Raw genomic sequence first — 72,089 nt, forward strand, 5'->3', positions numbered from 1 at the left:
TAACCATCCTCTGCTACCAGCTTGTTGCAATATTTTTAGGATCAGACTCAATAATAATAGTAAGAGTTAAAGGTTTAAATATACTTCCTTTTATTTACAATAGGCATTCTATATTCACTGAATATTCACAGATAGAAGCAAGGAAAAGGGTGAAGGTGGCTCCTTATATATACAGTGGGTGGAGCTATATGAGGGAGTGGTGAAATATGAATACATTAAGAATAGAAGGATAAGTTAACCCCTGATATCCCATTCATATACTATTTACACATTATAGAATAAGGCATTTACATCTGACAGCCTCTTTCCATTTTTAAGCATGTAGGATTCTTGCTTCTGTCAACATACGGTGTATAATAACAAGGTTCCATTTTCTTCCCATGTCTCTATCCACTTATCCTAAAAGAAAAACTTCTGGTTTCCATTGTCAGTCCATTTTAAGAATCTTCTGAATTAAAGCATGGATCTGAAGAATGCTATCACTGAACTGGTTGTTAAACCAGCAGCATCCCATCGCTGACTATGAAGTGGTGTATAATCTAAGTGTTATTGCTGTGCTATAGGACAACCGATCAGAGGCCTCTGTCTTTTTAAATGCAGAAGACTATGACTCTTCATGCTTATAGATAAAGTATGTCCTAGACCCGTGATGACAAACTTATGGTACGTGTGCCAGAGGTGGCATGCAGTGTCCTCTCTGTATGCATGCACGCGAGCCGTTGCCCCACTTCAGGTCCACCGTGCATGCGCGCATGCCTCCTGCCGGCCAGCTGGTCTTCGGGTCTCTGCTGCGCATGCCGTCGGCTAGACAATGTTGGCTGGTAACTCCCAGGGGTAGAGCCTTCTCTGTGAGTGCCCCCACCCTTTGGAATCAACTTCCCTTGGGGCTCCGGTTGGCCCCTGACCTTCGCACCTTCCGCCGTGAATTGAAAACTTGGTTATTTATGTCCCCCGGCCTGGACTGATGGGGTAGTATATTTTAAATTTTTTTAACAAAACTTCTTGATTTTTATGTACAGTATATTCGTTGTTTTTAACAGTCGCTTGGTCGACTGTCGTTGTGAGCCGCCCTGAGTCCTTGGAGATAGGGCGGCATAAAAATTTTATAAAATAAATAAATAAATAAATAAATGAGGCGGGGGGCAGGGAGCGTGTGTGGGGGCTGTGCGTGCATGCGCAGAGGCGGGGGCGTGCGGGAGGGGCTGTGTGCACATGCAGGGGGGAGCGGGGCATGTTCAGGGGGGCCTCAGTTGCCTCTAATAGTCAAAAAGATACATTATCACTTGGATGTGATTGTTTTGGGGCATCTGACCTGAATATAGGTAGGTGTTTGCAGACAGGGTGGGAAAGAATTCAAAACATCCCATTGGTTTTCTTAACTTATTATCACTTTTAGTATCTCAAGAATACATTTGGTGAGTAAAAGATAAATTTTCTGGAATTGGTCCCTGGATGGGATTATTAATCACTTCAACTGGAATTATGACTCTGGTCACAAAACTTTCTTTCTCCAGTTGCACTTGTAGAGATGAAGTCCACTGAGATTTTCTTTCCTGTTATAATTATCAAAATTATGGTGATTTATTTTATTTCCACAGAAGCCTATGGGCTGTCCTTCCACCTCCCTCCCCAGTCATCTTGGTAACCAATGCAAATAATGCTTATACTTTCCCAAGCAAGCAAACATGATAAATATTCCAAGACACTTCATGTTAACCAAAGTTTCAAAATATCTTCAGCTCTGTGGTGACTGTATGATCAGAATCCTATAGGCCAGATTATGTAGATCTGAAATTTAATGCCTTTAATACCTTTAATGTGCCAGGCTGTGTTTAGTCTCCCTTGACAGAATTAGTGTGGCTGTATGCTCTTTGGCAAGAGAATTGTGCTTCTCCATAAGGCAGCTCTGAGAACAAAGACAGTGGCAGCTGTGTAAGAGAACTACGGCAGGAGATCTCCTCATGATGTGTCAAACACTGTTGCTGTTACCTCTCTTTTTGTCCTATTTTCCTTGTACGAAGTTGATGATGAATTGTCGGTTCAGTATGTTAAAAGAGAACTTCGTTTTCAATTTCTACAAACCAGGAGATTTCCTGATAAATGGAATAGTATCTACGTCGGCTAGAAATTATGCACCATATCTTTTCATCCAGACTCCATTCCACAGATATTCAAGGTATTTAACTCTGGTGTTTAATTTTATCTTTTCTACTGTCTTCTTAGCAGAGAAAGATTCTGATTTCTTGGTACTTTGCTGTTGCTGATCAGGTCACAGTTTTCCTCTTTATTTCTTTTAAGAAAAAGGATTTTCCTACTCTATGCACATCATACATGGTTTTAAAGTTAGAATTTGAGATGGAGAGTGGCCATGGGTGTTCCAATATCCTGACTCTATGGAAGTTCCATCACATTTGCAAGAAAATTCCAATTACAGAAAAGCCATTTCAATTATTCCTAAGAAAAGGTCATTTTTGCGAAGTAGTCTTTTTATATTCTTTGAGGTAGAAATGTACTCCTGATTTGACAAGGAGAAGTTAGCACTGTGCAATCCTGCTTTTATAATACCCTGTTTCTCCAAAAATAAGACACAACCGGAAAATAAGGCCGAGCATGATTTTTCAGGATGCTTGTAATAAAAATAAAAATACCCCTAAAATAAGCCCCAGTTAAGATCATCAGCAGACGGAGGCGTTTAGTACTGTATTTTCCCCAAAATAAGACTTAACTGAAAAGTAAGTCATAATGCATCTTTTGGAGCAACAATTAATATAAGACCCTGTCTTATTTTGGGGGAAACATGGTATTATCTATGTATTTTGTATCAGTTGTCAATCAGCTCACCAACTTCAATCACCAATCAGCTAAAAAGCAAACCCGCTAATTAATTAATATAAAAAATTAAAATGACATCAGTTTGTAGTGATCTTCACAGAGTATGAAGAAAATTTACTAAATAATTGAAACAAATATGATCCCAGAGTTACAAAAGCATTGCAAAACTAAATAATTAAGATTACTTATAACTAACTTCCCTGTATATTAATAGCGATAGAAACAAAAATAGCCATCTACAGTTCTAAAGTAACAAAATAATATTTGATAGTATTCCTTAACATTTACAATTTGAAAAGAAGAAAAAATTAAAAAGTAAATATTACTCAATGCCAAAGGAATATTTAGCAGTAAAAAGTGCAATGCCAATTGACTAAATACATGGTCAAACATAGTAACTAACAATGCAACAGTGCAAATATATAAATGCAGGCTTTCTCCAAGTAATTGATTCTTAAAAAGTTCATTCTGAATTTTGCTGACTGATACACAAAAGTTAGAAACATTATGTTATCACAATATAAGTATATGAAAAATGTCAATGTGATCAGCATACACAGACAATGTGATGAGCTTTGGAGAAATGAAACACATTTGATTCCCTCTATGAAATGAGGAATAAAGGACAATTATGTTGTAAGGTTTCAAATTCCCAAAATCACAAAGATTTATTCTGGATGGTAGGGGTGTGGTGGTTAAGACGCTGGACTTGTCAACCAGAAGATTGGCAGTTCGAAACCCAAGCGCCGTATGACAGGGTGAGCATCTGTTCCTACCCTAGGTCCAGACAACCTAGCAGTTCGAAAGCATGCAAATGCAAGTAGATAAATAGGTATCACTTTGTTGGGATGGTAACAGGGTTCCATGCCCTTTGGTGTATAGTCATATACATATTAGACTGTGCAGAAATGGACAGATTGACATTGAAAATTAAACAGAAGGAAGATACAAATACAATCAAACATGGAATCTATTTTATCAGTGGTTGGAAAAAGGGTGGAGATTGAGAATGTAATCAGTATTGTTAAGCAAATTAAATACCAAGACAACACGATGTTTATTAAGCACTAAATGTAATTAATAAAAAAAATCAATAAAACTGAAAAAATTTTTAGAAACTAAGATGAAAATCCATATTGAGGCCTATTAATATTTTGTAACTTGCAGTGAACATCGGACTTGGTGGCATGTCCTGCCGTTCTTTTTCGCCATTCGTGAGATCAATCGGAATCCAAGGCTGTTACCGAATATCACACTGGGCTACAACATCTATGATAACTTTTTCAATGGAAGAATGACATATGAGTCCATGTTGGATTTTCTTTCTACAGGGAATGAGACTATCCCAAATTATAGATGTGGAAGACAAAAGCATCTTTTGGCTGTGCTTGAAGGAACCGATTCTGTGCTTTTTAATCATGTTTCAGCTATGCTGGGTATATACAAAATCCCACAGGTATGAATAGAGGTTCATGCTAATTTCACTGGGTACATTCTCTGGAAAGTCTAAATGGTGACTCTGGTAAAGATCAAGAAACAAATTGATATGTCAGATGATAAAAAAGAATAATAATAGGACTTTTTTCCTATATTATGCATCCAAATAATTCTTTATTTCCTGTGGTATCATTTTCCAGCATTGTTTTTGAAAGATATATTGGTTTAGCAAATTTCTCCTTTTTTTGCTGTTGAATTGCATTCAAACTAAGCCTGACGTGAATCATTGGAATCCAGCCTTTGAATGAAATATCCATCCCACTTGGCAATCCTTCTCCTGTCTCTTCTCTCAGCCTTCCAGTCATGGCAATCACCTGACTTCTTTCCAAGACAAAAGAATTATTTATCAAAATCCATCCAGATTTAAAGAAAGACTCAAAAAGTATAATGGTTAAAAAGGGTGTGTGTGTCAGATTGCTGACAACTTGAACCTCTAAATAGAAATGATCCTCGGGTCCATTTAAAGAGAAAGGTACAGCTTTATTAGACATCAAGTGTATTGCAGCATTGCAAAGCCAGAACTGAAAGTTGCGTGCCAAAATCCCTAAGTTCTACTTTTCCCTCCCTTAACTGTCTCTCATTGCCCAACACAGTGTAACCATTCAGGTTCAGGCAAAATGTCCATGGAGATTCTCAGTCATACAGGTCATGGATGTCCCAAAGGTGCTTTTTCAAGAGACAACTGGACTTTCTGCAAGGAGTATAAATCTTTCCATTCCCCACCATCCAAGAGCTGAAGAAGCTTCTTGGATGAGAAGCAAAACATCTTCAAAGAAAAATCAGAAAGTCCAGTTGCCTTTTGAAAAAGCATCTTAGGTTCAGGCAAGATATTTTCATAACGGTCAGTCCAAATGCAGTTTCGTATATGGAACCTCTTTCTTCCAGCTGGATTACCTTGAGGCAGCATCTTGAGGAGATGCAGGACTTACTTTCATTTCCCTAAGTATTCCCCCCTTCACTCCCCCCCCTTTCAGTTCATGGCAGTCTGATAGCGAAGCACAAGTAAGCATAAGATGACAGCTGATAGTGGAAATATTTGTTAGTAAGTCTTTCCCCTCTACCAGCTAAAAACAGTTAAACCATATTCAGAGTCAAGCCATTCTCCAAAGTATCTGAGGGTAGGATAAGAAGCAACCTAGAACTAAGGAGAAAGCAACAGCTTCCAGAAGTCAGTCAGTGGACTGAGTTAGTGTTGGTTTGTTTTTGTTTTTTTGTTTTTTTTTGTTTTTTTCCTTTTTTGTATTGTCTTAATGTATTCATGTCTGTATGTATTTTTGTTACATGTTTTTGTTTAATTTATAAAACTTTAATAAAATAAAAAAGAACTAAGGAGAAATTTCCTGACAATTAGAACAATTAATCAGTGGAACAACTTGCCTACAGAAGTTGCGAATGCTCCAACACTGGAAGTTTTAAAGAAGATGTTGGATAACCATTTGTCTGAAGTGGTGTAGGGTTTCCTGCCTAAGCAGGGGGTTGGACTAGAAGACCTCCAAGGCCCCCTCCAACTCTTCTCTTCTCTTCTCTTCTCTTCTCTTCTCTTCTCTTCTCTTCTCTTCTCTTCTCTTCTCTTCTCTTCTCTTCTCTTCTCTTCTCTTCTCTTCTCTTCTCTTCTCTTCTCTTCTCTTCTGTTGGTACATTGTTTTCTGTTGAGATCCCATGATATTACATCATGTCCAATCCAGAAGAGACACAACTAGCTGGAGAGATGTTACCATAGCATCTTCTCTGTTCTTCCCATACAGTCAAAGTGTTTTAAGACTTAAGATGTTTTAAAAATCTTTAAAAATCAGGTGAGTGGTTAAGATTGTTAACACAGAAAACTTCTTAAAGCAGGGAGATCACATGTCATGGTTGAAAATCAAGGGCAGAGAGAAATAATTTCGCTGCTTAGGGGAAAAGGTCCTCAGATTTTAGCACTCCTTTTTGTCTGTAAGAGAAAGATAACCAACCCTCTTCTCTGTTTCTTTCTAGATCAGCTATGGGGTCATCAGTCACATTCCTGAGCAGAAACATCATTTTCCTTTTTTCTATCGGTTGAGTCCAAAACAAGAACCTCCTCACTTGGCAATGATTAAACTGCTCCTGTATTTCCGATGGACATGGATCACCCTCTTTGTTCCAGACAATGAAAACGGGGAAAAGTTCAGAAATTCCTTTGTGGTTGCAGCCATCAAGAAAGGGGTTTGTATTGCTTTCTTGGAAAACATCCCACAGAACGATGAAGAGGAACACATGTGGAAAATTCTTCATTTTATCCCCAAGGAAGTGAAAGTGATTGTATGTCATTTGGATTTAAAATCTGCAATAATCCTAACTGCGGCAATATCAAAATTCGAGCAGACTCAAAAAGGGTTTGGGAAGAAAGTGTGGATCGCCACCGTTCTGAGTGACCGAAGCGTGAGATATTTTTACGAATTCGTTAACTTGCAGCATAAACACCTTCTATTATCTTTCTTATCCCAGGCAAAAAGAAGGGCACAAAATTATGATTTGAAAACATCTTTTCTTCCTATAAAAGAGTTTGTGATTTCCTCATTTTGGGTCTTCTATTCAAGGCCCGTGTTATCTAAAAAGTTTTGGGTAAGATTCATTGAAAGAGAGAAGTGGAAAATCCTGTCCCAGGACATGGTTGCAAATATCCTGACTCAGGATGGCTCTAGCATTTCCACTGCGATCCAGGTTATTTCCCAAGCCCTCAGTGTTGCCTCTTCCTCCCAATTGAACAGGAGAAGAATGAGGGTTGGAAACCATCTGAAAGTACAGCCATGGCAGGTGAGCTTCCCCCTTTGATGTTCCTCTGATAGAATTCCTTCAGTTCCTCCATTATCACTTGGGAGTAGGGAAAGGGTACAAATGGGATGAGTATCCCCAAAAGCAGTCTCTAGTATTAGTTCTCACCAGGGGTGGGTTCTAAATATTTTACTACCGGCTCTGTGGGCGTGGCTTTTTTGTGGGCATGGCTTGGGGGGGGTTTAATGTGACTGGGTGGGCGTGGCCACCTTTTTTTTCTTTTAAAAGCATTTTTTTTACAACCTTAAGAGATTGCAGAAAAAAATGCTTTTAGAAGCCTCTGACGATCAGGCAAGTCAGCTGGGATCGGCGAAGGCTTTTAAAGGGATTTTTTTTCCTACAACCTCTTTGGCTGAACTGATGAGATGGGCGGGGTAAGCGAGTGGCAACCGGGCCGGGGACCGGTTCAAGGCCGTGGCCAGCCAATGTTATTACTGGTTCTCCGAACTACTAAAAATTTTTACTACCGGTTTTTGCGAACCGGTGCGAATTGGGAGCAACCCACCACTGGTTCTCACCATGCGTAGAGACTTAGAGAAAGAGAATATGAAGGAAAGGCTGTTTCTGAATAATGGCTCAAACATATGATGAACAGTTGGAAGAACTGGGCATGGCTAGTCTAGTGAAGAGAAGGACCAGGGGAGACATGATAGCAGTGTACCAATATTTGTGGGGCTGTCACAAAGAGGAGGGAGTCAAGCTATTTTCCACCTGAAGGCCAGACAAGGAATAATGGATGGAACAGTTTACATCAAGGAGAGATTTAGCCTAGAAATAAGGAGAAATTTTCTGACAGCGAGTACAATCAATCAATGGATCAGAAGTTGCCTTCAGAAGTTGTGGGAGCTTCATCACTGGAAGCTTTCAAGAAGAGACTGGACTGCCATCAGTCAGAAATGGTGTAGGGTCTGCTTAGGTGGAGTGGGGGTTGGACTAGATGACCTACAAGGTCCCCTCCAACTCTGTTAATCTGTTAAATGCTTATTGAACCCTCTGTCCACAATGCCATCTTCAACTTTTCTCTTGTTCATCACACATTGACTTTGTAAACCAGAGAATTTGTTTTCACTTGTGCTTCTATCACCACAACGTGCGAAATCTATGCCACTTCTGAATATCTCTAGAGAACATAGAGATTAGTTCACTTGCATCTGATTGTGGATTCCAAATCATATATGGCACCTGACACCATTTTCTTCTGCATTTGCCCCCTCACTCTCAACATGGAGGACCAAATCCCAAGGCTTTCCATTACAAATAAAAATCTAGAATGTGGTACCCCATCAATTCTTCCACCCCTTCTATTTCCCAGCATCATCAGTGGATTTCATAAAGCAATGAGGAATTGAAACTTCAGAATCCAGGAGACAGGGAAAATTCACAGGCATGAAATGGCCTACCTGTATTAGCCGTTGTTTTTAAGTCCTTCCAACAAAAGGCCTCATTGTAATCTTATGAATACCTAATGCAGGGGTGTCAAACTCATGGCATCATGGCATCACCACGTGACGTATCGGGACATTTTCACTCTTCGCTAAACCGGGCATAGGTGTGGCCAGCACATGACACATTAGGCCCATGGGCCGCGAGTTTGACAACCCTGACGTAATGGGTCAAAATAGAAGCAAATTCTCCACTTCTACTATCTGTCATTTTCATGCTTCATCAGCCAGTGGGAAAATATTCTGCAATCACAGCAGAATAGTTGGTGTAGGGAGTTCTGACAGCATTACCCCTAGGATTTTACAAGTAGCAGACCTGGAGCATGAGAAAGAATGAAAGAGGGAGAGGGAGGGAGGGAGGTAAGGTAAAGGTAAAGGTTCCCCTCGCACATATGTGCTAGTCGTTCCTGACACTAGGGGTCAGTGCTCATCTCCATTTCAAAGCCGAAGAGCCAGTGCTGTCCGAAGACATCTCTGTGGTCATGTGGTCATCATAAATAAACACCAAAGGCACATGAAACACTGTTACCTTCCCACCAAAGGTGGTTCCTATTTTTCTACTTACATTTTTTATGTATTTTCGAACTGCTAGGTTGGCAGAAGCTGGGACAAGTAACGGGAGCTCACCCCATTACATGGCACTAGAGATTCGAACCGCTGAACTGCCAACCTTTCACTCAACAAGCTCAGCGTCTTAGCCACTGAGCCACCACATGGGAGGGAGGGAGAGCACATCCTTAACTTCAATCTGCCACCCAATATTTGCAGACACAGCTTTTAATTAATTTCAAGAGGGAACAGGGAAGGTACAGGGTTAATTCTCTTGATTTTTAATTTGTATGTGTATGTGTTATATGTGTGTGTGCTTTAGCTTCATCCTATTCTCAGAAATTTCCAGCTTTACAATCTTTCTGAGGATGGTGTTTATTTGGATGAAAATGGAATTCCAGTTGCTGACTTTGATGTTATGAACTGGGCAGTATTTCCTAACAAGTCCTCTGCTGGAGTGAAGATTGGAAATACAGAAAGAGACACGTCTTTGAAAATCAAGCTCTCCATTGACCGCAATGCCATCGCATGGCCAACATCATTTAATCGGGTAAATTTGGCTAATTATTTAGAGCAGGGCTCTCCCACCATGGCGACTTTAAGACTTGTGGACTTCAATTCCCAGAATTGAAGCCAACACAGGGGTGAAATGCTACTGATTCACACCGGTTCGGATGAACCGGTAGTAAAAAATGCTACAGGTTCCTCCAAAACGGTATTTCTGACGATCAGCTGTGCCGCGCAATTTAGATTCACTAGAAAGCAGGAAATCCTGCTTTCTAGTGAATCTAAATCACGTGGCACAACTGTTCCTCCCCTTGCTGTTATCTTCTTAAGCCTCCTTTTTCTGCGCGAAGCATGCGTTTGGTGTACATTGTGCATCAGTATGCGTGTAATGTGTGTTTGGTGTGCAGTGCGCATGTGTGCACCCAGCATGCATTTGGCACACACTGCGCATGCATGGGCAAACCGTGGAGGATTTCACCACTGAGCCAACATAAATAAAAAGTGAAGAGTGAGATCTAACTATATACAGTATTAATAGGTTTCATACAGGTTTCTTGGGATCCAAAAGCATGAAGGCAGGCCCATTTGAGAGCCTTCCACAAGGCTGGGAGAGTTGTGGTTAATCTCCTTTCAGAAGGTTTGCTGCTCCAGTGGGCAGGTACATGTAACTATGTGGAGGCACACTCTCAAACAACCTGGATCTATGCCATGTATGGCTTTGAAGGTCATAGCCAGCCCTTTGAATTAGACCTGGAACCAAACTGGCATCCAATGCTGCTCACTGAAATGAGGGATAGGATGCCTAGTTCTCTGAGCACACAAAATCGCCTGTGCTGCTGCATTTAGTACCGGTTGAAGCTTCCACATACTCTCTAAGGGGAGTTCTATGTGTAGTACATTACAATTGTCCATTTGGACAATAACCAGGGCAGATGGGATTGAGCATAGGGCCTCCTGATCCAAGAATGGGTGGAAGTGGTACACAAGCTGAACTGTGCAAAGACACTCTTAGCCACGACTGCTATCTCCTCTCCAGAAAGAGGAGTCCAGAAAGACCTCCCAATTGTACACCAGGTCTGTTTGGAGTGATACAACACCATCCTGCTCCAGAAACGGTAAAACTTAAAGCTATTCAACCATTCAGGGTGGATTTGAAGTCTATTGTTCCCCTTCAAGATCCCCACAAGCACCAGGCACCGAGAGAACGTGACATAGCTCACCAGGAATGGAGATCTATAACTGGGTATCATCAACATATTGGTGGCACCTCACCTAAAAGCTTATCAGCCTTGCCATTCTGATGCTTGGAAAAGGCTGGGGTGAAAGAAACACTCCTATTTTTCCCGGACCTTCCAAACACTTACTATTGATTGTGGCATGCCAAAATTGTTCTGTAAGACATCTTGCAGCCTTTAAGGGAATAAGACATTCAGCAAATCCCTTCGAAGGAGGATGAACTACCAGCACAGTGTCTTAATCAAGACTTCTTCAGAATTAGAACATGCTTTACAAATAGCAACAGATATTTAAGAGGTAGATGTTAGAAGCAGGCAGCGAGTTGGCCATTGGCCATCAAAGCTGATGGGACTTGATATCCAAACCACATCTTCTTAAAATAGAATGTGACATAGCTCAACAGGAATGGAGATCTATAACTGTATCATCAACATATTGGTGGCGCCCTGCTGTACATGAATGTTGAGCCAATTCTGGAGTCAAAACCTGTTCAAATAGAACTACTTCTGGGTATTCTTTAGAAAAAGAAGAAAATGATTTTTTGATCACAATATCTTCAAAATATGTCATGGACATATAGAATTACAACATTTAACAAGTTTAGATACAGTACCATTTTGAGTTAAGAAAATTTAAAATTCTTGGGAGATCTTGATTTCTGCCAAAAACCAAGTTCAGTACAACTCTTATTCTGCTCAATGCTCATTCATTCACTCTATTAAGCCTTCTTTAGATTTGATTACTTTTAGCTCAAATGACTTTCTAACTGCATATATTGGGTTTTGTGGATGTGTGTAATGTTTGTGTTCCCATCTAAGGAAACTATGGTTTAGCACTGTTAGTTAACCTGGCCGATAAGTAATTTCCATTCATTTAACTGGAACACAGACATTCTGTGTGTGAGATTTGGGCAGTTTCCAAATGTAATATGTATTAAACCCTACTATTGGTTAACTAGGATATTCTTTATTTACAAAGGTGCCAATTTCTAGATGTACCCCAAGTTGTCTCCCAGGATATAACAAACTCCTGAGAGAGGGAGCACCAGTTTGCTGCTATGACTGTTCTCCATGTTTGGAAGGAACAATCTCAACAAAAGAAGGTACTTGATATAGGAGCAAAGAAGGAGCACTATACAAATTCATGAGGTCTCACCCTGCTTTGAATCTAAGCCTGTCAAAGACTTCCATGTTCCGAAGGACCTTTTGATCACCATATCTTCAAAATATGTCATGGACATATAGAATTACAACATTTAACAAGTTTAGATACAGATAGTTTGCTACTATTTGGCCAGTTTCCCCTCCCACAAATGCCTCAGAAGCAGACTTTTGTGTTGGAGATTTGTTCGGGCACTCTTGAATGGAGAAATCAGATATTTGCAATGGTTAGTGAAGCAGAAAACTCAATCAGTCTTTTAAGAAAAGTACAGGCGATGAGACAGTTAAAATAAATAATTAATGTTCTAGCTATGCCACACTACAACATTGTGGTCGCTTGGTCATAAAGTGATCAGTGCTACTAACTTCATTGGTTGCTTGTGTTTTTCAGATGTAGTTCATTGTGAAAAGTGTCCAGATGATCAGCATTCCAATAAGAAGCGAGATAAATGTATCCCCAAAATTGTAACTTTCCTGTCCTACAAAGAAATATTGGGTCTCATCCTGGCCCTCTTTGCCATTGTCTTATCTGTAATTACTGCCTTTGTTCTGGGAATCTTCATTCAATACCGAGAAACTCCCATAGTCAAAGCCAATAACCGGGACCTCACCTACATACTCTTGATGGCTCTCCTGCTTTCCTTCTTGACCACCCTTCTATTCATTGGCCGCCCCAAGAAAGTGACCTGCCTTCTTCAACAAATCTCCTTCAGTATACTTTTCTCAATTGCCGTCTCTTGCTTGCTGGCTAAGACTGTTGTGGTGGTCGTGGCTTTTCTAGCCACAAGGCCAGGCAGTAGAATGAAGAAATGGCTGGGGAAAACTCTGGCCAACTCCATTGTCTTGTCTTGCTCTGGGGTTCAGGTGGGCATTTGCCTTATATGGTTGGGAATCTCTCCCCCATTTCCAGATTCTGACTTTCATTCCCAACCAGGACAGATCCTACTGCATTGCAATGTAGGCTCAGTCACCATGTTCTATTCTGCCCTTGGCTATTTGGGCTTTCTGGCTGCCATTTGCTTCTTTGCAGCTTTTCTGGCCCGAAAGGTGCCAGGGACCTTCAATGAAGCCAAGTGGATCACCTTCAGCATGTTGGTTTTCTGCAGCGTTTGGGTCTCCTTTGTCCCCACTTATCTGAGCACCAAAGGGAAATACATGGTGGCTGTGCAGATCTTCTCCATCTTAGCCTCCAGTCTGGGCTTATTGGGCTGCATCTTTGTCCCCAAATGCTATATCATTATTCTTTGCCCTGATCTGAACTTGAAGGCACATCTGATGATGAAAAACTAGGAGGCTTCATGATTTTGGTGCTTTATTGAGAGGGGAACAGAGTCTTTAAAAATATAATATAAGCTAGCTTGCCACTGGAATCTACAAGGAAGTCTCTTCTTCTTCTATGTCTGCTTTGACTTAGACCTAAAAAATTAAATTGAGGTACCAAGAAGCCATTATTTAAAAAAAAAAATTCTTATAGATCATGTATACAATTTCAATTGTTAATTTGAAAACAAAACTCCCAACATATGGTGGTTTAAATGAAATTTGGAAGAATTGCCTTTTTTACATGGACAGTAAACCTGGACCTGATTACTAGTAGGAAACTGTGCTATTCTCTTGTAGCAATAAAGAATAGTTGATCAGCTAAACGTTTATTCAATTTGTTACACCACAAGTTTCCTTTAAGTGCTTCATTCCCAATTATTTATGCCTCAGATTCAATTCTCAGACAATTAATGAGAAATAAGAGAATAAGGGAAGTTGTTTCATTTAAAGTCAAGTTCAGTGAATAATATGGGAATTTTGTAATTTAAACATATTTTAATACCTGAAGTTTTATTTTTATGCAATACTGTGTACTAAGGAGATTTTTTTTTTTTTACTGAAGTCTTTGAAACAATCTAACATGATTTTTTTCTTGTCAGCTAAATATTACAAGGATTTGGTATCTTAAAGGGCCACTTCCATCCATTGTTTTTGTCGTGTCTTCTGGAAAATAGACTGGCACACACATTCTTCATCTTTGTAGCAGCCTCTCAAATATTGGAACACTGTCTCCCCTAGTCCTTCTTTTCATTAAACTAGACACACCCAATTTCTATAACTGTTATTTGTATGTTTTACCCTCCAGCCCCCTAAACTTGAGAGGAATGAAATTGGATTTTTATTTTAATATCAACATTTGTTTGAATGAAAGATTTTCTGAATTTTGCCCTCTTATAGAAAGGAAGTACACATGGATTGATCGATTATGAACTATCATATGGCTATCAACATCTAGTAAAATCATAGCTAGAATTTCTCCAGGATGATCTCTTCACAATCTGACCCTTTAGGTATCTCCATGGCAAACCGATAGCCATTCTAACTTTATCCATTTGATGCTGCTAATTCTCTTCTTCGCTTTCCTTCTAACTCTGTCCAGATCTGGCTAGCACATGAGTTGCAGCCTTATCTGGGGTGAGAAGGATGCCGGAATAACTCAAACCCTTTCCCCCCCTCCTCTAACTACCCAAAGGTGGTTTTTCAAAAGGTAACTGGACTTCGTTTTTCCTTGAAGACATTTTGCTTCTCATCCACGAAGCTTCTTCAGTTCTGACTGAAGTCAGAGTCAGAACTGAAGAAGCTTCTTGGATGAGAAGCAAAATGTCTTCAAGGGAAAATAAAGTCCAGTTGCCTTTTGAAAAAGCACTTTTGGGACGACCATGACCTGGATGACTGAGAATCTCCATCGACTTGCTTGGACTATTTCAAAGCACTGTATGTGAATGTTTCTTTGAAAACTATTTGGCAACTTCAGATCTGACATGGCTAAGGAACATTCAAGTCAGCTGCTGGCTGTCAGATATGAGAGTCTGGATTCAGAAACCCAGCCCTAAAGTACAAATGTAGAGTAGAGTACAGAACGATACCAAGGAAATTTGCATAAATCAGTTTGAGATGTGCCTATTAGCCATCTGTGACCTACTTACCAATGTGAACAAAAAAGATAAGCAATTACTGGAGAAAAAAAAAATGGGAGGAAAATTATATGTTACAATTCCCAGTGGGAGTTGTTTCCCTGCAACCCTGTCATCCGTCCTCCAGCCAAATATATATTTGAAACCAGGGGCGGGCTTAAATTTTTTTTAGCAAGGAGTTCTCTGCCCAGTTGCTAGGTGGACATGGCCATGGTGGGCATGCCCTAGTCGGCCTCCTGCACCACACCGGGGGGGGGGGGTTGCCTTCCCTGGGCTCCGAAGACTTTCCTTAAGCCTCCGGGAGGGCGGAAACAACCTCCCCAGCCTCCAGAGGCCCTCTGGAGGCTCTCTTCCCAAACTTCCAGTAGGCCCATTTTTCGCCCTCCCCGAGCCTCTGCGCATGCCCTGCACTTACCTGCATCCAAAATGGGCCGTGTGGGGACTCCTGGAAGGGGCGGGGTGGGGTGGACGGCGCCAGCCAGGAGTGGGATTTGGAGGTTTTCTGAACTGCACAGAATATTAGCTAGAGGTTCTCCCGAACCCCCAGCAACCCACTCGTTTCAAACTAATAAAAAATTTAAAATCTCAGAATAAATTTCAAGCAAATAAAATATAATCTCAAAATATAGTAACAGAAACACTCATCATGATTAGCCACAGCCATTGACTTCCTCTAAAACTACATCATGCAGAGCATCTTTGATAAAAGTTTATCTGGCTTAATTTCAGTGATGGTAATTATTTAACATGAATTATGATAGCAAAAGGTAAAGAATATAAGAACTTGAAAGCAGTTGAGTTGTTTCAGCAACTTTATTAGTCAATTATCATCATGCAAAATTCACATGGAAGGAAGAAAGATAAGCTACAACACAGAAAAAATGATTTCCAAGATACGTTATTTCATACTAGCTGTAAACTGTAAAAAAAAAAAAAAAAAAAAAAAAGCACCAACATCAGGAGCCCTCATTGTTTTTCATCATCATATGCTCCTTGGTGTTCATGGAAGGTCTCAAAATAATAATATAGCATTTGGGGGCAAATATGCAGCCTAGTAAACCAAGACTGGAGGCCAGCATGGAGAAGATCTGCACAGCCACCATGTATTTTCCTTTGGTGCTCAGGTAGGTGGGGACAAAGGAGATCCAAACACTACAGAAAACTAACATGCTGAAGGTGATCAACTTGGCTTCATTGAAGGTCCCTGGCAGCTTGCGGGCCAGGAAGGCCACCAAGAAGCAGATGGCAGCCAGAAGGCCCATGTAGCCAAGGGCAGAATAGAACATGATGACAGAGCCTTCATTGCACTGCAGCAAGATATGCCTTGGTTGGGAGTGAAGGTCAGAATCTGGGAATGGGGGGAAGATTCCCAGCCATATGATACAGATGCATACCTGAACACCAGAGCACAATAAGACAATGGAGTTTGCCAGACTCCTCCGAAGCCATTTCCTCATCCTACTGCCTGGCTTTGTGGCAAGGAATGCTACCACCACCATGACAGTCTTGGCCAGCAAGGAAGACACAGCGACAGAAAAAACAACACTGAAAATGGTTTGCCGAACAAAACAAGTCACTTTCTTGGGATGACCAATAAATAGAAGGGAGGTCAAGAAGGAAAAGAGGAGGGCCAGCAGGAGAATATAGGTGAGATCCCGGTTGTTAGCTCTGACTATGGGAGTTTCTCGGTGTTTAATGAAGATTCCCAGGACAAAGATAGTGATAAGAGACATAGCAAGAGCAAAGAAAGCCAGGATGAGACCCAAAATTTCTTCATAAGACAAAAAGCTTATATTTTTGGGGACACACTGATTTCGCTTCTTGTTGGAATACTGGTCATCTGGACACTTGCTGCAGTGGGCTGCATCTGAAAAACATTTGCTAGTATGTATCTGTTTCTGCAGCTGTGGAATCATGAAAATTACTACTACAATACATAATATGTTTTAAAATTTACTGGAGTGAGAGAGGATATTGAAGAAGGTTGGGAACATATTAGAAAATACTTTCCCACTGTACTTAGTTATTATTTCACACCATGTTGGATGGCATGAAAATGTATTCATGAAAGATAAATGAACAAGTAATACCTAAGAAATCATATGGAACATAGCTCTGAATATCACCTGAAATGTAAAAGTGTTGTGCAACGTTGTGCTTGGAATTCTACAGGAGGCATCAGATGGGCAGAAATCTGGAGCTTTAAATAGCTTAATTACTATTGGGATGTTGTTGTGTCGTTGCCTTCCATATATTATAATGGAAGGGGATGCTTTTGGGGTACTTATATTAAATTTGCTCACTGGATTGTTCCAACAATGCAGTCCCATAGTGCTTTACAGCACTCTCTGGGCAGTTTACAAAGTCAGCATATTGCCCCCAACAAATCTGGGTCCTCATTTTACTGATGGAAGGCTGAGTCAATCTCAAGCCCTGACAGGATCAAACTCCTGTCAGTGGGCAGAGTTAGCCTGCAATACTGCATTCTAACCAGTGCACCACCAGGGGTTTCTATTTCACAAGAGGAAATAAATGGTTGGAAGTATGGGCTGAAATGGTATTAATTGAAATCATCCATTAATTTAAGTAAAATAGAGATTTGTATTCTCTCCATTTTCATTAGGGAGTATGGCTCTTAGCTCATTAAGTATGGCCTGTGGCTGGCAAAACAACCCATGCTGGACCTCAGTTGCCAACAGAAAGACCGACATCATGATTGTCACATGCCCAAGGAATAATTCAGTATTTCTGCCCAGAGATATTCAAAGCAGCCAACATTAATTCGAAATAATTATCAGTTTTTTTAAAGGCTGAAGAAAAATGTGATCATCAACATTCATAGGACTAGTCTTCTTTATTTGAAACCAGCAAGAAGACAAGTTGAGAGACTGCAGCAACCTTTCATAATTTATTTTAAAGGCTCCAATGTCGAGCAACATTGGGTAATAATATCAAATCCTTGAAAGGTTTGTGAACTTTTTCTTACTTTGTGTAATTGTGTAAAAAAAAAAAAACTATGTAAAAACTATATAAACTATTTAAAAAACCTATGTAAAAATTAGATCCATAACCAGCAGGAAAGAAAACATTTTTAGAAATGTCTGTGGAGATTCTTAGGCATCCAGGTTATGGTTGTTCCAAAAGAGTCTTTTCAAAAGGCATCTGGACTTTGGTTTTTCTTGAGGACATTTTGCTTCTCATCCAAGACTCTTCTTCTTGTGTCTGAACTGAAGAAGCTTCTTGGATGAGAAGCAAAACATCCTCAAAGCCCAGTTGCCTTTTGAAAAAGTATTTTGGTGACATTTTTAGAAATGTTTCCCAGAAAACCAGGAATGAATTTTGATTCCATTCTCAATTCATTTTTTCTCTCCAAACCTACCTACCTTCTTGCACAGAAAATGTTCCCTCCATACAAAGAGAACAGTCATAGCAGCAAACTGGGGCACCCTCTCTAATGAGTTTGGCATATCCTGGGTAACAACTTTCTGTACATCTGGAGGAAGGTGCCATCTAAACATAAAAATTAAGATCAACCAGGGCAACATATGAATATTTTAATCAACTGGTTTCTGGAGGACAAAGAGCACACTGAACCAACTCAAACAAGGAGTAGTGGCATAACAAACCCTCAACTTCCTTCATTTCCAACTACTGGAGGTACCGTCTAACATTGACCTTTATGGGAATGGACTCTGCACACAAACAATAGATGAAAGAGATTTCACTATCACAGCTATTGCAGTGGTGGGTTTCTACCGGTTTGCCCCAGTTCGGGCAAACCGGTAGTGGCGGTGGCGGGACACTCCGTCCACCCGCCTGGATGTCATCACGGATACTCGTGCAGAAGTGCCGTGAGCGAGTGAAGCAAGCACGGGCATGCATGCGTTCACAGTTCCGAACTGGTAGCGAAATTAAGTGGAACCCACTACTGATCTATTGTCAATCCAGAAACATGTTGTTTCTATTATTCTCCTTTCTAAAGGAAAGTGGTTCCATTGCAAAAGGTGTTTCTCTTTAGGGCAAGTGTGGGAATGCTACATCTTGTACAGTGATAGGTTTCACGTTATGTTACTACTGGTTCGTGCGCGTGCCTGCCTTCCAGACATGCGCCCGGCCTTCCGTGCATGTGCTTTGCTAGCACACACCTTCCACACATGCGCCCAGCCTCAAAAGTGTGCCTAAATAGGATGGCATAGAGCTGGGGTGGGTGGATGGGCCCACCTGCGATTTCTGCTACCGGTTCGGGTGAACCGGACTGGATTGTCTGAATATCACCTCTGATCTTGTAGTTTTCTTTCCATTTTTGCTTTGGCAGGAAACCTCCAAAATTTGGCTTTCTTTGTCTGTGCGACAAATGTTTCTCTCATACAATGGAACGTTGCATCAAGAAAATGTCATTTTTTTAAAAAAAACTGCCCTAATTTCCTTCCCTACATTATCAACTTGATGTCTTTCTCTCATGCAATGCAGAGTGCTATTCCCTTGAATCTTTGGCTTTTCTCTTCTGAAGATAAGATTGTTTAATAGATTATGGATTAGGATACCAAATCCCGTTTAGTAATGTAGACTGTAAAGATCTAATGCAATTGTTGCTGTGGCAGAATCCAGGTTGTGATAAATTAATGAAAGCTCTAAAGAATCATGGTATCTAATGTTAGAGTTAGAGCAGGGGTGAAATGCTCTTGGTTCAGACCGGATCAGGCGATCCGGTAGCGATTGTGGCATGTGGTTTGGAGAACCGGTAGTGATGGCAGCGTGAGGCTCTGCCCACCCACCTGAGTGTCATTACTTCCTGGTTTTAACCAGGAAGTAATGTGTTTTTTACCCTCTGCACATGCACAAGTTTTGTTCATGCGCAGGGGGTCTGCGCATACATGTGACGCGTGGCACATGCACTTCCGAACCGGTAAGGAAGGTAAGTAGATTTCACCCCTGAATTAGAACTTACTTTATTGATTAGCCCTTGGGCCATGTCAAAGTGCAGAGTCATGGTATCTAATGAATTAATGGGGTCTTATGTTTCCTTATTTGAAAGTTATCTTGATTGTCCTCAGAATTATTTCAGAACACAAACGTTTGCATGTGGAGAGATAATAGGAAAACCCAAAACCAAGCAGCATCAGCTACCTTGTTAAATGATGTTGGCCATATAATGGCATTCTGATGGTTGGAGACCTTGACTTCAGATGAGGTTTCTCGTTCTACACTCCCAACTTTCACACCAACAACAGACGCATTGGGAAACATTCTCCAGTGCATGATATCAAAGTCAGCCACAGGAAGTCCATTTTCATCCAAATAAACAGCATCTCTGGAAATATTGTGAAGCTGGAAGTTTCTTAGCTTCTGTTGAAGCTGCAAAGGCATAGACAAAAATACCCGGGCAGGTTACACATTCCCCTTTGAGCCTTTATTCAATGTTTTCTGGCTGTTATTCTGGATTGGAAGTGCTCTGAATAATTCAACTTCTTTAGCTCAGCACTTTGGTCTGCAAGAGGATGATTCAGAAATTTATGAGAAGCCTCCCTTCCTCCTTCTTCAGTTGTCCTACCAAATCATAGCTTAGCATCAGAATTTTAACAAAAAATAAAAGTGCATACAGCTGAAATTGAAACTAGATCACAGTGATGGTTAACAGTTTTCTCTTCATGTGCCTAAAGAACACCGGTGCATGCCGGCGCCCATAATGCAATCTGTGCACACACACACACACACATCCGCACATGCGCACATGACCTTTCTGCTCCCCCCTGCAGCCTCCTGGGCCCAAAACCAGGCCATGTGGGGGGGGAGTGCCACATCCCCCCACGACTCCCACGAATGTGCATGTGCCCCCGTGCCCCCTGTGTATGCGTGCACAACCTTCCGCACATGCGTACATGTCTCCTGCATGTGCCCTGCTCCCCATGCATACCGAAAATCAGCTGGTTGGTGGGAGGCACGCACACGCATGCACAGTGGCAATGCAGAGGGCTCTGCATGCCAGCTGTGGCACGCATGCCATAGGTTCGCCATCACGGCTATATCACCTTAAATCCAAGTGTTTTTCTGTGATACTGCATGAGAATTTTAAAATTTATTCTGCTTTAATTTTTTAATAAAATCTTGTGTGTTTGTGTGTATATGTGTGTGTACCCACATACATGGGCACATAAATATAATGCATGGGTACATAAACAGCCTGGTGGTGCAGCAGACTAATAGCCTGTTATTAACATTCAGCTGCCTGCAATTACTGCAAGTTCGAATCTCTCCAGGCTCAAGGTTGACTCAGCCTTCCATCCTTTCTAAGGTAGGTAAATTGAGGACCCAGTTTGTGGGGTCAATAAGCTGACTTTGTATAAATATACAAAAGTATGAAGGCTATTGCTTAACGCATTGTAAGCCACCCTGAAAAATCAAAAATCAAATTAAAAAAAAAATATGGACTCTGAAATAATAACCTTTTCCCCAACTTTCAGGGGTCTTGTCTTAGAACCAAACCCAACTCTCCTTTCCTTAGTAGATTGCAAGCATCCCATTTCAGCTCTCCCCCAGTCTTCAGATGGCATAGTAACAACAGTAGGTGGACATGAAGGGTGAAGAGCGAACAATTGCATGGAAGTCGTAATGTGGAGATAGTGGGAGAAACAAGAAGGCTTGTCCTGGTACCCAGGAGAAATGACACAAAGATCTGCCAGCTGATGGATATCTGTGAAAAAGTTGAGCCAGAGAGCACCAAATGGGAGCCTTCCTGAAGCCCAAAGTACTTCAATGAGACCAAAGTCTTGTTAAGCCAAAAGGAAATAGTATTGGTAATAACTAGAAATAGTGTTGTACTAGAAGTCTTCTTTCTCTCTTCCACCCCGCCTGGAAGCAAGACCAAAGGTCTGGAAGATGAAAGTCCAACCAGGAACAAAGAAGGACCTTCAAAGACCCACCTTTAGGCCATTGTAGGAAAAGTGGAGTGTTTGATGGAGCAGAAGAGAGGAGGAATTCTAAAGAGATAAAAGAGAGTGAATGCAGTTGGCTCTCTATTAAGCTCTGAGCTCTGAGCTCTGAAGCTGCAAACTAGTCTGCTCTACTGAATTGAAACTGAAACTCTTCTCTCCTCTGTATTTGCTTGTAACTACTACCACATTGGAGAATCTGCTTTTGGTATTGTATGTGCTATTATGTATATAAAGAGAAGTTAATGAATCCTGCTGAATCTGTGAACCCGTGTGTGCTTTCTGGATTTGATTTCTGCAACAAACTCTGACAGAATAGATATCCCCTTTACACACACACATACACACCCACCCCCTAGGAATATAGAGATTAGTGCTGTAGCAAAGGGGAGATAGAGAAGTTAGCATTAGAGAAATATGTACTGTAGGTATAATGATTCAACAATTTGAAGGTATAGTTTGGAGTAGTTGTAGAAAAGACATATCTCGATAGAAGATAGAGTGAGTAAAAGGAATCTAGAACCAAGTCTAAAAAAAAAAAGTCCATTGACTTAAGAAGACAGGAGCTGGACTAACAAATACAACAAAAGAAGCCCGAGAGTGTTGGTGAAGGCAAATCAGAATGTTAAAAGGAGATGAGACCTACAACATATGTGTCAATTCACAAAGCATTCCTGGCTTGCTCTCAAGTTGCCATAGGCAAGAGGGGTTGGGAAACCAATGAAGCAGCTGACAGCCAAAGACAGGAGTGCATTCCAGACATATCTTTCTCAAGGCTGTATCCCAGGTTTACCCATAGTGGCCGGAGGGGAGTAGTCTCTACAACCTGCGAAATTGCTCCATTGGTGAATGTGATTGATGACACGCCCTGGGGGGAGGGGGGGAAACAGGGTCATGATTAGGGCCATAAATTACATTGGGTCAGAGTTGGCTTCATTTGGGAACGTGCCGACATGGAGCTCCTAATAAATAATTGGATTTCTTTTGAAGCTTGACTCGAGGCCCATTATTTAATTAGGGCATCCATCAGAACACTGACAGCATGTAGATCAAAGATCAGAATGAAGTCAGGACTGACTCCTTGGCTTAGCAAATGCACAAGAGCAGCAAGCCTGATCAAGGGAGAATTCTAATGCTTATTTAATTTGCAAATGGGGAAAATAGCTTTATTGCCATACAGCTATCTCTGTTATTAAAGCATCTCAAACCAGCACAGATAGTTTGAAAGGTTTATCCCTGTAATCTCTCTCATGTTCATTCTCAAATAATATAAACTGGGCATCTGCTGTTTGAAATATCCTACCCCTCCCTACAGTCAATCAAGTAATTACTCACGGATCTGAGCTCCCGATCAAAATCAAAGCAGGATACCACTCGCTGTGATTTCCCAATGGTTTATTTCACTGGAATCTTGGCACACAGTGAGTTCAGTTCAAAAGGAAAAAAGCGCTGTGATCTGTCCCCGTCTACACACACACACAAACACAGCCAGCCGAGGGTTAAGAAAGTACTTGGCTCGCACACAGGTCGTTATCTCAAACTTGGCAACAATATAAGCACCGTCTGCCAAGAGCTTTACTGCAACAGATAACATAACATTACATACGCATTGTAAATAATCCAGCAAAACAATATCCCTTCGGCAGCTTCAGGTGTTGTTCAAGTGACTAGCCAAAGTTAGTTTTTGTTCATCACGGAGTTTTACCAGCCACCACCCTCTCTTATATAGTCTCTGGGGTGTGGTCCAGTGACTCAGTTCTAATCCCTAGCACGCCTCCTTAACTGCTGCAACCGTTTATCACGCCTTCATTGGCATGCATCCAGGAACGACGGCTCTCCTTCCTCCCCCACATCAGAGACACCTGGCTCCTGGCTAATCTCCTCTCCCTGGGCCGGCACCTGAGACAGTGCCATAGGGGAGGGGCCTGGAGAGGGAGGCCTGGCTGACTCCTCTCCCTCATGTTCGGAGCCTTCTTCCTCCAATGAGATAGGCTCAGAGGGCGGGGCCACAACACGCTGGGCGCTTTTTCCTCCCAGCACCCTATGAAGGCTGGAGTCATTCCCTTCCTCTGCTGGAGCAGCCAAACATCCGGCAGGCCCAGTCAGCTGTTTGTCAGCCAACCCACAGGCAGCCATAATCAGCTGTTCATCAGCAGACCTGCAGGCAGCCTCGTTCAACTGTTTGTCGGCCAACCTGCAGGCAGCCTCGATCAGCTGATCCTCGATCAGCTTGTAGGCACACAGGATCAGTTGCTCGTCAATTCTGCTCTTGCTGCTTACCACTCACAGCTGAAGATCCAAAGATCCGAAGCTTCGTTTAACCACTATCCACCTTCTGTGCCTCCCCCTCCCCCCCCAGGTATGGCAACCCCAAGACGGCGTTTGTCATCATTGCTGTTTCAGGAGTTGACAGAGGAAATGAAAGGGGAGCATTAATGGAAGCTTGAAGGAGAATTCTCACCTGCCATGGCTGTACAATCTGGGCTGACTGATGGTCTTTAAACAGCATCCTCCTCTTACTGAATTGGGAGGAAGAGACAGCACTGAGGACCAAGGCCACAGCTTGGATTGCGTTGAAAATACCGGAGCCATCCTCAGACAGAATTCTTGCCACCACGTGATGAGGTGGGAGTTCCCACTTCTCTTTTTCTGTGCATTTTTCCCAAACCTTTTTAGACCACACAGGCCTTGAATAGGAGCACTGGAATGCTTCCATTCCAAACTGCGTGGCAATATGAGAAAATGAATTGAAAATATAATATTGTGCCCTTGTCTTTGTCTGGGTGAGGAAGGAAAACAAAGCATGTTTATGTCGGAGATCAACGGAGTAGTAAAATATTCTTAAACTTATATCTGACAAAGTTGTTGCAATCCACACTTTCCCCCCAATGAATTCATTAATTGAATCAGTATATTGTATTAGGCTGGATAGCGTTGCTGTGGCCGAATAATCCAGTTGACAGATTATAATTTTGACTTGGCTACTGAAAACAGAAAGGAGACCTTCCGTTCTTTTTCCTCTAAGACTTTGATCCATGTTCATCGTTGGAATGATCTCCGAGAAGACGATGCATATCTCATTTTTTACAGCTAGATTCGTCAAGCTTCTTCTAAAGTTTTCTCCTTTTTCATTTTCCTGAGAAATGAGACCGATCCACGTCCATCGGAAATGCAGGAGCAGCTTGACAATCGCTGAGAAAGGAGGTTCTTGTTTTGGGGTCAACTGATACAAAAAAGGAAAACGGTCGTTTTGTTCAAGAGCATGGCTGATGATACCGTAATTGATCTGAGATGAAAGAAAAGACATTGATGGTTTGTGTCACTTTTAATGATAACAGCCAGCTGCTTAAATCTAAGAACTTAAATCTAACAACAATATAGTATACAAAACCAATCACAATAATTGTAAACAATTCTATGTGGGCCAAACAGTAAGGCAATTAAAAACAAGAGTTCATGAACATCAACTAGCAGTTAAATGGCGTGACCAAAACTTCTTGATCTCGAACCACATTGATAATAAACAATACCAGTTTGATTGGGAAGGAACAAAAAATAATTGGCCATGCCAGCACCTGCCACACATGTGAATTTATTGAAGCCTAGTATTCTACCAAAGAGGGACGTGGTGGCTCAGTGGCTAAGATGCTGAGCTTGTCGATCAAAAGGTTGACAGTTCAGCGGTTCAAATCCCTAGTGCCGCGTAATGGGGTGAGCTCCCATTACTTGTCCCAGCTTCTGCCAACCTAGCAGTTCAAAAGCACGTAAAAAATGCAAGTAGAAAAATAGAGACCACCTTTGGTGGGAAGGTAACAGTGTTCCATGCGACTTTGGCATTTAGTCATGCCGGCCACATGACCACAGAGATGTCTTCAGACAGCGCTGGCTCTTCAGCTTTGAAACGGAGATGAGCACCGCCTCCTAGAGTCAGGAACGATTAGCACATATGTGCGAGGGGAACTTTTATTCTACCAAAGGAGTAATTAAGATGCATATTGATCTAGTTCCAGCATACAAATACATAAGAAACCAGACCATTCGAACAACCAATCAACAAGAGAACCAATCAGCTGATCAGAATTTAAATATAGCTCCAAACGAACAACCAATCACATGACCAACAAACCACATTGCACACAAGACATTTATAAGCTAAAGAGAATAGGACAAGAAAATCCTGCTGATGTGTTGTGGCTCCGTTGCCTGAGCCTGGGCTATCGACAGATGCAGACTCTGAGAGTGAGGGGGAGGAGTTGGCAAGGCCTCCCTCTCCAGGACCCTCCTCTCTGGCAATGCCTCTGGAGGACACCGAAGGCCAAACGATAGGCTCAGAGCCAAGCACGTCCCCACAGCCACAGGTGGACAGCAACGAGGAAAATAAGTGCTGGCTGGACCCTCGCCAGAGGCGCAGGGAGAAGCATGCGCAGCAGAGAAGGAGGCGTGCCAGAGATTAGCTGAGTCACTGGACCACACCTCACAGGCTATAAAAGGGAGTGTGGTGGCCATTCGGACTCTGTGACGGACAAAGCTAATCTCTGGCGAAGCACTTTGCACCTTCGGACACAACACCTATTTTGCTGTGGATTTAATTACGAACTGGACTATTCAAACTGTGTGTATTTTTGTCTGTGTTATCGGAGTAAAAGTTTTGGCAGGCAGCCACGGAGTTACTGCCAAGTTCCTTATCACTGACGTTGAGTGTTTGAAGAGTTTATTTAACCCTCGGCTGGCTGGTTGGGTGTGTGCGTGGTACGGGGACAGAACATGATGATGTTACCTAGTCTGGTAACGAAATGTTCAGAATCTAAATTGAAACAAGCTTGGAGAGCAAACCCCTGCCAAAATCTAAAACCAGAGCTACAAGTATTTTCTATTATTTCTGAGAGCTTTTCTGCACTGCTGAGAGAAGTTTACTGAAAACAATTTGAAACTAGCTCCAGTTCTGAAGAAGCTTCTTGGATGAGAAGTGAAATGCCTTCAAGGAAAAAAACAAAAACAAAAAAAAACAAAGTCCAGTTGTCTTTTGAAAAAGCACCTTTGGGACAAGCATGACCTGGAAGACTGAGAATCTCCATAGAAATTTCAGACTAGCGAGTTCTAATCTGTGGGTTCTCATGGGTGATCTTCATGCAACATTTGAGCCGAGGTGGTGCAATGGTTAGAGTGCAGTATTGCAGCTACTTCAGCTGACTGCTAATTCAGCAGATCAGCGGATCAAATCTTACCGGCTCAAGGTTGACCCAGCCTTCCATCCTTCCGAGGTGGGTAAAATGAGGGCCCAGATTGTTGGGGGCAATATGCTATTTAGTATACTGTCTTTGGTGTAAGCCGCCCAGAGCCCTCGGAGAGTGGGCGCCATAGAAATATGAATAATAAATAATAAATAAATAAATAACATACATACCCAACAAGACAGACACAGACTTCAGAGGATAATTAGAACTGCAGAAAAAACAATTGCTACCAACCTATCTTTCATTGAGGACCTGTATACTGCACGAGTCAAAAAGAGGGCTGTGAAAATATTTACAGACCCCTCACATCCTGGACATAAACAGTTTCAACTCCTACCCTCAAAACAATGCTATAGAGCACTGCACACCAAGACAACTAGACACAAGGACTCTTTTTTCCCAAATGCCATCACTCTGCTAAACAAATAATTCCTTCAAACTATTCACTAAGTCTGCACTACTATTACTATTAGTCTTCTCATCGTTCCTATCACCCTTTCACTTATGACTGTATGACTGTAACTTTGTTGCTTGTATCCTTACGATTTATATTGATATTGTTTCCTGATTGCTTATTTGTACCCTATGACTATCATTAAGTGTTGTACCTTATGATTCTTGATGAACGTATCTTTTCTTTTATGTATACTGAGAGCATATGCACTAATACAAATTCCTGGTGTGTCCAATCAAACTTGGCCAATAAACAAATTCTATTCTATTCTATTCTATTCTATTCTATTCTATTCTATTCTATTCTATTCTATTCTATTCTATTCTATTCTATTCTATTCTATTCTATTCTATTCTATTCTATTCTATTCTATTCTATTCTATACCTTTCTGGTCAAAAGGTCCCCATGTAGCTAAGCCTTGGTGAGTGAACAGATGCAGCGGGTAACTTTTGCTGCCAACAACTGAGGTTCACATGTCCTACACAATCTCTGCATCACCCACGTAGCAGATCAGACTCATCACATGATCAAGGACAGAAAGGAGCATCTCCATACATTGGAATATGGACTGGGGGAAACCAGGCTTAATAGCAGTGACTGTGAGAGGGATCTTGGAATCTTAGTGGACAACCAGCTAAATATGAGCCAGCAGTATGCGGCAGCAGCCAAAAAAGCCAATGCCATTTTAAGTTGCATTCACAGAGGGATACAATCAAGATCAAGTGAGGTATTAGTACTACTCTATAAAGCAGTGGTGAAATCCTAATTTTTTTACTACCTGTTCTGTGGGCGTGGCTTGGTGAGTGTGGTGTGGCTTGGTGGGCATGGCAGAGGAAGGATACTGCAAAATCTCCATTCCCACCCCCTCCAGTGGAAGGATACTGCAAAATCCCCATTCCCTCCCCAGTCCTGGGAGAAGGATATTGCAAAATCCCTATTCCTACCCCACTCTGGGGCCAGCCAGAGGTGGTATTTGCTGGTTCTCCAAACTACTCAAACTTTCTGCTACTGGTTCTCTGGGACCTGTCAGAACCTGCTGGATTTCACCCCTGCTATAAAGCCTTAGTAAGACTACACCTAGAGTACTGCATCCAGTTTTGGTCATCAAGCTATAAAAAGTGTGCAGAAAAAGTGCAGAGAAGAGCAACCAAGATGATCAGGGGGCTGAAGGCTAAAACATATGAAGAAAGGTTGCAGGAACTGGGCATGGCTAGTCTAGTGAAGAGAAGGACCAGGGGAAACATGAGAGCAGTGTTCCAATATTTGTGGGGTTGCCACAGAAAGGAAGGATCAAGCTATTTTCCAAAGCTCCTGAAAGCCAGACAAGGAATAATGGATGGAAACTGAACAAAGAGAGAGTCATCCTGGAAATAAGGAGACACTTTCTGACAGTGAGAGCAATCAACCAACGGAACAGAAGTTGCCTTCGGAAGTTGTGGGAGCTTCATCCCTGGAAGCTTTCAAGAAGAGACTGGACTGGCATCTGTCAAAAATGGTGTAGAGTCTGATGGGCACTGGAACCTTTGTTCACCTATATTCATCACATCCTATTTGATTGTTGCCTATATAAGAGGGTGAGAGGCAGGTACCTTGGTCTATATACTAAACAAATGATCCATTGGGAACCCTATATCAAAACAACTTACTGTATTTGCAGCTAGAATTTGAAAACAACATTTAATACAGCACAGTACTTTTAACATTTAATACACACAGTACAGCAAAATGGTTCGGTTGAAATTGGCATATGCGGGACTGATTGGGGTAGATTGTAGGGGTGACACAGAAATATAATTTTATCATATTTTATTTATCCATATATTAAATTCTTGTATTTTATTCCAATTTCATTTTAAGCTGTATTTTATTCCAATTTCAAATTGTATTTTATTACAATTCTATTTTAAATTGTTTTTATCGGTTTTTAGTAATAATTTGTGTTTGGAACTCTGCACTTTGATATGGCCCATGGGTTAATCAATAAAGTACACTAACTACATGCTATTATCCTTTTTTGAAAGAAAGATTCTTCAGTGGCAAAAAAAAAGAAGAAGAAGAAGTCACAAAGCTTAGGCATTGTTTCTAAGCCATTTTATGGCAGGGAGACAAAAGAAATATCTAGGTAATTTATGGATAGAACATTCATTCTGGTTTTTTAATATCTACTCTGTCTCTTCAGATTTATTTGGAGATTAAGAATTTACAAAAAGGAATTAAGTTTGCTTCAGCTTCATACCTGTGGAATTTTGTAGATGCCCAAGAATGTAGAAATGTGACCAAAGAGTTCAGAATCTGTCTCTTCAAGGACTGCCAGCAGGTTCTTTTGTCTTCCACATCTGTAGTTTGGGACATTCTCCTGTCCTGTAGATAGCAAGTCCATCATGGCCTCATAGGTCATTCTTGCAGTGAAGAAGTTTTGATAGATGTTGTACCCCAGAGTGATGTTGGGTAACACCTTTGGGCTCTGGTTGATCTCATGAACAGATAAGAAGAAGGGCAAGATATGGTAGAAGCTTGTCTTCATACTGCAACATAACAGATATCACATCATCCGACTGGATTTTCTTCTTCAGTTCAATAAAATCATATTTACTGGGGATTTATATTTCTATATCGCAACGCATAAAATATTATTAGATGCTCATTGTTAATTTTTAAAATTATTTTATTGGTTTTAAAGTAGTGACAATAAAAATAAAAAAAAATACCATGATAAAAATATATATCAACAAAGTAAAAAAAATACCCCACACATAAAAAGTGCTTTATAAAAAAATGAAAAAGAGAACAAAACACACACATACCGTGTTTTGTTTTGGAAAAATATTTTACAAATCAAACAACCCTATAAAATTTTTCTTCGAATAATATTTATTTTGATAGCATTCACCTTTCTCCACGAGGTAAGTTATAATGACCCACATCTATCAATATTGAAAGAAACCTTTCTAAATATTTATGGAACTGATATTTCTTAAATGGGCGGGTAAACAAATTTTCATGTTGGCATCAATTACTATTTGGAACAGTTTATACAATATCTTTCTAATGACATCTATATTTCATCTATAATATCAGAGTTAGAAGGGGCCTTGGAGGTCTTTTATTCCAACCTCCTGCTTAGGCAGGAAATCCTATAACATTTCAGAAAAATGATTATCCAATCTCTTCTTAAAAATCTCCAATGGTGGAGCACTCACAACTTTTGATGGCAAGCTGTTCCACTAGTTAATTGTATTCACTGTCAGGAAATTTCTCCTAGGTTGGATCTCTCTTTGATTAGTTTCCATCCTTTCCATTTTCTTCCCCATTCCATTCCATTCTATTCTCTTACCCCCAGATGCCAGAACAGACATCCTCACATCATAACCATCCTATCCCTAATCTTCACAGTTCCCCAGAATGCTAAGATGAGGGTGTTACTAAGTGTGAATGAATGTTGTCTTAATAAATATTAATTCCTCCCATTATACCATCCAGGAGAAGACTAAAGTCTGGGTACAAGAACTTGTAAATTCATTCTGACTCGTAGAGTTGCCAGGTGTCCACTATTTGAGTGGACAGTCCGCATTTTTCACATTATGTTCACTATTTTTTTTTCACAAAATAGTGGACATTTTTTTTATTCAAAAGCTTTATGATGAAATGGTACGTAATCTAAAGCTGTACAGTCTAAGAGAATAAGGATAGGAGAATCGCGTTTTGTCTTTTTTTTCATAAGTTAGAATGAGACAAAGATCGAATATTCATTGAACTCGATTCTCTGAAAAAATTAATGATGAGATTAAAATAAAAATATATTATAAAATTATGTACAGTTCACATTTTTAAAATGTATTGTAGCTTGTGTCGACTGACCTAAAATGGCGTCGAGTGATGAGAGTGACAGTGGCGAGATTTCGAATTCTTTAAAACGAAAGAGAGGAGTGTGCAAATACACCAAAGACTGGGAAGCTACTTTTGCATGGATTACCAACAACGAAACCGACAGAACAAATACGACGGCCTACTGTAAATTGTTTGTAAGAAAATATATAATTTAATTGTAATTTTTTTTTATTTTTTTACTACTTAAACCCCCCCCCCCGCTTGTCCGCTATTTTTTGGAAGCAGACCTGGCAACCCTAATTCTGAGCAGAATACATATATGTCTTTGGAGATACTGCCCTATATTAAAAATAAATAAATAAATAAAAATTGATGTGGTACTCCATAGCTAAACCATTTAGCTTCTCACTTTAGGTCTCTATATTCGTTTTTAAAGGTATTCCTTTTATTTAAACCAAATGTGAAGTGGAAGGCACAAAAGGTTGCAAAATAGGTAAAAGGCATTGGGTGGAAGGAAAGGCTGGAAAGAGAACAGGGAAGGATTGAATGCAACATAGAGAAGGAGAGGAGATGGTGAGAAATAAGACTAAGAGTTCCCTCCTTCTCAAAGAGTCTTCAGTGACTTTCTGCAGCAACAAGATAATAATTTTGAGAACAGGCAGAACCTGTTGCCCTCTTACCTGGGCAAGAGTCGTCTTGTCCTGTCTGGAGACTGACCCTTGTAGAAGAACTTACAAGTAAATTTTTATGCTCAGCTTTCATGCGTCATAGGTGACATTTCTCTAAAGCACATTGGAAGTAGCAATGATGACCTGCCTTTCTCATGTTTGTCCTAGCAGACAATCATTTAAATGTGAGCCAGCAGTGTGCAGCAGCTGCCAAAAAAGCCAACACAGTTCTAGGCTGCATAAAACGAGGGATAGACTCAAGATCACGTGAGGTGTTAATACCACTTTATAATGCCTTGGTAAGGCCACACTTGGAATACTGCATTCAGTTTTGGCTGCCACAATGTAAAAAACATGTTGAGACTCTAGAAAGAGTGCAGAGAAGAGCAACAAAGATGACTAGGGGTCTCGAGCATAAAAAGAACGGTTGCTGGAACTGGATAGGTCTAATCTTATGAAAAGAAGGACTAGGGGTGTCCCAATATATCAGGGCTTGCCACAAAGAAGAGGGAGTCAAGCTATTCTCCAAAGCACCTGAGGGAAAGACAAGAAGCAATGGGTGGAAACTAATCAAGGAGAGAAGCAGCCTAAAACTAAGGAGAAATTTCCTGACAATTAGATCAATGAATCAGTGGAACAACTTGCCTCCAGCAGTTGTAAATGCTCCAACATTGGAAGCTTTTAAGAAGAGATTAGATAACCATTTGTCCAAAGCAGTGTAGGGTTTCCTGCCTAAGCAAGGGGTTGAACTAGAAGACCTCCAAGGTCCCTTCCAACTCTGTTATTCTATTCTAAATTTGAGGAATTGGTAAAAAGACATCATTTCTCTAAAATGACATTGAAGCAAGTAAAATTAACCCCCAGAAATCTGAATATGCTGATAATTACCTTTCCAATCTGTACGGTGGAGACTTGGAAAAATCATATGGGTAAAGATGTGAAAATATTATTGATGTTATTGCAGTAATCAGGTAGTCTCCTGGCTTATAATAATTAAACTCCTTCTTTTCTTCTATTATTGCCTTGAATGGACATTTCATCAGCATCATGGCACAGGGAATTTATAAGAGAAGCAGAAGCAGAAAGAGATATTTCCAGCAGCAACTTTCGACATACATTAATGCAGAGTCTTCCTATAGTTCCTTTTTTTAAAATTGGATCTCAGAGCTCACAAAAGAAAATAATTGCATTGAAGATGATCCAGCCTGGGTCTGGAGAAGGAATCTGAAGTTTCAGACTGACAGTCCCTGTCTAATTCTATTTCCCCCCTCCTTTTTTTTTTTGCTTTGATCGGAAGATGAGGTAGTTACAGGTCACATTTTCAGTTGTTGTATATTCCATTTCTTGTCACATCATTGCTTTATAACTAAAAGTGGTGGTGAAAATCCCATAAACCTTGTTCAACGTAGAATAAATAATCATGTTTTAAATAATTAGAAAGGGAATTGGGAATGGCGGTCGCAACTGTGGTGTGCAGCTGGAGATAACAAATTTGCAGGACTCAAGGGCATAATTCCAGTTATGCAGGAAGCAACTGCTTTCTACACTAGAAACTTATTTTTGAGATACTAAAAAGTGCGATTTGCTAAACAAAGCTAAACAAAAAACCTTGAAGTCTTATTTACTTTTACTCTTGGACTCCATAGTGTACACTTGGGATGCAGCATCCCATTATTTGCCCAGTTGCACTTGTGCCTCAAAGCAGCACTCCTTTCCCAGCTCACATGCACTTGTATTGTGCCACAGCAACCTGTCCTCAGCTTGCATGCACTCATGCTTCACTTCACCACTTTTTCCCCAGCTGGCACAGTATTCCTATCCCACCTCACTTCGTAGCACTCAATCACTCACCTGCCTGCTTACAAGCCATGCAGGACTTATGAGTTTCTGCCAGCTTCTTGCAAGAAGTTACAAGTTGCTGTTATTTGAGTTCTTTCCTTAATAACCGACAATTCTCACTTAACAACAGCAATGAATACTGCTAAAATTGCCTTCACTAAGCAATGTAATCACAGGACATCATACTGGATGATCACATCACTTAGAGACAGAAAATCTGGCCCAATTGCTATTGTTAAGCAATAACTACCTATAATGAGACTGAGGAAGTAATCTTCAGAATTCATCTTCTTTGAAACAATTGCATTAAAAGCACATGGTGAACTTATATAAGTTGTCACGCAAATGGTGACAACTGGTACAGACAAACTGTCACTGGGAAATTTTCATCAGCTAGTTTTTAGATGAGTTGAACATCTGTTGCTAATGAAGATGACTATGATGACTTTCAGTCATCCAGTTCACAATTTTCCCAAAGGTGCTTTTTCAAGAGGCAACTGGACTTTCTGGTTTTTCTTTGAAATTTTGCTTCTCACCCAAGAAGCATCTTCAGCTCTGATCTGAATCTGATCTCATAGCCAAAAACATCTGTTCTCCTTTGTTATTCTCACAGTAAACAAGAGAAATCCTACATCCAAGTTAAGCCAAACTGTACATAAATACTGTACATACATACATACATACATACTTCATATACCTGGGAACCAAAAATGTGTGACTCTTGCAAAGGAATGGCAGGATTTTCCTGATGTGTTGTGAGGCAATCTTCTGATGGACATGGTGTGTATGGGACACCACAAAGTTAGAGAATAGAATAGAATAGAATAGAATAGAATAGAATAGAATAGAATAGAATAGAATAGAATAACAGAGTTGGAAGGGACCTTGGAGGTTTTCTAGTCCAACCCCCTACTTAGGCAGGAAACTGTATACCATTTTATTCTTGTTGAGTTCATTCTTGTTGAGTGCTGGGTTCTGGACACTTTGACTTGGTAAACAATTGGAGGGAGGAAATGTTTCTCATCTTTGCAGATAACCTAGAAGTGGCTAGGATAGATTCGACACTACAATGACAGAAATCAAAATTAGGACAATCTAGAATCCTGATTTAGCATAATGAGTGAAACCGATCAGTATATGAATAAAAATACACTGCAATTGCTTTGCTTTTCCAATGCTTTCTCAATATCCAAAGAGAGATAGTGTAGAAGGCAGAGGTAATGGCATTGAGAGACCATTACCAAGACAAGTTCAGATAAAAGTAGTACTGAATTATATGATATAGCTTTCCTAATCTGTAATACACCGAAAGGCTGACTGACAAAAAGACAAAGACAAAGAAAAGACACATGCACAAAAACAAATTTATATATTTATAGGTAAGGGTTTAGATGGGTATAGGTAAAGATTTCCCCTGTCAGTCATGACCAACCCAAGGGGAGGCGCTCATCTTTGATTCACAAATGAAGAGCCTTTATCTGAAGATGTTTCCATGGTCATGTGGCTGGCATGACTATGCACTGAAGATGCACGGAACATTGTTACATTCCCACTGAAATTGTACCTATTTATCTACTTGCATTTACATGCTTTTGAATTGTTAGGTTGGGAGGGCATACACACAGACAAACAGACACTGTATGTACAGTATCTGGAAATGGAAATGGATATTGATATGGATCTGGACATGTATAAAAAACAGGAACCAATTTTAATACACATAAGCACACCTTAATTGTCACATTAGGTGTCTACATGATTTCCCCCCCAAATCATGCAGAGTTGTACATATTTTTCTTTTGATTGAAGACTGTCAAAAATAATAATTTGTCTCATTAATTTATTCAAAGGAATGGAGAAAGAAATTAAACTTGCTCCAATGTTCATGTTGATATTTTATCAATTCTTAATATATAGAATGTTATCTGTCTCTCTGTTTTTCTCTTTCCCGATCTCTCCCATCTGTCTATCTCATTTATCTATCTTTGAGTGATCTTACGTTATCCAGCCAGAAGAGATCAATCAAATATATATTTGAAATTAACTATTTTTTTTAAATAAAGTCAGAACATCACCCCAGAAAATAAAATATAACACCAGCACACCAACCTATATAGTAACAAAAACACACTTCATCATTAGACATAATCTTTAATTTAATCTAAAACCATATCAGAACATCTCTGGTCACAGTTTATCTGGCCTGGTTTCAGAAATTTTATTAATATCATAATATGAATTCAGATTAGGACAATTGAAGGATATGATTATTTCAAATAGTTTGAGTTGTTTTAGCAACTTTACTACTCAATTATTATAATTCAAAATTCACATGGAATGAAGAAGGAGAAGCGACAAGATATAAAACATTACTTCAAAGTATGTGATTTTATGCTGCATGTAAACTGTACAAAAATAAACACCAACACAAGGAAACTTAATTATTTTTTATCATGAGATGTTCTTTGGTGTTCATGTCAGGTCTGAGGATAATAATGTAGCATTTGGGGATAAAGATGCAGCCCAGTAAACCCAGGCCAGAGGCCAGGATGGAGAAGATCTGCACAGCTACCATGTATTTCCCCTTGGTGCTCAGATAAGTGGGAACAAAGGAAATCCAAACGCTACAAAAAACCAACATGCTGAAGGTGATCAGTTTGGCTTCGTTAAAAGCCCCTGGCAGATTTCGAGCCAGAAATGCCACCAAGAAACAGATGGCAGCCAAGAAACCCATGTAGCCAAGAGCAGAGTAGAACATGGTGACAGAGCCTTCATTGCACTGCAGCAGGATGTGTTCTGGTTGGGAATGAAAGTCAGAATCTGGGAATGGGGGAAAGATTCCCAGCCACATCATACAGAGGCCTACTTGAATACCAGAGCAGGATAAAACAATAGAGTTGGCCAGACTCTTCCCCAGCCATTTCCTCATGCTGCTGCCTGGCTTTGTGGCCAGAAAGGCCACCACTACCATGACAGTCTTGGCCAGCAAGGAAGACACAGCAACTGAGAAAACAACACTGAAAATGGTTTGTCGAAGGAGACAGGTCATTTTCACAGGGCGACCGATGAATAGAAGGGAAGTCAAGAAAGAAAGTAGGAGTGAAACCAGGAGGATGTAGGTGAGTTCACAGTTGTTGGCTTTGACTATGGGGGTGTCTCGGTATTTCATGAAGATTCCCAGAATAAAGGCGGTGGTTAGGGACAAAGCGATGGCAAAGAAAGCCAGGATGAGTCCCAACAATTCTTGATAGGATAAGAAGCTTATATTTTTGGGGACACACTGATCTCGCTTCTTATCGGAATACTGGTCATCTGAACATTTTTCACAATGGGCTGCATCTGAGAAAAAACAATAGTTAGATGAATCTGTTTCTGCAGCTGTAGGAGTGTGAAAACCGCATCAGAAATCAATTACTTCATTTTCAAAGAATAATATAATATTTCTCCCCAGAGATATCCATACAACACAACATTAGTTAAAATAATCAAACCGTCTTTTTAAAGGCTGAAGATGAATGTAATTATCAGTTCTCAAAACTTCTTTCCCAAAACAAAGCAAGAAAGTAACAACTCAATACAAATCAGCAACCTTTCATTATATATTTTAATGCTCATATCATCATCCAAATTTGGCAATAGTGCCCTGTCTTTGAAGTTTGTGGATGCCTTCAACAAATGTAATGATTTTCTTGCTTCTTGATCAAATACCCCCCAAAAAACAAGATAGAATATTGATCGTACCTTTATTTTTATTTTTATTTTTTTGTTATTTTTGGAGCCATCTACAGTACCTTCTTGCTCAGAGAATGTTCCTTCCATACACAGAGAACAGTCGTAGCAGCAAACTGGGGCTTCCTCTCTTACAAGCTTGGCATAACCTGGGGAGCAACTTTCTGTACATCTTGAATAAGGCACCATCTAAACATAAACAGAAAGATTAGTCAGGGTAATATATGAATTAGAAAGATTGAGTGAAATTCAGTGGTTTCCAGAAGCTCAAGAGCACATTGAGCAAAATCAGTCAAGAAGTAGTGGCATGAACTTTAATTACTCTACGTTCAAGGGACAAATGAAAGGTCATTCTCTTTCTCTATTAGTCTCCATTGTAGATCCCAAAACAGACTCATTGCCTCATTCTTTTTTCCATAGGAAAGTAGTTCCATTGCAAAAGGTGTTTCTCCTTAGGGCATGTATGACAATGCTATAACTTACCATATTTTTTGGAGTATAAGATGCACTCCCCCCCCAAAAAAAAGAGGGTGAAAATTTGAATGCGTCTTATACACCAAATGTAGCCAAAAACTTGAGGCACGGAACAGAAAGGAAAACACAAGCAGAGGAGAGGAGTTTCAGTTTCAGAGATCAGCACAGCATGCAGCTTTAGAACAATTGACCTAAGCTACGCTCAGGCTCCTTCCTTGTTGCTCACACAGCAAATACTGTTTCACTTTCCAAACAGCTCTCAACTCTCTCACACACTGATAGGACGCTAGCTAGATGAATACTGATGGATGCTGGAAGTAGAGGCAGATTTTTTTTTTCTTATTTTCCTCCCACAAAACTAAGGTGTGCCTTGCTTCTGGTGGCTCCACAATCGCTGATGGATGCTCCTTTAGGAGCTCCAGCCCCGCGATTCCGTTTGCCACTAGAACAGTGAAAATCAGCTGTCTAGCGGCTCGAAACTCTCCCCCTGGGGAAAAGGGGGAGAGAAGAGCAGAGGGGTTTGGGTAGAGCTCCCCTTAGACCCCCAGGTTTTTTTTTTTTAAGCCTGGGGTTTGCAGGGTGAGAGCTCCCTGAAAGGTCTTCAGTGCTCCGGATCCGGGATGAGTCTGCTTTATGCAGAACAAGGCATCGCGACCACACCAGCATCAGCAACTTAATTTTAAGGGGAAAAAATTTTGGACTTGAAAGCTGGCAGAGCAAATACAGGAGAAACGAAAATTGTAAGTACTAAACTTTAACTCCAAAATCTATCACTTCCCTCTGAATCTCTGTGGTAGAAAGGGAAAGTAAGATGGCGTGCGACTCTAATGGGGCATGGAAAAGTGAAACTTAGATACAAAGCATTATGTAGTGTTGAAAGCCCCTGTTTAAAAGGAGAAGGATTTAAAAATTATATCTAAGGAAAAAAAAATGGCTGGCTTTTTTGAAAGTGATGAAGGCTCAGAAATGCTGACTGTGGATCTTTTGGAAGAAGTTTTGGAATCATTTGCCTCTGTGTTCGTGGAAAGAATTGAAGGGTTTCTTAAGAAGGATTTTATTCAAATCCCAAACAAGGATATAAGTGAAGAGGAAGCGGAAGAAAAAACCCATTTTATTGTGCCTTTGGAAAATGAAATAGAGGCTTTTCAAAGTGAGAGGGAGGAGCAGAGAGGCTTGAAGGAGTGTAACCAGGAAATATTGAGAGATATTCCTCCAGAGGTTTTGATACAGACAAATGGAGAATTGTCAGGAGGTGTTGGGATTTTTTATACAAAAAGGAAGATTTGAAGTGGAACTTTACAACTTTGTTGCAGGGATGGATTCTCAATCACAGTTAAAGAGGTGTTCTTACAGAGAGGAAGAGAACAGGATTGTGGCAGAGGAGTGAGACTGGAGAAGAAAGAAAGGAAAAAAAATGGAGAAGAGAAAAATTCTCGAAAATAAAAGCAGGGGGAGGAGCAATGCTGAAGAAGAAAGTATTATTGAAGAAGAAGGACTGGAAAAAATATAGAAAGAAAGGAAGAATAGAAGATTAATTTCTTTTGGGGAGGATCTTAATAATAAATCTGAAAAGTTTACTGAAATTAGTATTTTTTAAGACAATGATATAAAGGAAATGTTTTATTTTATTTAGGTTTGGATATAATTTAAGGGATAGCCTTTTGAGGGTTATATTTTGAAGAATGTCTTATTGAAGTAAAAATGTTTAACTAAAAATGGATAGATTTTTAAAAGTTATTGAGATATTCAAATGGTTAATTTAAAATTTAATGGATAGCTTCCTGAAAGTTTTGAAACTTATATATTGACGAATGAATTTAAGATTTAGAAATAACTTAACCCAATGGATTAACAGTATCTCTAAGGTTGTATTCTGAAGAATGTTTTATTACAATCAGAAATTGGCAAGTGGTTTATGAATGACCAAAGAGGATAAATGTTTAATTTAGAATTTTACTAGGGAGTATGCTGAAAAAGAAGGTATGGAAAGGATTTTAGTAATAAATGTGAAATGTGATAAGAGAATTTATAAAAGGAAGGTTGATGAATAACTTTTAAAAGGGGAGTTAAAAGAACGTGAGGGAGTTTTGGATCTTCTAGTAAATTAGCATATTTTAGCTTAGGTTTGTTAAATGTTATACCCTGTTTTGCTCTGGGAAGTCGGGGGTGTGTGGGGAGGGGGGGTTGAAGGTTGTTGGGGTTGAAATTGTTGTAAAATTTTTAATAAAATAAAAAGATAGATAAGTGTACTAATAGAGAAGTAAGAAATGTGGGGGAAATGTTATAATAAATGAAATGATAATATTAGGATATGATAAATATTGTAGGAGTAAGAAGAAGACACAAAATATGTACTTAGATGATACATTGAATGATTGTTTATGTATTGTTTGCTTGTTTGTTTATAAAATAAACACTTATTTTATATATATAAAAAAAACTAAGGTGCGCCTTATACTCCAGAGCATTTTATACTCTGAAAAATATGGTATATATTTTTTTCTCCATCTTTGCTTTCTCAGGAAACCTCCAACATCTAGCTTTCTCTAGAGTCCCTATCTTTCTCTCCTACAACTGATCATTGTATCATCATATGTAAATGACTTTTTTAGCTGCCCACATTTCCGTCACCACATTCTTAGTGATATCTTTCTCTAATGCAATTCAGTGGGCTAAACCCTTCATATTCTGGATTTTCTCCCATAGATGGTTTTTCAAAAGACAACTGATCTTTGTTTTCCCTTGAAGATGTTTCTCTTCTCATTCCAGAAGCTTCTTCAGTTTTGACTGAATGGTGAAGTATGGAAGGATTTATATTCCTTACAGTCATCTGGTTGTTAGCTGTTGTGGCCCCGCCCTCTGAGCCTATCCCATCGGAGGAAGAAAGCTCCGAGCATGAGGAAGAGGAGTCAGCCAGGCCTCCCTCTCCAGGCCCCTCCCCTCTGGCACTGTCTCAGGTGCCGGCCGAGGGAGAGGAGATTAGCAGGGAGACAGGTGTCTCTGATGAGAGTGAAGGAGAGACATCATTCCTGGACGCACGCCTCCGAAGGCGTGATACACAATTGCAGCAGCTCAGGAGGCGTGCTAGGGATTAGAACTGAGTCACTGGACCACACCCCAGAGACTATATAATAGAGGGTGGTGGCCAGTGATCCCTGTGACGAACAAAAATAAACCTTGAATAGTCACTAAAGCATCGTCCGAAACTGCGGAGAGGAATATTATTTTCTGTTGGACTCTTGTACGCTGAGTATATTATCTTTCTGTTTCTGTGGAAATAAAAGCACTTGGCAGACGGTGTGTATATTGCTGCCAAGTTGGAGATAAAGACCTGGGGTGTGCCAAGTGCTTCCTTAACCCTCGGCTGGCTGTGTTTGTGTGTGTGTGTGGACGGGGACAGATCAGTTAGCAGTCTTTCTGAAAGTTGTTGAGGCCACTTGGAATTTATCTCTGCCCTCAGGGTGACATGAATCGTGCAAATGGGTGTGGAATCTTCTTGCAATTGCTGAATCTATATCCTGTTTACAACACAGTCTTTTCAGCATTTCCAAATCTTTCCATCCTCCACCCTTCAGTCAGAACTAAAGAAGCTTCTTGGATGAGAAGTGAAACATTTTCAAGGGAAAACAAAGTCCAAGTGCCTTTTGAAAAAGCCCCTTTGGCACAACCGTGACCTGGATGACTGAGAATCTCCATAGACATTCTGGATTTTCTCTTACTGAAAAGAAGATAAATTTGATGTACTATAAATTATGGCAACATATTCCAGTTTAATAATGTAGATTGCAAATCCCGCAATACAATGCAGCAGGTTCCAGTGTGTCATAATTATTGTAAAACCTCTAAAGTAAAATGATATCTAATGAATTAATGAGGCTTTAAGTTCTCTTATTTGCAAGTTATATCAATTGGCCTCAATAAGAATTATTTCTGAGCAGATGGAGATAAATAGAAGAGCAAAATCCAAGCAGCCACAACTACTTTGTTAAATAAAGTTGGCCATTGGACGGCACTTTGATTGACAGAAATCTTGACTTCCGAGGAGGCTTGTCTTTCTACAGTCCCAATTTTCACCGCTGCATCTGATTTGTTCAAAACTGATGTCCACTGCATGATATCAAAGTCACCAACAGGAACTCCATTTTCATCAAAAGAAATCCCATCATTGGAGATATTGTGATGTTGGAAGTTTCTCAGGAACCTATGAAACTGCAGAAACATAGAAAAAACATGACAATTTGAGCCTTTATTTAATGTTTTTCTTACCAATAATCTGCATTGGAGGGACTCTGAATAATTCAACCTCTTCAAATCACCAGTGCAGTCAGAAACAGATCAATTTAGCATTTCATGGGAAGCTTCTTTCAGACATTCTCCAGGAATTTACAGCTCTTTTTCAAATATTAATAGAATAGAATAGAATAGAGTAGAGTAGAGTAGAGTAGAGTAGAGTAGAGTAGAGTAGAGTAGAGTAGAGTAGAATAACTGTTAAAAGGGACTTTGGAGGTCAAATATTTATCTCACTTATCTTGAAAACATGGAGTAGATTACACCACCACCATCAGGTGGCTTTTTCACTGTCTGACAATTATATTCAACATGTAGTCCTCTGGGGAACCTCATCCACATGGTGGGAAGTAAGCAATGGGGTACCCCAAGCTTCCATTTTAGGCCCAGCACTCTTCAATATCTTCAAAAAAGTTCTAGATGAGGGAATTGAAGGGGAACTCATCAAATTTGCAGATGACACTAAGCTGGTAGGAACAGCCAACACTCCAGAAGACAAACTCAAGATCCAAAAAAATATTGGCAAGTTGAATATGGGCCCCTACCTAACAAAATGAAATTCAACATAGATAAAAGTAAGGTTTTACACTTAGGCAAGGAAAACCAACAGTATAGGTACAGACTATGTGAAACCTGGCTCAATGCCAGCAACCGTGAGAAGGATCTTGGAGTCCTAGTGGACAATCACTTAAATATGAGCCAACAATGTGTGGCAGCAGAGAAAAATGCCACTGCAATCCTAGGCTGTGTTAATAAAGGGATAGAATCAAGATCACATGAAGTTCTAATATCGCTTTACAAAGCCTTAGTAAGACCACATTTAGAATACTGCATCCAGTTCTGGTCAACATAATATAGAAAAGATATTGAAACTCTGCAAAGACTGTAGAGATGAGCAACAAAAATGATTAGGGGGCTGGAGGCTAAAACATACCAAGAACAGTTACAGGAATTTGGTATGTCTAGTCTAAGGAAAAGATGGACTGGGGAGACATGATATCACTTTTCTAATATTTGAGGGGTTCCTACAAAGATGAGGGGGTCAAAACATTTCCCAAAGCACCAATAGGCAAGACAAGAAACAATGGTTGGAAACTAATGAAGGAGAGAAGCAACCTAGAACTAAAGAGAAATGTTGTTAAAGTGAGAGCAATCAACCAATGGAATAGCTTGCCTTCAGAAGTTGTGAGTACTCCATCATTGAAGGCTTTCAAAAAGAGACCTGGTCAACCATTTGTCTGAAATAGTATAGGGTCTCCTGCTTGATTAGTGGGTTGGACTAGTACAACCTCTGAGATCCTTTCAAAATCTTATTATTCTATGTTTTATATTCTATATTTTCTTGCTTCACTATTACAGCTCCATCTGAGGCAAGACCATTTGCAGATATGGGAAAACTTGTAATGGGAGAAGATGGAGAATACAATTTTGCCATCAGTCCTGATCAAGATGAAGTTAGCGGAGTTTAACTTTGGGCTAGGAATGTAACAAAAATTGCATAGTGGTGTTATCTCTTTCAAAGTATAGCTATATCTATATATCTATAGTTCTGTAAAAATGTTGTTCATCTTTTTTCAACTTTATTATCTACATACTATAGATGTACTTTCATGGACCACTGAGAGGAGGAAATGGCTCACATGCTTTGCTCAAGAGTGTGATAGGCAACAGGCTTTTAAGGGGCTGCCAGAAAGAAGTGGGGGGTGTATTTTGCAAAGCACCATAAGGCAAAACAAGAAGCAATGGATGGAAACTGAACAAAGAGATAAGCAACCTAAAACTAAGGAGAAACTTACTGACAGTGAGAACCAATATAGGTGCAGAAATATTTCAGTCATAATTTCACATACAAAATAGCCATTCGTGTAATACAACCTGCATATTGTTCAAAACAGTCATTAGTATTATGGCTGATGTTTGACAGCAAGCCTAAAAGTCAAAGATCACAAGAGTGTTTCTTTCTCTGTATGTATACAAAACATCACATACCAGGAATAGCATATTAAGATGGACTTATACAACTTGATGTACAAAATAAACACACACATATTTATGCTCTGGACTATAGACATTGAATACATGTAAATCCCTAAAAAATATGTGGTAGCCCTGGACAAAAGAAAGGCAGTAAAATCACTCTAGGTATAGGGACAGTGTAAAATATTAACACATGATAAATAATGGAATAATTAAAAATAATAGCACAGAGTTCTCTCTCTCTCTCTCTCCCTTTCTTCCTCTTTCTTCCTCTTCTATCTCTCTCTCTCTCCTTTCCTCTTTTTTCTTTCTCTTTCTGTCTCTTTCTTTCTTTTTTCTTCTCTCTCTCTCTCTCTCTCTCTCACACACACACACACTCTCTCTCTCTCCCTTCCTTCTTTTTTTATTTCTCTCTCTCTTTTTTGTCTCTTTTTCTTTCTTTCTTTCTTTCTTTCTTTCTTTCTTTCTTTCTTTCTTTCTTTCTTTCTTTCTTTCTTTCTTTCTTTCTTTTCTCTCTCTCTCTCTCTCACGTTTTAGAAATCACATCTAAAGGACCTCTAGAAGTCTTGTTCAAAACTGATTGTACTCCGTGACAAAAGCTTTAGCTCATTTGTTAACTTGACTATAAATCTTCCCATTTAGAGAATTTAGGTTTTTTTTTTAAAGAATGTGGAAATGAGCAAAACAATAAAGTAGAGAAAGAAAGAAAGAAAGGAAGGAAGGAAGGAAGGAAGGAAGGAAGGAAGGAAGAAAGAAAGAAAGAAAGAAAGAAAGAAAGGTGTTCAGTTCTTAATATTTGAATGTATCTTTTTAATAAACATTCTAGTAATAATGTTTTAGAATATTTCCCCTCTCCCTCCCTCCCACCGTCCCTTCCTAAAAGTTATTTGGGGCCACATACAATTCTTCCTTCCTTCCTTCCTCCCCTCTCATTCCCCTCTCCTTCCATCCATCTCATTCCCAGCTCCCTCCCTCCCTCCCTCCCTCCCTCCCTCCCTCCCTCCCATTCCCTATTGCAGTATATTATGTGCCATTCAGCAAAAGTCTTAATACTTTGGCTTTGAATAATCGTATTGTTACGGTTAGGATTTTATGTTATAAATATTACAAGTAGTATTAAATGCTTGCCATCACCTGGGGGAGGGGGATGGACAGAGACATTCTTTTTACAACCTATTCACCCAAAGGCGGGAGGGGGCTGCCCGGCCAAGGAAGCTTCACAACCATGGAAAAAGCTGCTGCCATCACTGCCATGTTCTTCGTGCATGCGCATCCTATTGGACTTACAAAACAATGGGATGCACCTGCGTGAAGAACATAGCGGTGACGAACATAGCAGCGGGGGTGAGCAAGCGGCGACCAGGGGACCAGTTCGGAGGTGTGGCCAGCCACCCATTACTACCGGTTCTGTGACTTATGGCAAATTTTTACTACTGTTTCTCCCAAACCGGTGCAAACTGGGAGCAACCCACCACTGATCTCTCTCTAACTCACCATCAGGGTTCCAAGTAATACACCCATAGCAAACAGGACTCTGAGGCAAGCAGGTTCCTCAAATATCAGTTTTATTGGGCATATCATATAGGCATAGGCTGGTGAAAACTGACTCTAAATGTTCCCACAGTTTTCACCTAATTAAAAGTAAAAAATTTCCTCCCCTTTACAAACAATCTGTCACATGGTCCAATCAAGGTGTCATCCAGTTGCCTGGTGACTTCACTCATCCCCCCTCCGGCCATCGGTGGGAATGTCCTTGGTTCCCAGGACAAAATATTTTGGCTACAAAACCCAGGCTATCTCTCTCTTTTTTTTTTAAAAAAAAAAATCTTTTATTGAGTATTTTACATTTTTAAAACCAAACACACAATAGCAAAAGAAACCAAGAGGAAAAAAAAACAAAAACACATACACTTACATCAAATGTTAAATACAATACGAACAACAGATATATACAATTTTACAACTTTCTGCATCGACTTTTGTCTTTACTCTTAACTTTTATCTTCCCACTCCTTCTCTTTATTTTTAAATATTCATAGTTCAATGTTTTGTAAGCAGGATCATTATTTACATTTATGTCCAGTATGTTAATATCAAATTTCACTTTATATTCTTATTTCTTAATTTGATATCTGTTTTCTAACCTATTTCATACTTTGTAATAATCCGAGTCTTCTCTTTCTTTGATCTCCATCATTAAATTATCCATTTCGGCGCATTTGAGGATTTTTATTATTGTTTCTTCTGATGGTGTATTGGTCGACTTCCACATTTGCACTAGAGTAGTTTTGGCCACTATTAGAATATTCAATATAATATAATATAATTCCATTTTTCTATCTATCATTCATAGGCGGAACATCTCCGGTTTAAAATCCATCTTTTGGAGTGTAATCTCTTCCAACCACCCTTTAATTTTATACCAAAATTTCCTCACCTTAGGGCACATCCACCACATGTGGTAGTATGTCCCTAGTTTGTGACCGCATCTCCAACATTGGGGTGATAGGTTGGGGTACATTTTTGCCAATCTCTCTGGTGCTAAATGCCACCTATAAAACAGCTGTTTTACAGCTGTTTTCTTTGTATGATACTGCCATGGTCAATTTATAATTTTTCCCCACAATTTTTCCCATTTATCCAATTCTATGGTAAGTCCGAAATTCCTAGCCCAACTTATAATCGTTTCTTTTACTGTTTCTTCTTCCAAATTGTATCCTAATAGGTAATTATAAATATTTGTAATCATTTTTCTACCCGATCCTAATATTAACTTATCTAATTCAAATCATTTCCTGATTATGCCAAATTGTTTCCTATCTTTTTATATCTAGTTTTGATTTGTAAATATGGCCATTATTCTAAATTTATTCCTTGTTTTTTCAGATCTTGTACTGATTTTAATTCTCCTTTATTATCCTTTAATTCTCCAATTTAAATTCTAAATTTAATTCTCCTGGCCTCAGTCAGGGTAGCTTCAGGGTTGACACTCACTTTCAAATACCACAAACTGGGCAACTGTTCTTTGGAATATCTGACCCCTTTCTACATCTAATTTAATATTGAGGAATTGGAAGGAGAGAATCAATGGAACCTCAAAGGAGGAGACTTACCTGCCATGGCTGTACAATCTGGGGTGGTTGCATTCTCCTCTTACTCCGTTGGGAGGAAGAGGCAGCACTGAGGACCCAGGCCACAATTTGAATTATTTGGGAAATACTCGAGGAATCCTGAGACAGGATTCTTGCAATCACATCAGGGGGTGGGAATTCCCAATTCTCTTTTTCTCTGCATTTTTTCCAAACTTTCTTAGATAACACAGGACTTGAATAAGAACATTGGAATGCTTCCTTTCCATAGAATAAGACCATGGATGCATAAGAATTAAAGTCATCATACTGAGTCCTTTTCTTTGTCTGGATGAGGAAGGAAAACAAAGCATATTTATTTTGGAGATCAACCCAAAGGTCAAAAATACTTATACTTAAAACTGTCAAAGTTGTTGCAATCCACACCCTTCCCACAATGGCTGTATTAGTCCTATCAATGGTTTGTATTATTGCTGCTAACATTCCTGAGGCCTGAAAATCCATTTGGCATACTATAATTTTTATTTGACTCTTGATAAGAGAAAGTAACATTGCAGCTCTTATCTGCACATTTGCTTCTGGGATGGTTCCTGAGAGGACAATGCAAATCCCATTTTTTAGAGCAAGAACTTCCAAACGTCTTTTGAATTTTTCTCCTCTTTCATTGTCCCGAGAAAGAAGGCCAATCCACGTCCATTGGAACTGCAGGAGCAGCTTGACGATTGCTGAGTAAGGAGGTTCTTGGTTTGGGGTCATCCGATATGAAAAAGGAAAACCATGATTTTTCTCAGCCATCTGGTTGATGACATTATAGTTGATCTAAGATGAAAGAGAAGGTATTGGTAATTTTTGCCAGCTTTAATGATAAAAGTCAGATGGTAAATCTAAGGGCCTTTAAACACTGCTGAGAGACACTTCAAAAAATAACTACATGAATTTTGCTAGTTCCCTTGATGTTCTGTCCTGTTGTCTTGTATGCTCCCTTTGAAACCAGCGAGCTCTGAATTATCTGTGGATGATGTTCATTGGTGGTCTTCACAGAGCACACCCTTCTGGTCACATTATAACTCTGTGGGTCCCCCATCCACTCAGTCAATTAGTCAATCAGAATAGAGTTGGTCCAACCTTCTAGTCCAATCACCTGCTAGTCCAGGGGTATCAAACTCAAGGCCTGAGGACTGGATCTGGCTTGCAGGGTGCTAAGATCTGGCTCACAGGACCACCCTGGAAATAGCAAAGGATAGGCCTGCAGTGCCTCTGCCAGTGAAGATGGAGCTAGAGCGGGCCACAAATGGCCCTCCCAAGCTCTGTTTTGGCAGACAGAGGGTTGCAGGAGGCTGTCCTAGCCAAAAATAGAGCTTGCGAGTGCCATGCGTGGGCCCCTGAGCTCCTTTTTCACTAGCAGAGGGTTGTAGGAGGCCGTCCCAGCCAAAAATGGAGCTCAGAAGCCTGTTTTCGCTGGCAGAGCATTCGGGCCACCACAGGTGCCCCTGACACAAGTGATGCCATGCTGGCCACGCTCACCTTGGCCACGCCTACCCCATGGTCAAACACAACCCTGATACGGCCCTCAATGAAATCGAGTGACACCCCTGTCCCAGTCCAACCCCCTGCTCAAGCAGGAGACCAAACACCATTTCACACAAGTGACTGTCCAGTCTCTTCTTAAAATACTCCAGTGATGAAGCACCCACAACTTCTGAAGGCAAGCTGTTCCAATGGTTAATTGTCCTCAAAGCATTAATTCCAGGTTGCTTCCCTCCTTGATTAGCTTCCATCCATTGCTTCTTGTCTTTCCTTCTGGTTCTTTGGAAAATAAATTGACCTCTTCTTTGTGACAGCATCTCAAATACTGGAATACTGCTATACACTCATTGAATATCTTTTTAAACTGACAAATATATTAATTTCTCATAGATTATTACTGCTTCCTTGATTGTTTTATGTGTTGGGCTTGAAATATTGTTTGTTATATCCACCCCCCCAGCAATTGTTTAATATTGGTGTATTATTTCATTGTCTTCATTCATATAATTGATTTCAGATAACTCTATATAAACTCTTTAATTGGCTGAATTGCTTTCAGACATTTGAAATGCAGAAGTCGGTTTAATAACCTCACTTAAAAAAAAAAACCAAGAGAACTGGCATTGTGCCAAGTTCCAGTTGAAACTTGGAAAGAATATTATGACATACTTTCTTTTGTGTTGTACACTAATTGTTGTTGTTACTTACGAAGTTGTGTCCAACACATCAAGACCCCATGGACAACTTTCTTCCATGCCCTTCTGTCCTCTACCATCCTCTGGAGTCCATTTAAGCTCATGCCGACTGCTTCAGTCACTCCTTCCAGCCACCTCATTCTCTGTCGTCCCGTTCTTCTTTTGCCCTCAATCTTTCCCAGCATTAGGCTCTTCTCCAGTGAATCCTTCCTTCTCATTAGGTCCCCAAAGTATTTGAGTTTCATCTTCAGGATCTGGCCTTCTAAAGAGCAGTCAGGGTTGATCTCCTCTAGGACTGACCGGTTTGATTGCCTTGCAGTCCAAGGGACTCACAGGAGTCTTCTCTAGCACCAGAGTTCAAAAGCCTCAATTCTTTGGCTCTCAGCCTTTTTTATGTACACTATTTTTTTTATGTACACTAGAGAAAGTCTGTAAAAGCTGCTTTCTGGAGGTGCCTTCTAGCTATCTTGACCTATTCATTGTTTTCTTCATATCTTTCTTTTGAATTTTTTACTTCAGTCTCAAGATTATAAAAAAAATGAGGAATTCCTCACTGTGAGAGTTATGAAGAGCTGGAACAGTCTGCCTCCTGGAGCTCCATTGCTGGTTATTTTAAAGGAAAACTTGGACAGCAATTTGTCTGTAGTGCTCTGACGATTCCACCTCTGTGTAAGGAAATGTACTTTTTATTCTATGATTCTATGAAAAAAAATCTCTTTTGCATTGGTCACTAAATTTTCAAAATGTTTAAAAGTCACTGATTCAACCCTCATAAATTTTCAAAAGTCATAATTTTCAAAATTCCCAATAGTCATACCCAGGCCTATTTTACTACCAGAGGACTGCTGGCCACATGGACTGAAGCCAAAATATGTATATATACAACCAGTTTTGTGGGCGCGTCCTTTGTGTATGTGCGCAGTGTTCAAAATACACCAATCTCAAACTCTATAGCTTACCTTCTAGGGCAGCCCCGGTAAGTAAAACAGCTGAGAGCTGGAAATCCATTGTGCTGTGAAAATCAGCTGAGCTGAATATAGGACAGGATAGGGCGGGGCCAGGTGGGCGGGGCCAACTGATTGCCGGAACTACTGGTTCACTAGAACTGGTCCAAACCAGCAGCAGCCCATCACTTTATGTATACACATATACTTTGGGAATAAACAATTCTTTCAGATCTTCTAATATTTACTCTCTGACTTTCAATTTATTTGGAGAAATATATACAAGTGCTGCCATCTAGGCAAATGTGGACAATTTACAACACGGAATTAATTTCATTTGGCTTTATACCTGTGGAATTTTATAGATGTTCAGGACATTATTTATATGATCAAAGAGTTCAGAATCCATCTCTTCAAGAATCGCCAGCAGGTTCTTTTGACTTCCACATCTGTAGTTTGGGATGTTCTCCTGTCCTGTAGACAGCACATCCAGCATGGCCTCATATGTCATTCTTGCATTGAAAAAGTTCTCATATATGTTGAAGCCCAGGGTGATGTTGGGTAAGAGCCTTGAATTCTGGTTGACTTCATGAACAGCCAACAAGAAGGGCAGAATGTGGTAGAAGTTGTTCTCACTGCAACATAAGAAATTACATCATCTTTTTTTGCTCTACATCAACGATTCATGTGATCAACTTAAAAGCAATTGCATTCTTTTTGCCGATGATGTAAAATTATTCAATTCTACAGATCTGTTGTTTTGCAAAGTAAATCAACATAATCAGAATACCAAATATAAGCTAGGTGGCATTGATCTAGCAGATGACCTTCACCTTGTTAAGGACCTAGGTGTGCTTACTGTATCTCTGACGATTTATGCTCCAAAGCTCACTGTAACAGCATTGCTAAAAAAGCATTAAGAGTTGCAAAATTAATTTTACGAAGTTTTTTTCCTGGAAACATTGTATTGCTAATTAGAGTTTATAAAACTTATGCCAGACCAGTCTTAGAATATTGTTCAACTGTTTGGAATCCCCACCATATATCTGACATCAGTACAATTGAGCAGATTTAGAAGTATTTCACGAGAGAAATCTTGCACTCTTCTATACACAATAGAATTGCCTATCCTACTAGGCTCTAAATTCTCGGTTTGGATAACTTAGAACTGTGTCGCTTGCGGCCAGGCCTAGGTTTTGAATACAAAATTATATGTAATAATGTTTTACCTGTAAATGAGCTTTTCTGTTTTAATCGCAATCATATGTGTGCAAACAACCACTTTAATTCCTCTGTGACTAAACATTAACTTATCACAGAAAGTCTCTCTCCTCCTTGAATTTGGTTTTTAAAAAGTATCCCTTTTATCTAAACCGAAAGGAACAGGGAAGCCACAAAAGTGGCAAAAATGTTAAAGGGTGGAAAGAAAGAGTGGAGAGGGTGGTAGGAATTATAGAGTAAATGAAAGGAATGGGAAGAAACAGTAGGGAGAAAATACTAGAAATCTCACTGTGTTCTAAGGTATCATTCAATCAATTTATTGGGAGTTATTGTTTAAATATTGTTAATAAATAAATAAAATAAATATTAATAAATAAGTTGCTGACTCTCCAGAGTACCAAGGTAATCATTTTGAAAGCAGGCAGAACCCCATCCAGGCAAGATTCATTGTGGGACAGTGTTGGCAGTGCCCAGTGTTGCCCAGTGTTGAGGCTGACACTTGTGGAAGAATTTAAAAAGAAACTTTGCAAACTCAGGTTTTACAAAATCATCAGGTTCCCCAGGAGCCTTTCCTCTAAAGCAAATTGGGATGAGCAATAATGACTTGCCTTTCTCAAAGTGAGGAATAGGGGAAAGGAAATCATTCCTAGAAGAGACATTGGAGGTATGTGGTTGGAGAAGATGACACAGCAACATATCGATTTAAAACCTGGACTATTCCTGTTGTGTATTCTACTAGAAGCTTATAGTAAAGAAAATGTATACTAGATTATTCATGTAATAACTGCAGCTAGGATTGTTTTTGCACAAAATTGGAAAAGTGAAGAGATCCCTACGGATGAAAATATGAGTAAGAAAATATTAGAATGTACAGAAATGAATAGATAAACACTTGCAATCAAAAGAAAGGAAGAATCTGATTATTATAACATATGGGAGTTATTCTGTCAATGGTTGGAGAATAAATATGAAAGCAATGTATTATAATGGCAAATAAAAAGAGAAATGTTATAAGAATAGGTATGTTAAATATTAGTAGTAATATAAGAATAGATACAAATAATGAATATGGTGGTAAATTTTAATTTTCATGACACAAAAATATGTACTCTGATGACAAAGTGTTTACTGAAAGAGGGAAGGTTTGTATTAAAAGAAAATTATATATATATATATATGTAGGTCTTTGGTTATTCGGGTCTTCTCCCACGTAAAATTGGAAGTGTCTTGGCGACGTTTCGACGAAGTCTCATTCGTCATCTTCAGGCTGGTGTTCTCTTGCTCCTGGAAGCACGAAGCCGAGAACACCAGCCTGAAGATGACGAATGAGACTTCGTCATATATAATATATATATAATAATATATAATATGTATGTATGTATGTATGTATGTATGTATGTACAAAGAAAAGACATTGGAGCAAGTAAAATTTATCACCAGAATCCTTGGATGAGCTGACAATTACCTTTTCAGTTGGTGAGTTGGAGGCTCGGAGAATGAAAATGGGTACAATCGAGCTCCGATTCCAGACATTATTCCCGTAATCCAGTAGTCTCCTGGCTTGTAGTAATGGAACCACTCCTTTTCTTCTATGATCACCTTAAAAGGACATTTCATCAGCGTACTGGCACAGGGAATTTGAGACAGAAACTGAAGCAGAAAAAACTGTATATGCAGCAGCAGCAACATTTGACATACAGTTTACTGCAGGAGATCCTTCCTAGAGTTCTTTCTTCAGCACAGAGCTAAATCTCAGAGATCACAAAAAGACCACAACTACAGTGAAGAAGGTCCAGTTTACCCCCAGATTTGGAAGAGCTATCTGCAATTTCAGACTGCTAGAGTATTTGCCCAGCATTACCCCAAACTCTGATCTCATCACAGGAGGCTGTTACAAATAAATTATCATATGCTGTCTATCCCATTTGTTATCACATTGATTGGCCGCTAATTGTGGTGGTGGAAATCCCATAAACCTTGTTCAAAGGAGAATAAATAATCATGATTTTAATAATTAGAAGGGGAATTGGGAATGAGCCTTGGCCATAAAAGTGTGCCGTTGGAGAAAAGAGTTTTGTTTGACTCAGGAGAATAATCCTAATTTGAGAGTTGAGAAAGGAACAATTCAGGGAAGTTTGATTGTATGTGAATAAAAATACATTGCAATTGCTTTGCTTTTCCAATGCTTTCTCAATATCCAAAGAGAGATAGTGTAGAAGGCAGAGGTAATGGCATTGAGAGACCATTACCAAGAAAAGTTCAGATAAAAGTAGTACTGATTTATATGATATAGCTTTCCTAATCTGTAATACACTGAAGGGCTGACTGACAAAAAGACAAAGACAAAGAAAAGACACATGCACAAAAACAAATTTATATATTTATAGTAAAGGTTTAGGTGGGTATAGGTAAAGATTTCCCCTGTCAATCATGACCAACCCAAGGGGCGGTGCTCATCTTTGATTCACAAATGAAGAACCTATATCTGAAGATGCTTCCATGGTCATGTGGTTGGCATGACTATGCACTGAAGATGCACGAAACATAGTTACTTTCCCACTGAAGTGGTACCTATTTATCTTCTTGCATTTACATGCTTTTGAATTGTTAAATTGGCAGGACACACACACATATACACAGACACTGTATGTATAGTATATAGAAATGAAAATGGACATGGATAAAAAACAAGAACCAATTTTAATACTGATAAGCACATCTACATTATTTTTACTGGAATTTGGGGGGTTTTCTGGAATTCTGACATTTTTTTTTTTTTTTTACTTTTTAAAGCATTTAAAAGCATTTTAAATTTTAAAGCATCTTTTTACTACTTATTGGCCTGAATAGGTAGTTAAAAAAATGCTTTTAAAGGTAAAAAAAAAGGCTCCAACGATCACAGTTGTGGCGAGCGATTGTCAGAGCCTGTTTTTTTAATCTTTTAAAGCATTTTTTAACTACCTATTCGGGCTAATAGGTAGTAAAAAATCCATTTAAAAGGTAAAAAAAATTAATGAGACTATAATTTGTCTCATTAATTTATTCAAAGGAATGAAGAAAAAAATTAAAGTTGCTCCAATGTTCATGTTGATATTTTATCTATTCTTAATATATAGAATGTTATTTGTCTCTCTGTTTTTCTCTTTCTTGATCTCCCCAACTATCTCTCTCTCCCTCCCTCCCTCTCTCTCTCTCTCTCTCTCTCTCTCTCTCTCTCTCTCTCTCTCTCTCTCATTTATCTATCTTTGAGTGATGTTACATTATTCAGCCAGAAGAGAACAATGAAATATATATTTGAAATTAACTATTTTTTTATAATAAAGTCAAAACATCACCCCAGAAAGTAACATATAACACCAGCACACCAACCTATATAGTAATAAAAACGCACTTCATTATTAGACATAATCTTTAATTTAATCTAAAACCATATCAGAACATCTGTGGTAACAGTTTATCTGGCTTGGTTTCAGAAATTTTATTAATGACATAATATGAACTCAGATGAGGACAATTAAAAGATATGATTATTTCAAATAGTTTGAGTAGTTTTAGCAACTTTACTACTCAATTATTATAATTCAAAGTTCACATGGAATGAAGAAAGATAAGCGACAAGACATAAAATATTACTTCAAAGTATGTGATTTTATGCTGCATGTAAACTGGAGAAAAATAAACACCAACATAAGGACACTTAATTATTTTTTATCATCAGATGTTCTTTGGTGTTCATGTCAGGTCTGAGGATAATAATATAGCATTTGGGGATAAAGATGCAGCCCAGTAAACCCAGGCCAGAGGCCAGGATGGAGAAGATCTGCACGGCTACCATGTATTTCCCCTTGGTGCTCAGGTATGTGGGAACAAAGGAGATCCAAACGCTACAAAAAACCAACATGCTGAAGGTGATCAGTTTGGCTTCGTTAAAAGCACCTGGCAGATTTCGAGCCAGAAATGCCACCAAGAAACAGATGGCAGCCAAAAAACCCATGTAGCCAAGAGCAGAGTAGAACATGGTGACAGAGCCTTCATTGCACTGCAGCAGGATGTGTTCTGGTTGGGAATGAAAGTCAGAATCTGGGAATGGGGGAAAGACTCCCAGCCACATCATACAGAGGCCTACTTGAATACCAGAGCAGGATAAAACAATAGAGTTGGGCAGACTCTTCCCCAGCCATTTCCTCATGCTGCTGCCTGGCTTTGTGGCCAGAAAGGCCACCACCACCATGACAGTCTTGGCCAGCAAGGAAGACACAGCAACTGAGAAAACAACACTGAAAATGGTTTGTCGAAGGAGACAGGTCATTTTCACGGGGCGACCGATGAATAGAAGGGAGGTCAAGAAAGAAAGCAGGAGTGAAACCAGGAGGATGTAGGTGAGTTCACAGTTGTTGGCTTTGACTATGGGAGTGTCTCGGTATTTCATGAAGATTCCCAGAATAAAGGCGGTGGTTAGGGACAAAGCGATGGCAAAGAAAGCCAGGATGAGTCCCAACAATTCTTCATAGGATAAGAAGCTTATATTTTTGGGGACACACTGATCTCGCTTCTTATTGGAATACTGGTCATCTGGACACTTTTCACAATGGGCTGCATCTGAGAAAAAAAAATGGTTATCATGAATCTGTTTCTGCAGCTGTAGGAGCATGAAAACCGCATAGGAAGTCAATTACTTCATTTTTAAGGAATAACATAATGTCTCAAAACTTCTTTCCTAAAACAAAGCAAAAAAGTAACAACTCAATAGAAATCAGCAACCTTTCATTATATATTTTAATGCTCACATCATCATCCAAATTTGGCAATAGTGCCCTGTCTTTGAAGTTTGTGGATGCCTTCAACAAATGTAATGTTTTTCTTGCTTCTTGATCAAATACCCCCCCCAAAAACAAGATAGAATATTGATTGTACCTTTATTTTTATTTTTATTTTTTTGTTATTTTTGGAGCCACCTACAGTACCTTCTTTTTATTGAAAAAGTTTTCAAATACAAATTCCCCCCCCTTTTTTTTTCCTCCCCTCCCCCTCCCTAACCCCCCCTCCCCACCCATCCCCCCTGTGACTTCTTCGTAACAAAAAACCTAATTCATAATAGATTACTTACTCCCTCCTCTAAATACTGACCTTTACTTACTAAAAATATTATTAATATTATAACATCCCCCTTTATCCATACATTTCAGAAAAGAAAAGAAAAAAACATTATACTATAACATTGTAGAGTAACTTCTAATTTAACATAATAGTATTATAACTCCCAATTTGGCAATAATCTGCCCTTTTTCTCCTCTCCCAAACTTATATCTATATATTATTACAACAATTCAAAACCACCTTCCACTTTAAGACTATACGATAAATCCTACTTTAACATTTAATCTTCTATATATATTACTATAACATTTCAAAGCGGCCTTCCCCATAAAATCTAGTTTAACATTTAACATTTATTCCACTCTATCCATTTCCTCCACTCCCCTAAGTATATCACTTAAAAATCCCTTTTCTTAAACTAATCAGTCTGCTAACTAGCTTATTCACCCACTGTCCTGCAAAATTACCATACACAACAATTCTTAATATCTTTGATTCACTGCCCACACTACTTAAAAATATATGTATATATATTCCATTATATCTAAATAAAAAAAGAAAAGACAATGACTTTAAATTTATTGTCCATATAATATCTTCTTTGAAGTCTTTCCACTGGATTATTAGAACCAACATCCATAATAGGGTAACATAGCTTGCTAATGCAACAGTTTATTCAAAATCTTCAATCATATCTGCCCCCATCAGTAGTAAATATCTTCTTATATGTATAAAAGTAAAAACAACCACCCGAGTGACATTATAATTATATTCCATATAGTAATAATTGTGGGTTTCATCAGGATTATTGATTCCCATCATCGTAGTGGGTAACAACCCGATCTTCTGCATGCCCCAGCATAATTCTCTTGCCTGATTCAAGATAATTATAATATATTTATCAACACAAAAAGAAATTCCAAAGTGGATAATTCAAATCCATCAGATTAAAGCTCTTTTCACGTCCCAAGATTACGGCAATGCAGAGATCTGCCACTATCCTCAGGATGATATTGACCAATACGTCGCCTCCTCTATGTTTTCACATAATCATTCATATTTTAAAGTCACTGGCTTCACTGTTGCTTGATTTAGAAATTTCTATTTTTATGCAACCTATTTCTTTTTTTTTTCTTTTCTTTTTGTGGGTTTGATTTCCATCCTGGTTTCCTTTCTACAGATTGTGTATCAACTAGTCGGTTTTCATTCTGCTTTGTAGATTGGTCTTGTTGGTTTTGTTTTTGTGTCTCATGTCTCTTTTTTATCCCTTGTATGTCCCCTAATTGGTTTCCATGCTTGTCTTTGCCTTGATAAGTCATCACATTAAAGTCAGATGCCACTTCTCTCAAATTTGTAGATAATCCAGTTGGGGTATCCGATAAATCCAAAGGCAATTTATCTGGTACAGTCTCTGTAATTCGATATTCTCCCTTTATTTCAAGCTCCTTCTGCTTATCCTGTATTATACCTGAAGATGTTAAATTCATTTTCAACCTATTTTGATAAAATTCTTCCGCTCTTTCAACAGTATTTAACTGGTATCTTTCTCCTTGATATCTCAATATAATACCAACTGGGGCGTCCCACCTAAATGGGATATTTCTCTTTTTTAACTCAGTCACCAGAAAACCAAATTTCTTCCTTTCCATTAATATCTTAGGTGGGAGTTCCTTGTAAATCCAAATCTTTCTTCCATACAATTGCAAATTAGAATTAAAGGAATTTTGCACAATATTATTCCTAATTTCTTTATCTGTGAAATAAATCACCACATCTCTAGGCAGTTGCCTTTGCTTGGCAGTCCAGGAATTTATTCTGTAAATTCTGTCAATCCTACAAAACACTTCCTCAGGTTGAACCTTTAAAATTCCAGCTAGAATTTCAGAAGATATTCTCCTTAAATCATCTCTGTTATTCTCCTGCAGGCCTCTTAGTCTTATCGCATATTCTGTAAAATTATATTGTACCATTAGAACCTCTTTTTCAATCCTCTGTTGCAAATTTTCTACATTACCAGACTTTTGAACAGCATCCATTTTAGGTTTTTCTTCTGAGCTATTATCCTGAATGTTTATCAAATCATTTTCAATCTTTTGAATTCTATTGTCCAATTTATCTTGAATTTCTTCCATTTTAGACTCTAGTAAATTAGTATTTGTATCCAGCTGTGTCATAAATTCTGAAAAACCATTAGCCACTTTTAAAATTTTTCGCTCCAAAAAATCAAACTTAGATTTCACCAATTCTTTAATTTCCTGCTTAAATTTTTCAAGATGCTGATTCACAATCTCATCCCTTCTTTCAATCTCCTCTAAGAGAAATTCTATTATATTAAAATCAGGTTTCTGAGACTGAAGAGTTAAAACTTGTTCCTTTAAGTTGTTAATGGGGGAATCCCCCCCCCCTACTTGTTTATCTGACTTTATAAGTCTCAGTGCCATGTTTCCGCCCAGGCAGGCTTTGTTAAAAGAAAAAAAAAACAGGAAAAAAGACTTCTTTCCAATCAACAACAATGTCAAGTCTCCAGGGGAAAAAGAGAGAAAAAAACACAGGAGCGAAGTTTTGTCTACAAATGTAGCCAGTGGTATTTATTCCGCTACATTGTAATAATAGGAAACGGAAGGACTTTCCCTTTCAGCCTCTTCTCCAGCCGCGGCAGACGCCATTTTAAAAGGTTTTTTTTTCCCCTTTCTTTTCCTCTTTCTCTTAAATACTTTTTAAAAGATAAGTAGAATACTTGCGATTCAGTATTACAGGTCCAGCTCACATTTTCTTTGAATAATCTGTTAAATTCACAGGCTTGCTCTTGACGCCTGGCTCTGCATTAGCAGAGGTCTCCCGAAGCCCGGAGCAGCGGCTGGGGATATGGGGCATCTCATCCGCTCCGTCCCAAAAGTAAAAGAAAAACTTTTGGGACTCTGCAGAGAGTTGTAGCCACCCCAGCCGGCTCTATCTCCGTTTCCTCATGGAAACGGAGTTTTTTCGAGCCGCCATTCCGTTGTGAAGGCGGCTCTGACAGGCAGTGGAAGCTGACGATCCCGAAGGAGCATCTGGCGGCGGCTAGCAGCAAACCGGAAGCCACCTACAGTACCTTCTTGTTCAGAGAATGTTCCTTCTATACACAGAGAACAGTCGTAGCAGCAGACTGGGGCTTCCTCTCTTACAAGCTTGGCATAACCTGGGGAGCAACTTTCTGTACATCTTGAATAAGGCACCATCTAAACATAAACAGAAAGATTAGTCAGGGTAATATATGAATTAGAAAGATTGAGTGAAATTCAGTGGTTTCCAGAAGCTCAAGAGCACATTGAGCAAAATCGGTCAAGAAGTAGTGGCATAAACTTTAATTACTCTACGTGCAAGGGACAAATGAAAGGTCATTCTCTTTCTCTATTAGTCTTCATTGTAGATCCCAAAACAGACTCATTGCCTTATTACTTTTTCCAAAGGAAAGTAGTTCCATTGCAAAAGGTGTTTCTCCTTAGGGCATGTATGACAATACTATAACTTACCATATTTTTCGGAGTATAAGACGCACTCCCCCCCACCCCAAAAAAGAGGGTGAAAATTTGAATGCGTCTTATACACCAAATGTAGCCAAAAACTTGAGGCACGGAGCAGAAAGGAAAACACAAGCAGAGGGGAGGAGTTTCAGTTTCAGAGATCAGCACAGCATGCAGCTTTAGAACAATTGACCTAAGCTACGCCCAGGCTCCTTCTTTGTTACTCACACAGCAAATACTGTTTCAGTTTCCAAACAGCCCTCAACTCTCTCACACACTGATAGGACGCTAGCTAGATGAATACTGATAGATGCTGGTAAGCAGAGGCAGATTTTTTTTTTCTTATTTTCCTCCCACAAAGCTAAGGTGCACCTTATACTCCGGAGCATCTTATACTCTGAAAAATATGGTATATATTTTTTTCTCCATCTTTGCTTTCTCAGGAAACCTCCAACATCTAGCTTTCTCTAGAGTCCATATTCTGGATTTTCTCTTACTGAAAAGAAGATAATTTAATGTACTATAAATTATGGCAATATATTCCAGTTTAATAATGTAGATTGAAAATCCCGCAATACAATGCAGCAGGTTCCAGTGTGTCATAATTATTGTAAAACCTCTAAAGTAAAATGATATCTAATGAATTAATGAGGCTTTAAGTTCTCTTATTTGGAAGTTATCTCAATTGGCCTCAATAAGAATTATTTCTGAGCAGATGGAGATAAATAGAAGAGCAAAATCCAAGCAGCCTCAAGTACTTTGTTAAATAAAGTTGGCCATTGGATGGCACTTTGATTGACAGAAATCTTGACTTCCGAGGAGGCTTGTCTTTCTACATTCCCAATTTTCACCCCCGTATGTGATTTGTTCAAAACTGATGTCCACTGCATGATATCGAAGTCACTAACAGGAACTCCATTTTCATCAAAAGAAATCCCATCATTGGAAATATTGTGATGTTGGAAGTTTCTCAGGAACCTATGAAGCTGCAGAAACATAAAAAGAAAACATGCCAATTTGAGCCTTTATTCAATGTTATTCTGGATTGGAGGTACTCTGAATAATTCAACCTCTTCAAATCACCACTACATTCTGAAACAGATTCATTCAGCATTTCATGAAAAGGTTCTTTCAGTCATTCTCCAGGAATTTACAGCTCTTTTTCAAATATTTGTAGAATAGAGTAGAGTAGAATGGAGTAGAGTAGAGTAGAGTAGAGTAGAGTAGAGTAGAGTAGAGTAGAGTAGAGTAGAGTAGAGTAGAGTAGAGTAGAGTAGAGTAGAGTAGAGTAGAACAGAACAGAACAGAATAGAACAGAATAACAGTTGAAAGGGACTTTGGAGGTTTTCTAGTCCAACCACCTGCTTAGGCAGGAAACCCTACACCACTTCAGAGAAATGGCTTTTCAACATCTTCTTAAAAACGTCCAGTGTTGGAGCACTCACAACTTGTGGAGGCGGGTTGTTCCATTGATTAATTATTCTGTCAGGAAATTTCTCCTTTGTTCTAGGTTGCATCTCTCCTTGATTAGTTTCCACCCATTGCTTCTTGTCCTGCCCTCAGGTGCTTTGGAGAATAGCTTGACTCCCTCTTCTTTGTGGCAGCCCCTGAGATATTGGAACACTGCTATCATGTCTCCCCTAGTCCTTCTTTTCATTAAACTAGACATACCCAGTTCCTGCAACTGTTCTTCATATGTTTTAGCCTCCAGTCCCCTAATCATCTTTGTTGGTCTTCTCTGCACTCATTCTAGAGTCTCCACGTCTTTTTTACATCATGGTAACCAAAACTGGATGCAGTATTCCAGGAATGGCCTTACCAAGGAATTATGAAGTGGTATTAACACTTCCTGTGATCTCGATTTTATCCCTCTGTTTATGCAGCCTACAAATGTGTTGGCTTTTTTGGCAGCTGCTTCACACTGCTGGCTCATATTTAAATGGTTGTCCACTAGAAGCCCAAGATCCCTCTCATAGTTACTACTATTGAGCAAGGTACCACATATACTGTACCCGTGCACTTTGTTTTTCTTGCCTAAATGTAGAACCTTACTTTTTTCTCCATTGAATTTGTTTTTATTAGATAGCGCCCAATGTTCAAGTCTGTCAAGATCCTTCTGTATCTTAAGCCTATCTTCCTGAGTATTGGCTATTCCTGCCAGCTTGGGGTCATCTGCAAATTTGATGAGTTCCCCATCTATCCCCTCTTCAAAGTCATTGATTATCTTACATTCCTTTTTGTAGCGAAAGTTTCCGGAGCTACTCCCCTTCTTAAATGTGCTGCTGCCATCGCCACCCTATTCCATGTGCCGGGCGCACATGCACACACCGTTTATTTATTCATTCATCATTTATCAGCGGGAGAAGGCAACGGTGTGCGCATGTGCATGGAACAGGGCGGTGATGGCAGCGACACATTTAAGAAGGGGAGTGGCTCCGGTAACTTTTGCTACAACAAGCCTACAGCTGCTGCATCTTTGTCTGAAATGGTCCAGGGTACCCTGCTTGATTAATGGGTTGGACTAGAGAAATCTCTGAGTTACCTTCAAACTCTTATTATTCTTTGTTTTATGTTCTATGGTTTCTTGCTTCACCTTCACAGCCCATCTGAGGTGAGACCATTTGCAGATTGGGAAAAGTTGCAATGGGAGAAGTTGGAGAATACAATTTTGCCATCAGTCCTGATCAAGATGAAGTTAGCGGAGTATAACTTTGGGCTAGGAATGTGACAAAAATTGCATAGTGATGTTATCTCTTTCAAAGAATAGCTATGGAAGCATATCCATTCATTTTTGTTGCCCCCCAGAAGATGCTTTGATTTATATCTTGTTGCTTTGTTAGAAACTTTTAGCCAGCAAAATTCAATCTTAATCAAGAACAAACAATCCAGCTGAACTCCTTAGCTTGGAGATCACTTTGTGACCACAATAAAGAGTTGAGGATTGTTGGAATATTCTGATGCTTGTTCAGTTTTGAAAATTACATTGTCACCATAGAGCTATTTCTGTCACAAAAGCATCCCAAAATAGCACAGGTTGTTTAACTTTGGAAGGTTTTTCTCTATCATCTCTCTCTAACTCACCGTCAGGATTCCAAGTAATACGCCCATAGCAAACAGGATTCTGAGGCAAGCAGGTTCCTCAAATATCAGTTTTATTGGACATACCATATAGGCATAGGCTGGTGAAAACTGACTCTAAATGTTCCTACAGTTTTCACCTAATTAAAAGTAAAAAATTTCCTCCCCTTTCCAAACAATCAGTCACATGGTCCAATCAAGGTGTCATCCGGTTGCCTGGTGGCTTCACTCATCCTCCCTCCGGCCATTGGTGGGAATGTCCTTAGTTCCCAGGAGAAAATATTTTGTTTTGGCTACAAAACCCCAGCTATCTCTCTTTTTTTTAAAAAAAAATATAATTTTTATTGAATATTTTACATTTTTAAAACCAAACACACAATAGCAAAAGAAATCAAGAGGAAAACAAAAACAAAAACACATACACTTACATCAAACGTTAAAATCAGGGGTGAAATCCAGCAGGTTCTGTCAGATTCTGGAGAACTGGTAGTGGACATTTTGAGTAGTTTGGAGAACCGGCAAATACCGCCTCTGGCTGGCCAAGGGTGGGGTGGGAATGGAGATTTTGCAATATCCTTCTCCCAGGAGTGGGGAGGAATGGAGATTTTGAAGTATCCTTCCCCTGCCACGCCAACTAAGCCACTCCCACCAAGCAACAATACGCCCACCAAGCCACACCCACAGAACTGGTAGTAAAAAAATTTGGATATCACCACTGGTTAAAATACAATACGAGCAACAGATTTATACAATTTTACAACTTTCTGCATTGAATTTTGTCTTTACTCTTAACTTTTATCTTCCTGCTCCTTCTCTTTATTTTTAAATATTCATAATTAACTGTTTTGTTAGCAGGATTATTATTTACATTTATGTCCAGTATGTTAATATCAAATTTCACTTTATATTCTTGTTTCTTATTTTGATTTTTGTTTTCTAACCATGTATAGAACCTATTCCACACTTTGTAATAATCTTCTCTTTCTTTGATCTCCATCATTAATTTATCCATTTCGGCGCATTCAAGGATTTTTTAAATTATTGTTTCTTCCGATGATGTATTGGTGGACTTCCACATTTGTGCTGGAGTAATTCTGGCCACCGTTAGAATATGCAATAAAATATAATAGAGACTTTTTCTGATTTTTCTATCAATCATTTCTAGGAGGAACATCTCTGGTTTGTCCCTAGTTTGTGACCACATCTCCAACATTGAGGTGATAGGTGACATTTTTGCCAATCTCTCTGGTGCTAAATGCCACCTATAAAACATTTATAGCTGTTTTCTTTGTATGATGCTGCCATGGTCAATTTATCATTTTTTCCCACAATTTTTCCCATTTATCCAATTCTATGGTATGTCCGAAATTCCTAGCATAACTTATCATCGTTTCTTTTATTGTTTCTTCTTCCCGATCCTAATAGGTAAATAGGTAAATTGTATCCTAATAGGTAATTATAAATATTTGTAATCATTTTTCTTCCCGATCCTAATATTAATTAATCTAATTCCAATTGTTTCCTGTTTATGCCAAATTGTTCCTTATCTTTTTTAAATCTAGTTTCGATTTGTAAATATGGCCACCATTCCAAATTTATTCCTTGTTTTTTTCAGATCTTGTACTGTTTTTAATTCTCCTTTATTCTCCTTTAATTCTCCCAGATGGCCGCAGTCAGGACAGCTTCAGGGTGGACACTCACTCTCAAATACCACAAACCTTGGAATATCTGACCCCTTTCTACATCTGATTTAATATTGAGGAATTGGAAGGGGAGAATCAGTGGAACCTCAAAGGAGGAGACTTACCTGCCATGGCTGTACAATCTGGGGTGGTTGATGGTCTCCAACTTGCATTCTCCTCTTACTCCGTTGGGAGGAGGAGGCAGCACTGAGGACCCAGGCCACAATTTGAATTATTTGGGAAATACTGGAGGAATCCTGAGACAGGATTCTTGCAATCACATCATGGGGTGGGAATTCCCAATTCTCTTTTTCTCTGCATTTTTTCCAAACTTTCTTAGATAACAGAGGACTTGAATAAGAACATTGGAATGCTTCCTTTCCATAAAATGTGACCATAGATGCATAAGAATTAAAGTCATCATACTGAGTCCTTCTCTTTGTCTGGATGAGGAAGGAAAACAAAGCATATTTATTTTGGAGATCAACCCAAAGGTCAAAAATATTTATACTTAAAGCTGTCAAAGTTGTTGCAATCCACACCCTTCCCACAATGGCTGTATTAGTCGTATCAATCGTTTGTATTATTATTGCTAACATTCCTGAGGCCTGAAAATCCATTTGGCATACTATAATTTTTATTTGACTCTTGATAAGAGAAAGTAACATTGCAGCACTTATCTGCACATTTGCTTCTGGGATGGTTCCTGAGAGGACAATGCAAATCCCATTTTTTAGAGCAAGAACTTCCAAGCGTCTTTTGAATTTTTCTCCTTTTTCATTGTCCTGAGAAAGGAGGCCGATCCACGTCCATTGGAAATGCAGGAGCAGCTGGACAACAGCTGAGTAAGGAGGTTCTTGGTTTGGGGTCATCCGATATGAAAAAGGAAAATGATAATTTTGCTCAGCCATCTGGTTGATGACACTATAGTTGATCTAAGATAAAAGAGAAGGTATTGGTAGGTTTTGCCAGCTTTAATGATAAAAGTCAGATGTTAAATCTAAGGGCCTTTCCGCACTGCTGAGAGACACTTCAAAAAATAACGGAATGAATTTTGCTAGTTCCCTTGATGATCTGTCCTGTTGTCTTGTATGCTCCCTTTGAAACCAGCAAGCTCTGAATTATCAGTGGGTGATGTTCATTGGTGGTCCTCACAGAGCACACTCTTCTGGTCACATTATAAATCTGTAGTCACCCATCCACTCAGTCAATTAGTCAATCAGAATAGAGCTGGTCTAACCTTCTAGTCCAATCACCTGCTAGTCCAGGGGTATCAAACTCAAGGCCTGAGGACTGGATCTGGCTTGCAGGGTGCTAAGATCTGGCTCACAGGACCACCCTGGAAATAGCAAAGGATAGGCCCGTAGTGCCTCTGCCAGTGAAGTTGGAGCTAGAGAGGGCCACGCATGGCCCTCCCAAGCTCTGTTTTGGCAGACAGAGGGTTGCAGGAGGCTGTCCCAGCCAAAAATAGAGCTTGCGAGTGCCATGCGTGGGCCCCTCAGCTCCTTTTTCACTAGCAGAGGGTTGTAGGAGGCCGTCCCAGCCAAAAATGGAGCTCAGAAGCCTGTTTTCGCTGGCAGAGCATTCGGGCCACCACAGGTGCCCCTGACACAAGTGATGCCATGCTGGCCACGCTCACCTTGGCCATGCCTACCCCCATGGTCAAACACAACCCTGATACGTCCCTCAATGAAATCGAGTGACACCCCTGTCCCAGTCCAACCGCCTGCTCAAGCAGGAGACCAAACATAGTCATACCCAGGCCTATTCTACTACCAGAGGCCTGCTGGCCACATGGCCTGAAGTCAAGATATGTATATATACAACCAGTTTTGTGGGCACACCCTTTGTGTATGTGTGCAGTGTTCAAAATACACCAATCTCAAGCTCTACAGCTTACCTTCTAGGGCAGCCCCGGTAAGTAAAACAGCTGAGGGCTGGAAATCCATTGTGCTCTGAAAATCATCTGAGCTGAATATAGGACAGTATAGGGTGGGGCCAGGTGGGCAGGGCCAACTGATTGCCAGAACTCCCGGTTCGCTAGAACTGATCCAAACCAGCAGCAGCCCATCACTTTATGTATACACATATACTTTGTGAATTAACAATTCTTTCAGATCTTCTAATATTTACTCTCTGACTTTCAATTTATTTGGAGAAATATATACAAGTGCTGCCTTCTAGGCAAATCTGAACAATTTCCAACATGGAATTAATTTCATTTGGCTTTATACCTGTGGAATTTTATAGATGCTCAAGACATTGGAAATATGATCAAAGAGTTCAGAATCCATCTCTTCAAGAATCGCCAGCAGGTTCTTTTGACTTCCACATCTATAATTTGGGATGTTCTCCTGTCCTGTAGACAGCACATCCAGCATGGCCTCATATGTCATTCTTGCATTGAAAAAGTTCTGATAGATGTTGTAGCCCAGGGTGATGTTGGGTAAGAGCCTTGAATTCCGGTTGACTTCATGAACAGCCAACAAGAAGGGCAGAATGTGGTAGAAGTTGTTCTCACTGCAACATAAGAAATTACATCATCTTTTTTTGCTCTACATCAACGATTCATGCAATTGCATTCTTTTTGCTGATGATGTAAAATTATTCAATTCTACAGATCTGTTGTTTTGCAAAGTGATCTCGACGATGTGTCTGAATGATCATCTATTTAGCAACTTCAAATGCTCTGTCTTAAATATTGGTAAACGTAATCAGAATGCCAAGTATAAGCTAGGTGGCATTGATCTAGCAGATGACCTTCACCTTGTTAAGGACCTAGGTGTACTTATTTCTGACGATTTATCCTCCAAAGCTCACTGTAACAGCATTGCTAAAAAAGCATTAAGAGTTGCAAAATTAATTTTACGAAGTTTTTTTCCTGGAAACATTTTATTGCTAATTAGAGTTTATAAAACTTATGCCAGACCACTCTTAGAGTATTGTTCAACTGTTTGGAATCCCCACCATATATCTGACATCAGTACAATTGAGCGGATTTAGAAGTATTTCACGAGAGAAATCTTGCACTCTTCTGTACACAATAGAATTCCCTGTGCTACTAGACTCAAAATTCTCGGTTTGGATAACTTAGAGCTGTGTCACTTGTGTTCAGGCCTAGGTATTGAATACAAAATTATATGTAATAATGTTTTACCTGTAAATGACCTTTTCTGTTTTAATCGCAATAATACGTGTGTGAACAACTGCTTTAAACTCCATTTAAATCATTCTAAACTTGACTGTAAAAATATGATTTCTGTAATAGAGTTGTCAAAGTCCGGAATGCTCCACCTGATTCAGTTGTCTCAGTTACAAATTTTCACAATTTCAGTCACAAATTGACTTCCGTGGACCTTACTTCATACTTAAGTGTTCAGTAGAGGGAGTGTGCATAAGTGCAGTAATGTGCCTATTGTCCAGGGGTAAAATTAAGCAGGTTCTGACAGATTCTGGAGAACTGGTACTGGAAATTTTGAGTAGTTCAGAGAATTGGCAAATATCACTTCTGGTTGGCCTCAGAATGGGTTGGGAATGGGGATTTTGCAATATCCTTCCCCTGGAGTGGGGTGGAAATGGAGATTATGCAGTATCCTTCCCCTGGAGTGGGGTGGAAATGGAGATTATGCAGTATCCTTCCCCTGTAGTGGGGTGGGAATGGAGATTTTGCCATATCCATTCCCTGCTATATAGAGCGATGGAGTTTGCCCTGAGACTAAGAGGACTGAGAGAAAACAATCAAGAGAACTTGAGAGAGATTTTTGCAGAAGCTTTTGCACAGCTAACTGGAGATTCAAAGGCAGAGTTTGAATGGCAAATAGATAAAATTTATCGTGTTAACTCATGGGTTGCCAGACAGAGACAATTACCAAGAGATATTGTAATCTACTTTACTACAAGGAGGACACGAAATGAAATTTTACAAGCTTCTTATAAAAATAAACTCCAAGTGGCAGGACAGAGTACTGAAAGAAATTCCCCCCAAAATGTTGAGAACTAGAAAGGATTATGCATTTCTAGTTGAAGAACTCAGAAATCGCCAGATGCAGTATAGATGGGAGGTTCCAGCTGGATTAGTGGTGAACCACTCAGGAGAAAGATATCGTCTCAATACAGTTTGGAAGGCAAGAGATTTTTACATCAATGTACTAAAGGCTGGATGCCCACCATCCCCAGAAGCTAGAAGAAGAAAAGAAGCAGAGGAGGCAAGAAAGGGGGAGAAGAAAGGTATGCAGGCACAAGCTCAGGGAGGGGCCTCAATTACTCAAGAAGATTTACTGCAACTTTCGGGTACTTTTCAAGCTTTGGAATTACTTGGAAAAATAGAGGAACCAAAGGATCAAAGACAAACCCGAGCGGCAGCCAAACATAAAGAACAAGAATTAAAGACACAGCAAACTCAGATAATAATTCAAGAAACTACAAATACAGAAGCAGTGGGAAGAGCAAGGCCGAAGAAGAAAATTCAGGAGGATTTTCAGCTGGCGCTCCAAAAGCTTCAAGGTGCCAAGAATGGCAACTAGATTCTTAACTTGGAATGTTAATGGCTTAAACTCACCGCAAAAGAGGAAGAAAATATTTCATTATCTGAAACAGTTTAAAAATGATGTAATTTGTTTGCAAGAAACACATATCAGAACAAGAGACCAAAAATATTTGATAAATGCAAGATTGGGAACACACTTTGTTGCATTTCCTCCAGAGAAGAAAAATGGTATACTTATATACTTAAAGAAAGACTTAATGGCTAAATTAATTGAAGTAGATGCTCAAGGAAGATATATAGCAATTGAACTTCTAATAGAAGGGAAGAAAATACTTTTAATTGGAGTATATGCACCTAATCAACAACAAGAAAAAATTTATAAGCTTTTGCATACCAAATTAATACAATGGGATTATAAATCGTATATATTATTGGGTGACTGGAATGAAGTATTGGATACCCAAAAAGACAAAAAAGGGCTCTTACAAAACATCCAAACGCGTGCTAGACTGCCTAAATCCTTTTTTGATATGATGGATGATATGGAACTGAGAGATATTTGGCGAGAATGGAACGTTGAAGAACAAGATTTTGCATTTTTCTCTGACAGGCACCAATCCTTTTCTAGAATTGATTTCATATTAATTACTAACGATTTTCTTTCTAGGGTGAAGAAGACAAAGATATGCCCAAGAATTTTAACAGATCATAGCCCGGTTTGGATGGAATTCGAAGATGGAAAGGGTCTCAGGAGGTCTTGGCGGTTAAATGAAAATTTATTTAGATATGAGGAAAATGTGAAAGAATGTAAAAAACTAATAAAAGAATTTTTTGTTATGAATATGCATAAGGGCACACCCATGGAAATGGTTTGGGATGCAAGCAAAGCATACATGAGAGGTGTTTTAATATATTTGAACAATACATATAGACACAGACAGGGAAAAAATGGATGGAATTAGAAGAGGAAATAAAAAAGAAAGAGCAGGCATTAATATTGAATCCAGGAGATAAGAAAATAAAAGAAGCAATTATTTTATTGCAAGGGCAGTTTAATATGTTGATGGCAGATCAGGTTGCAACTAATTTGCAATATGCTAAACATAATACCTTTTGCAATGCGAACAAACCAGGTAAATGGTTAGCATATTTGTTAAGGAAAAAACAAAAGTTTTGTACTATAGAAAAAATAGAATATAAAGGTGAAGAGGTGTATCAACAAAATATCATTAAAAAAGCATTTCTAGAATTTTATATGAGGCTGTACGCTAGTGATATTTTTGTTGCATAAAATACGTGAGTCAGATAAAATAAAGGGAATTAAAATCAGGCATTATGATTACAGATTACGAGCATTTGCAGATGACTTGGTTGTAACTTTAACCCAACCAGTGCAATCAGCTATAGGTTTAATGGATATAATTAATCAATATGGACAAGTATCTGGATTCAAAATAAATACATGGAAAACAAAGATAATAACTAAAAACATAACTATAAATCAAAAAGAAGAACTAGAAAGAGTAACAGGATTTGAAATAGTAAAAAAGCTTAAATACCTAGGGGTTTATATTACAACTTCAAATGTGAAAATATATAAGTATAATTATGAACCATTATGGCAAAAATACAGAAAGAGATGGACAACTGGAAAAAATTACAATTGTCTTTGTTGGGAAGAATAGCAGTAGTAATTTTGCCTAAGTTTTCATTTCTTTTTCAAATGATACCAATACTCAAAAAGGATGCAAATTTGGGGGAATGGAAGAAGGGTATTAATAACGTTGTTTGGGCAGGGAAAAGACCGAGAATAAAATTAAAAATAATGCAAAATATACATGAAAGAGGAGGTCTCAAAATGCCCAATTTAAGACTATATTACGAAGCAGCTGCCCTATCAGCAATCAATGACTGGATCAATTTAACAGAAGAAAGAATATTGAATATTGAGGGATATGACAATATATGGTTGGCACACTTACTTAGTATATGACAAGAAGGTGGACAAGACTTTTAAAAGTCATATATTAAGGAATGCTTTATTGCGTGTCTGGAAAAAGTATCAATATAAACTAAACGATAAGATACCTATATGGGCAGAAGCCAGACATGCAATAGAGAATATAAGTGTAGAACAAAAACAAGATGTGATTACATATAAAGAGCTTCTCAATATGGAAAGAGGTACATTACAGTTAAAGTCTTTGAATGTACTAAAAGAAGAAAGGATAATTCAAACTTGGTTTCAGTACGGACAGCTAGATGGAAAGAGGATCAGAAAATTGGTATCACACAAAATGAGGAAAACTTGGTAAAACAAATCAGAGATCAGAGTCAAATGCAAATAAAAAGGTTGTATAATATATTGATAGAA

General features: G+C 39.3%; 2 protein-coding genes across 2 annotated transcripts; both read right to left on the minus strand.

The window, feature by feature from the left end:
* Window positions 1-15,929: 15,929 nt before the first annotated feature.
* On the minus strand, window positions 15,930-33,071 carry LOC117668026 (vomeronasal type-2 receptor 26-like). Its single transcript, XM_087885184.1, has 7 exons — window positions 32,976-33,071; window positions 29,828-30,116; window positions 24,364-25,188; window positions 23,943-24,131; window positions 20,101-20,328; window positions 18,357-18,483; window positions 15,930-16,840 (listed from the first exon to the last, which is right to left on the minus strand). The coding sequence occupies exons 2-7, from the start codon at window positions 30,113-30,115 to the stop codon at window positions 15,930-15,932; spliced, it is 2,568 nt and encodes an 855-aa protein (XP_087741310.1). The 5' UTR covers window position 30,116; window positions 32,976-33,071.
* Window positions 33,072-55,566: 22,495 nt separating this feature from the next.
* On the minus strand, window positions 55,567-63,637 carry LOC148115622 (vomeronasal type-2 receptor 26-like). Its single transcript, XM_087885185.1, has 4 exons — window positions 63,551-63,637; window positions 61,306-61,455; window positions 60,053-60,184; window positions 55,567-56,508 (listed from the first exon to the last, which is right to left on the minus strand). Exons 1-4 carry the CDS (start codon window positions 63,635-63,637, stop codon window positions 55,567-55,569), a joined length of 1,311 nt encoding a protein of 436 aa, XP_087741311.1.
* Window positions 63,638-72,089: the final 8,452 nt, after the last annotated feature.

This window comes from Pantherophis guttatus, chromosome 2 (assembly GCF_059756535.1).
Source record: "Pantherophis guttatus breed Tessera chromosome 2, ASM5975653v1, whole genome shotgun sequence".
NCBI classification, from domain to species: Eukaryota; Metazoa; Chordata; class Lepidosauria; order Squamata; family Colubridae; genus Pantherophis; species Pantherophis guttatus.

Excerpts from the sequence above, each read along its gene's own strand:
- LOC117668026 (XM_087885184.1), bottom strand. The coding sequence starts at position 30,115 with ATGAAGACAAGCTTCTACCATATCTTGCCCTTCTTCTTATCTGTTCAT. Across the intron at positions 24,132-24,363 it reads AGATTGTACAGCCATGGCAG|CTGATCGAGGATCAGCTGAT; the intron begins GTGAGAATTCTC and ends TGTGCCTACAAG. Across the intron at positions 16,841-18,356 it reads AACATTTTCTGTGCAAGAAG|ATGCAGCCCACTGCAGCAAG; the intron begins GTAGGTAGGTTT and ends AATGTTTTTCAG.
- LOC148115622 (XM_087885185.1), bottom strand. The coding sequence starts at position 63,637 with ATGGTATGTCCAATAAAACTGATATTTGAGGAACCTGCTTGCCTCAGA. Across the intron at positions 61,456-63,550 it reads TATTACTTGGAATCCTGACG|CTTCATAGGTTCCTGAGAAA; the intron begins GTGAGTTAGAGA and ends ATGTTTCTGCAG. Across the intron at positions 60,185-61,305 it reads CGGGGGTGAAAATTGGGAAT|ATGGTGCCTTATTCAAGATG; the intron begins GTAGAAAGACAA and ends GTTTATGTTTAG.